We start from the raw sequence: 72,089 nt of genomic DNA, 5'->3' as shown, positions 1-72,089 counted from the left end.
GAGCCTAGCACCCCAAGTGTGATGCCTCAAATGCTTCACACAACACCAAATGCAAATGAGTAAACTTTGAGAGAATCTTACACTTGCAAAATCGGCTCTAGCCCTCTTGTTTCTTAGTGTCGCCTATTTTGGTGGAGAATGGGTTTCTTATATAGTGTTGACACATCTAGGGTTACACCATATAAACCCTAATGTGTCATGACTCTTCATTTCCATGACCCATGGGTTTGTAACTCCCATGGAGCATCCATGGAGCATCCTATGGGTGGAACCCAACTTGATAATCCATGGAGCCTCTTAGCCCACTATATAAGATATGGACGATTTACATAATCTACCCATATATTTAATTAGTTATCTTTTGATCACTTAATTAATTCTAAATTAATTCTTGATCAAACTAATTAAATAATATTATTAATATATTAGAACTTATAATATATTAATAAACCATAAGTGTTATTTCTCTCCTTTTAGTTTATCCAATTGCATGGTGCCATGCAACCCAAATGGACCATGCCGGGTCGGGTCAAGTACATACCAGAAATAGTTATGGACTTAGACACCTTATCCAACAGTCTCCCACTTGGATAAGTCTAATAAGTATAACTACAATATTTCAGGAACCGATCGGCAATCGTAGCTCTTTCAAGGTCTCTCGGAACTGAGAAGATGATGATACGCCATTTAAGATAAGTGATCATATAATCCTCTGTTCTAGATATCAGCCGGACAAATACATGGAACATTGTCTTACTTTGTGTCCAGCAGTTTGTTTCCCGATTTCCGATTTGTTTGACAAAGAACTTAATTGAACACATCAACTTAGTTCTGACCGGGCCCGGTACATAGGTCAAAACAAAATCATCGAGGGGCCCAGATATCAGCTTCTAATCCAAGAAGGAACATATAAACTTCGACTCATATGTTTGTTCTACCACTCATTGAATTATACACAAAAGCACGTTTTATAACATCGAGTTACCAATGTGTTAACGTACAATCAATGCATAACCAACTCATAAGTAACAAATCATATCTCTAGGTTTGAAGACTTATATGATATTACCGTCTCACGATCACTCGAGATAAATTCCATGAAGTGATTCCAGTGAGCGTGGGTTGAGTCCAATGCCCAGAACTTATGAGCACTCATGAGTGTTGTAGCCATGTCCAACAACTTAGACCTCTGCAACCAATCATGACAGTCTTGATTCATACCTACTTCCAACATATGACCGACTGTGGAGGTTCGAATAATATGATATACCAAACATAATTATTCTGGAAGTCAAAACATGCAAAAGAAATATAGTAAACGATCGACAAGAGATAGCAACACTTTACTCATAAATAAAACACCTTTTATTCATCATCTAATGTCAATTACACTTTACAAATTTCAAGGTTATCTAACTACTAAATCTAATATCATCCTTCAGCCCTATGCTCCGAGCATGTTGGAGATGCTTAACCCGAGTCAGTCCCTTCGTGAGGGGATCTGCTGGATTCTCATCTGATGATACCCTCTTTGCCACGAGGAGTCCTTCTTCTATTCGATGTCTGATGAAATGGTATTTTCTGTCGATGTGTCTGGATCTCCCGTGATCCCTTGGTTCCTTGGCTAAGGCAACTGCACTTTCACTATCACAGAAAATTTCCATTGGCTCTTTAATAGCTGGTACAACTCCAAGGTCTCCAATGAAGTTCTTCAGCCATATCGCCTCCTTTGCTGCCTCGCTAGCTGCTATATACTCTGATTCGCAAGTTGAATCAGCCACTGTCTCTTGCTTGGAACTCTTCCAAGAAATTGCTCCTCCATTTAAGGTAAAGACCCAGCCTGACTGAGAGCGGAAATTATCCCTATCAGTCTGAAAGCTAGCATCACTATACCCTACAACTCTCAAGTCTTCACTCCCACCGAGGGTAAGGACCCAGTCCTTAGTCCTCCGTAGGTACTTGAGGATATTCTTTACCACAGTCCAGTGTGCCTTGCCAGGGTTCCCCTGATACCTGCTAACCATGCTCAAAGCAAAGGCTACATCAGGTCGAGTACACGTCATAGCATACATGATCGATCCTACAGCCGAAGCATAAGGTATTCGACTCATTTCTGCTATCTCAGCCTCAGTACTAGGGCTTTGTGTCTTACTCAATCTGGCATTACTCTGGATGGGTAACTCTCCTTTCTTGGAGTCCTGCATGCCGAATCTCTTCAACACCTTATCCAAGTAAGTACTCTGACTAAGTCCAATTAGTCTTTTACTCCGGTCTCTCAAGATCCTTATCCCTAGAATATAGGCAGCTTCTCCTAGGTCCTTCATAGAGAAACACTTCCCAAGCCAGGACTTAACTTCCTGAAGAGTTGGGATGTCATTTCCTATGAGTAGTATGTCATCCACATACAATACCAAAAACCTAACTATACTCCCACTAGCCTTGACATATACACAAGATTCATCTTCACTCCTAGAAAATCCAAATTCTTTGACTTTCTCATCAAAGCAAAGATTCCATCTGCGAGGTGCTTGCTTTAACCCATAAATGGATTTCTCAAGCTTACACACTCTATTAGGGTACTCTGTGTTGACAAAACCCTCTGGCTGACTCATGTAAACATCCTCAGCCAACTTTCCATTAAGGAAAGCGGTTTTGACATCCATTTGCCATATTTCATAGTCATGAAATGCGGCTATGGCTAACAGAACCCTAATAGACTTAATCTTGGCCACTGGAGAAAAGGTCTCATCATAATCAACTCCCGGAGTTTGTGAGAAACCCTTTGCAACCAGTCGTGCCTTATAAGTGTGTACATTACCATCCATGTCGGTCTTCTTCTTGAAGATCCATTTGCACCCTACAGTCTTACGACCTGGTACATTCTCAACGAAGTTCCAAACTTGATTATCATACATGGACTGTATCTCGCTGTCCATTGCCTCTTTCCACTTGGCTGACTCAGGGCCTGCCATGGCTTCCGCGTAACTGTTAGGTTCATCCAGACCTATCAGTGTCTCATCACTGATAAGTATATCACCTTCCGCAGTAATATGGAATCCATAGTAATGCTCAGGTGCATTCCTAACCCTTGTGGAACGCCTCAGAGGTACAGACTTGTCAATTGGCTCAACAGAAGTTTCCTCCTCAAGTTGAGTGCTAGGGTTTGAAGTTCGTTCACCACTTGACTCTTGAATTTCTTCAAGGTCAACTTGCCTCCCATTGTCTCCTTGGCTTATGAACTCTCTCTCTCGAAAGAAAGCCCTCCTAGCTACAAAGACCACATGCTCACTAGGTCTGTAGAAGAGGTAACCAAAGGATTTCTGTGGGTAGCCGATGAAAATACACCTCTCACTTCGAGGTTCGAACTTATCATGAGTCTCGCGTCTCACGAAAGCCTCGCAACCCCAAATCTTAATGTGGTCTAGTTTGGGTACTTTACCAGTCCACATCTCATGAGGAGTATTGGCAACTTTCTTTGTGGGAACTAGATTAAGGATATGGGCGGCAGTCTCTAAGGCATACCCCCAAAATGAGATTGGTAGCGAAGCTCGACTCATCATGGAACGAACCATATCCAACAAGGTTTGATTACGCCTCTCAGCTACACCATTCAACTGCGGTGTCCTGGGAGGTGTCAATTATGAGACAATCCCACATTCCCTAAGATAGTCGAGGAACTCTGAACTAAGATACTCACCACCTCGATCGAATCGAAGCATCTTAATGTTCCTGCCCAATTGATTCTCGACTTCCTGTTTAAACTCTTTAAACCTCTCAAAAGTCTCTGACTTATGCTTGATTAAGTAGACATATCCATATCTACTGTAATCATCAGTAAAAGTCAAATAATAACGATTAGCATCCCTTGTGGCATGTTTGAAGGGCCCACACACATCCGTGTGTATAAGATCCAACAAACCTTCACCCCTCTCACAAGAACCTGTGAAGGGTGACTTTGTCATTTTTCCAAGTAAGCACGATTCGCAACTATCATCTGACTTTAGGTCAAATGACTCCAATACTCCATCCTTTTGGAGTTGGCCTATGCGTTTCTTGCTTATATGTCCAAGACGACAATGCCATAATGATGCTTTATCCAAGTTATTATCATTAACAGAATCAATACACAATACATTATTTCCTAAGTTATAAACCACATATACAGTTTCATACACACCATCACAAGGTAATGCTTTAAAATAAAGAACATTATTAAAGAAAGCATTAATCGAACCAACTTCATTATCAAATGAAAAGGTGAAACCTTGTTTATACAATGCATGAAAGGAAATAATATTTCTTGCCATTTCTGGCGAATAACAACATTTATTCAAATCTAAACTAAACCCACTACTTAGCGATAAAGTATAAACTCCAATCTTGGTGACAGGTAAAGCTTTCCTATTCCCCATGATTAAGTTTATTCTTCCATGCTCCACATTCTCACTTCTTCTTAGTCCCTGCAAATCAGAACAGATATGAATACCACAACCGGTATCAAGGACCCAAGAGTTAGAATGGGGTGAGTTATTAGATAAGATAGTGTAAATACCTGCATGGTTGGGTTTAACTTTCCCATCCTTCACATCTTGCTGGTACTTTGGGCAGTTCCTGCTTCCAATGTGACTTTTCATGGCAATAGAAGCATTCAGCCTCTTTAGGGTCAGAAGAAGGAGTGACAAAACCTTTCTTGGTTCCACTTGAAGAAGAGCCATCAAGGGTCCTAGCCTTGGTACCCTTCGAAGAGCTCTTCCTCTTCTTCCCTCTACCTTTTTCGATTGCCAAAACCGGGGCGGAGTTTGGAGTAGGAGTGTTAACAACCGACTTACCCTTAAGACCTGTTTCTGCGGTCTTGAGGAGTCCCTGAAGTTTGCTGAGTGTGACCTCTTCCTTATTCATGTGATATGTCATAAGGAATTGATCATAGCACGATGGTAAGGAGTGCAAAATGATATCTATTGCAAGCTCCTCAGGGAAGTTCACATTAAGCTTCAGCAACCGATCCACATACCTTTGCATTTTCTGCATGTGGCTCGTGACGGATTCCCCGTCCTTCATCATGGTTGTTATGATAGAGCATATGATTTCCTACCTCTCTTGTCGTGCACTTTGATGGTATCTTTCCATCAGATCTTGGTGCATTTCAAAAGGGTAGAAGTCCTCATAGGACTTTTGGAGTTCCGCTGTCATGGTGGCCAACATGATGCATGCCACTTTTGTAGCATCCCTTTCATGTGCCCGGAAGTCAGCGATCTCTTGGGGAGTTGCAGTAGTCTCATCAATCTCCTTAAGCTCCTTGTCAAGGACATATTCTTTGTCCTCGTAGCGGGTAATCATCCTGATGTTTCTGATCCATTCATTGAAGTTGGATCCATCAAAAGTAACTTTCCCACACAAGTTCATAAGGGTAAAGGAGCCATTAGGATTAGAGCCAGAAGCAGCATTGTTTGAAGACATCTGAAAGAAGAGAACAAGATTAGTTTAGATATTAAGAGAGTCCTTAATAAAACACCCAAATGTAATATTAAGGCTAGGATCCAATCACAATATATTATAACTTAGAAGAGGTATGCCGTAATCCAAGCTATAACATATTTGAAAGGTAGGTGAATGACGATTCACCAATTTCCACCATGAAAAACGAAATATAAATATTAGGTTTTTAATTGGTTCTTAGAAAATCCTAGATTCTTTTGAGATTCAATGAACTTTTCAAAGGCATGTTTCAATCTCGAGTGTGCCCTCCAAGTTTTGTGACTGGGATACCGAGGATCACAAAACGAGGTGTGAAGTAACCATGCAAATCACTTGGTACCCTCAAGGTTTATCACTCAATTGATGTGCTGGTAAACCACACACGCTCCACCGATGCTATGGTAAACCTTAAGTCGCCCTTTACCTACTTTGTTAAGTCCAAGTTAGTGTGCCGGTTAACCACACACGCTCCACCAACGACTTAAACAAAGTGTAAAGTGTAATTTCATGGATTAGCACCTTATTCACATTTTCCTAAAGTAACTAAGATTGGGAATTTAATAAAAGCATTTAGTTACTTTATAATATTCATCATACTTTTAATGAGAATTTATAAGTCCTTGTCTTACCCGTACGGCTAACGACCCTCCACCGATCAAGGAAGCGGTGGGTGAGAGTGGACACCCATTAAGTTGCCATTTTATAGGCAACAACCTTATAGACCGGCTTCGTGAATGAGGCGTACTAGCGGTAAGACGACTTGACGTTATACATATATATATATATATATATATATATATATATATATATATATATATATATATATATATATATATATATATATATATATATATATATATATATTAGTAACTTATAATATTATAAAGTATAAGGGTTGAATTTTAACTTTTAAAATTCTAAGGGTTGGAACTAAAGTTTTAATCAAGACTTTACATGTTCCAAAACTTGAGGGCAAGTTTTGTAAACTTCCAAAACTTTTCATTTCTTATAACTTATGAATTAATTGAGTAATAAAAATGAAGACTCTTCATTTTTATAACTCTTGTGTTCTTTTAATGGCTTTAATAAAAGTGAGACTTTTGGTTTTCCGTAACTTGAGGACAAGTTATGGACTCCATTAAAACACATTATGATCATGAATTAAACTACCATGAAGGTTACAAACAATTCCTATGATCATCTAATCTTCATAAGTTCAAGAACATGAATATGAACACTTTCAAGAATCAAAAATTACACTTAAAAAAAAACTTGTAATTTTAATAATTGCCATTGTAAATGGATTAGCATAAACATTACACCATCTAAAACAAGCTTTAAAACATCAAAACAGTTTAGGGTAATGTTTCTAGTCCATTTCCAGCAACAAATGTGCAAACTTTCATACGAGCAGAAAATAGAAAAATGATTTTTTTTCAAGCTGTTTGCACAAAAAAAAAAAAAAAAAAAAAAAACAACAACAAACAAACCTAGGCTCTGATACCACTGATGGGTTTTGAGCATTCTAACACTTCCTCAGTGTACATGCAACCCTAATAACCTTGTATCTATGTTTGTCTAATAATCATGCAAAGTTGAATTCTAAGGTTATATTCCTATCTAGCATACATGGGGAACATTTTTAACTTGAATGAAAGATAGAATAACTTACCTTCTTATTGATTATGATCCTTGAAACCTTGTGAGCCTAGCACCCCAAGTGTGATGCCTCAAATGCTTCACACAACACCAAATGCAAAGGAGTAAACTATGAGAGAATCTTACACTTGCAAAATCGGCTCTAGCCCTCTTGTTTCTTAGTGTCGCCTATTTTGGTGGAGAATGGGTTTCTTATATAGTGTTGACACATCTAGAGTTACACCATGTAAACCCTAATGTGTCATGACTCTTCATTTCCATAACCCATGGGTTTGTAACTCCCATGGAACATCCATGGAGCATCCTATGGGTGGAACCCAACTTGATAATCCATGGAGCCTCTTAGCCCACTATATAAGATATGGAAGATTTACATAATCTACCCATATATTTAATTAGTTATCTTTTGATCACTTAATTAATTCTAAATTAATTCTTGATCAAACTAATTAAATAATATTATTAATATATTAGAACTTATAATATATTAATAAACCATAAGTGTTATTTCTCTCCTTTTAGTTTATCCAATTGCATGGTGCCATGCAACCCAAATGGACCATGCCGGGTCGGGTCAAGTACATACCAGAAATAGTTATGGACTTAGACACCTTATCCAACACTTTTCAATGGCATTTTTAAATCTCGATTGTGCCCTCTCAAGTTTGTGACTGGGATGCCGAGGATCACAAACAAGGTGTGAATAACCATGCAAATTAACTTGGTACCCTTAATTTTATCACCTAATCGATGTGTCGGTTACCCACACGCGCTCCACCGATCTATGATAAACATTAAGTCACCCTTTTCCACTCTTACTAGTCCATGTTAGTGTGTCGGTTACCCACACACGCTCCACCAACGACTTGGTAAGGTACAAAGTGTAATTTCATGGGTTAGCACCAATTTCACATTTTTCTAAGTAACTAAGATTGGGAATTTATAAGTGTCTAGTTACTTAGTATTTATCATTATACTTTAAATGAAAATTATAGTCCTTGTCCTACCCGTTCGGTTAACGACCCTTCGCCAGTCAAAGAAGCGGTGGGTGAGAGTGGACACCTATTAAACTGCCATTTTATTGGCAGTAACCTTATACCCCCCTTATAGAACGGCTTCGTGAATGAGGCCTACTAACGGTAAGATTGACTTTTACTCTTATACATATATATATAAATATTAAACCTATAATATTATAATAGTATAAGGGTTGAACTCTAAACTATTTAAAATTCTAGGGTTTGGAACTAAAGTATTCAAAAGTGTAACTTTACAAATTCCAAAACTTGAGGGCAAGTTTTGAACAATTCAAAAAATCTTTTGGAATCCATAACATATGAGTTTAATATGGCTTTTAATGACAAGACTCTTGAAAATCCATAACTTGAGGACAAGTTATGGATGTCATAAAAAAATTTGTGGAAAAAGACTCTTCAAGTTTCTATAACCTATGGCTTTAAAAACTCTTTTAAAGAAAAACTTTTGGTTTTCCATAACTTGAGGACAAGTTACGGAATCCATTAAAGGCCATTTAGGTCATCTAATAAACAAACAAACATGTCAAGAAAAACTATGATCTAGATTAAACTCATATGAACAAGACAATTCAAATCAAACAATTTTCATGTAATTAGCCTAACCATTAAACTAATACAAAACATGAATCTATTGACAATTATCTTTTGAATTGGATTAGAATGATCATTACCACATCAAAAACAGTTTTATAAGATCAAAAACAGCTTAGGGTAATGATTCTAGTCCAATTCCAGCCTTAAAAGTCGAAAATCTGCACTCAGGGCCTCCTACTCGTCGAGTGTAGGAACCTACTCGATGAGTAGGATGAATTTCCTCTTGGACTCGGCCAGTCCCCCAGTGGACTCGGCGACTCCACTGTCCAGAAGGGCAGATTTTTGATTTTTTCAGCAGTTGCATCAAGTATGTTTTCTCTATTATACATGCAAACTTGAAGTTTCCAAGGTATTACCCTAACTGGCATATGATCATATGTATTTGCATAACAAAAACTAGATAAAATACATACCTTTTCTTGTAGTTGATTGCTTGGAACTTTAAGAGCCTAGCACCAATAATCTGAATACCTCAAGTGGAATCACAAATCACCACCAACAAATTGGAAGAATTGAGAGAAAGTATGGATGCTCACAAAATCGGCTCTATCTTATTCACTCACACACACTAGTGCCAATTTTATGAGCCAAGGACTCCTTTATATAGTATGCATGATTAGGGTAAACCCTAATACCCATGACTTTCCACATTACTTAGGATACATGGGTTAAAAGCTACATGGACTATCCATGGACTTCCATGTAGGCTTAGCCCATCCTAAATAACATTAGCCCATACTATATGAGTCCATATTTAACTAGTCTCTTTTGATCACTAAATTAATTCCAAATTAATTCTTGATCAATACTAATTAAATAATATGATTTCATATTAATATATTAGAACTTATAATATATAAATAAATCATAAATATCCTTTTCTCATAAGTCTATCCATACAAATTGTCCCGGTGAAGTGCAAGCCAAATGGACCATGCCGGGTCGGGTCAGGTACATACCAATTATAGTTTTCGACTTAGACACTAATCCAACACCCTCGAGGACATTTTGAGGGATTGTGTCATCGATTTCGGTGCGAGTTGGGATTCCCAACTACCTCTTGCGGAGTTCGCCTACAGCAACAGCTACCATTCCAACATTGGCGCCCCGCCTTTTGAGCTGTTGTACGAGCGAAGATGTCGCACCCCGGTTTGTTGGGGTGAGGTTGATCACAGAGTGATGGGACGGACAGAGGTAGTTTTGCAAACTACCGAGAAGATTCAGCAGATTAGACAGCGACTGCAGACCTCTCAGAGTCGGCATAAGAGTTACGCCGACAGGCACCGATCTGAGTTGGAGTTCCAGGTAGGTGACATGGTGTTACTGAAGGTTTCACCATGGAAGGGTGTGATTCGCTTTAGGAAGAGGGGAAAGTTGGGTCCCCGATACATTGGACCATTTCGGGTTATCGCCAGGGTTGGCAAGTTTATATACAAATTGGATCTTCTGGAGGAGCTCCGTCAGATACACAACACTTTTCATGTTTCGGAATTGCAAAAATGCATCATGGATCAGGACGTAGTAGTATCGTTGGATGATATTCAGGTCGATGAGCACCTGAATTATATAAAGAGGCCCGTGGCCATTCTGGAGAGGAAGATGAAGGTTCTGCAGAACAAGGAGATACCTTTGGTAAAGGTACCATGGGAGCATCGGAGAGGATCCGAGTGAACTTGGGAGCCCAAGTCCGAGATGCGGGAGTATTACCCGGATCTACTTGCCGCAGCAGACTTCGAGGACGAAGTCTAGGTCAAGTGGGGGAGAATTGTAACATCCCGATATTTTGCAGATATTCCAAACCCTCTTCTATCATTAATTTGTCATTTATAGTCCTTGGGGTTGGAAGTGAAGAGCCAAGATAAGTTTAAGGGCCAAGTTTGCAAACTTGGGCCAAGAAGGAGTACGTTACGCGTACGTAAGAGTACGCTAAGCGTACTAAGGTCCGCCTTAGTACGCTGGGCATACACTTGTGTACGCTGGGCGTACTAATGTCAGGGTGAAACCCTAATATTCAGGGTTTGGGGCCTATATAAGCAACATTATGAGCACCAAACCTTCCCTTACCTCAGCCTCCACTGATTATAGCCATTTTCCCCAAACCCTAGCCTTTACTTTGTGTGTTTGAGCTTATTGAGTGTTTTCTTGAGTGCTTTAAGAGGAAGGTATTGCATCAAAGAGTTGGAGAAGAAGATCAAGCTTGTAGATCTGAAGTTAGCTTGTGCCCTAAAAGCTCCAGAAGGTATAAAGCTCCAAACTTTATGCATATATGTATAGATCTTCCCATTTTTTTTAAAAGAACCATTTCTTGTCCCAAAAAGCCATAACGTGGTGCATGATGTGATTTGGACGAAAAGGACTGTCCTTCTAGACTCTTGAAGGGACCTTGAGTGATAAAAATGAGGTCCCGTTAGCTGAATGTGTCCCATGCATGGAAAAAGAAGGTCTTAATTGATTAAGACCAAGTATTAAGAGCTTTCTGGACGTCTAAAGTGATAAAGTTCATGACTTTATGGGCCCTAGGCATGGTAGGTCACTGGATCTGAAGTTTGGGCTAAAGTGCTTAAGCCATTAAGCACTTAATAAGGTTTTGGCAAAACGTCGAGTACGCCCAGCGTAAATCCAGTACGCCCAGCATACTGGGTCAACCACCCCGATGGTGGACAATATCCGGACAAGTACGCCCCGCGTACGTCCTCTGTTGGGCCTTTGATAAATGGGCTTCGGGTTTTAGGCCGTTTATGGACTAATAGGATTTGGGCTTTTACTGGACTTTATGAATAAGATATTTTGGGCCAAGTAGTGATAACGGATCATGGGATTAGGCCTAATTAAGAAGTTGGGCCCAATTTAGTAAATTGGGCCAATAATGGGCTTTATATATATGGACCTTCAAGTTAAGGACTTGGTATTGGGCCTTGGCCCAATAAAGAGAATGGAATTAATGACTTGTGTGGACACTTAGTCAAGAAGGTTATTTTGGGTATTAACTTAGTATTTATTATGTAATAGTTCGGGATTCCCGGTGAGACAGCAGTCAGAGATTTACAGTACTTCGGCACTACTTGCGAGGTGAGTTATCCTCACTATACTCAAGGGTCTAAGGCTGGCCCTTTGTATTGTTATCTGATTATGTTATGTTGGTATGAGCTGTTAGATCGGTATCCTTGTAGGTAGGATGGTATTGTGTGTTATGTGGCTATGATCTGTTAGATCGGTTTATTTGTCTATAGACTGTTATGTGATTATCTGTTATATGTGCACATGTTTGTTTGGCAGTTGAGGCTTATCTGCTCTGTCCGGAGGCCAATAGACCTGGGCATTTTAACCTGTTGGTTGTGGGTCGTGAGTATTCCATCTCGAGGATGATTGGACTCGTAGTATGTGGGCATTCCAACCTGTTGGTTATGGGCATGGGGTATTCCATCACGAGGATGATTGGACCCATAGTATGTTGGCATTCCAACCTGTTGGTTGTGGGCCTAGGGTATTCCAACCTGATGGTTGACTGGACCCATAATATGCTGTTTATGATTATATGGGTATTTTAGGGGAACTCACTAAGCTTTCGGGCTTACAGTTTCAGTTTATTGTTTCAGGTACATCAGGGGATCGCGGCAAGGCGAAGGCGTGATCGTACAGCTCCTCATGTTTTGTTTATGTTTCTGGGAAAACTATGATATTAAACATTTTGAAAACAAGTTGTAATGATTTAATGGTTTTGAAATGTTTTTAAAAGTTCAAATTTGGCATGATTTTTATGGGTGTTACAAGTTGGTATTAGAGCCTTGGTTTGAGTGAATTGGAGGAACATTCGTGTTAATCCAGTCTCAAATCAAGGAAATATTTTTAAAATGGTTTCTAAATGGTTTTCAAAATAAGTAAAGGAGGATGCAGGGTGTACGATCAGCCGGAGCCAGTAAGTAGACCCCAAAATACCATATAGTTATTTGATTATGTGATATGTTAGAAATGCACGCTAGTGTTAGGCTAGGGATCTTCAGGAGTTGCATCATAGAATTGCCTGATTATAGGATGCATGATAGCCTAGGGGTTCCTTTATATGAGATTGACATCATTACTGCAGTTGCTTAGTGTATGCATCACGGTTATACGTAATTAAGATCTTATAGCCTGAGAATGTTTGATTTGGCCTTATGTTCTGTTCTTGTTTGATTCGGGGCTTACGGTAGGATTGGATATTCTAAAGTCTATGGGGTCCAGCGTTATGTATGGCTAGCATACACTAGTGCTGAAGGTTTGGTGGAAGTTTCATGGATGGGTGAGTCGTATGAGGCCGGTAGATCAGTTGTGAGACAGTTGGCCTTCCTCTACGAGTGAGGTTGAGCAACCACCATGTGTATGTATATTGTTAGGGTGTTATGGTGATACTTGAGACAAATATGGGTAGGTGTGGAAGGTAGTATGGGCCCGTACTACTGAAAGCACAAGACCCGTACGCGTAGCAAGGAAGTCACAACCCCTAGGGTTTAGTCGGGAGTTGGTTCCCAGTTATTATGCGGATTGCCTGATATCTTCATGTTATATTTTTTAGTATGGTGATTACGAGGCGTTTTGTGACTGGATCCGGATCAGGATCAGGGCAGGGCGATCAGGATGCCCCAGTAGCGCCTGAGGTTATCGGTCAGGAGGGGCCAGTGTTGAAAGAGGATCGGGTTAGGAGATCATCCGTGAGGAGGTGGTCGAGATTGTCTCGGGTCAGATTTCGGAGTTGTTTGGGACTATCAAGTCCGCTATGATGGAGTACTTCGATGACAGATACACAGCCCTTGCTGAGACGGCTGCCGCTACAGCTACCGCAGCTGTAATAGCGGCAGGGAGAGGAGTTGGCCGAGTTTTTCAGTACCGGGACTTCGATAACACGAAGCCCCCGACTTTCGATGGTACTCAGGATCCTATCGTAGCCATGAGGTGGCTATTTGACATGGAGGGATACTTCTTTACGTGCTCATTTCCTACTGACCAAAAGGTCAAGTGTGCCCTGAACTTGTTGAGGACTGGGGCAAAGGATTGATGGAGATTGGTTACTCGGTCATATACGGATGACCAGAGAGTTGCTGTCACTTGGGAGCGGTTTAGGGATATGTTCCGCACTCGCTACATTCCGTGGGTCGAGCGCGAGCGGTTGTCATAGGAGTTCTTAGATCTGAGACAGGGTATTGAGTCGGTGACGGAGATCACCCGCATGTTTACTGAGAGGGCGATGTTTTGCCCGGAGTTTGCCTTGGAGCAGGCTCAGATGACACGTTATCTGAGCATGCTTAAGACTGACATCCGTCAGTTTGTTGCCACTCAGCGAAGTGATACACTGTTGGACTTACAGGAGGTCGCTAGGCGGCGCGAGTTAGGGATTGAGCTGCAGTTGAGGGAGCAGCGACAGGCCCCGACACAATCACAACCGGCGCCGAAGCGGTCTAAGACCGCTGATACCAGTACTGGTGGACAGCCAGGCCGTACTTGTGGGAAGTGCAGAAAGGCTTATTCAGGTACGTGCCGATCAGGGAGTGGGTGCCACCGATGTGGAAAGCAGGGCCATCTGGCTTGGGATTGCAGGCAGTAGACTCCGACTCCCGGAATCAGGCTTTGTAATCATTGTGAGCAGGTGGGCCATATGAAGGCCCAGTGTCCTCTACTAGCCGTCAAGCCGCCGCAGGCTCCAGCGCGACTACATTGAGGGTTACGGATGGGAGGCCAGGTACAGCGGAGCCTCCGAAGGCTCAGGGGCGTGCCTTCCAGCTTACAGCCGGGGAGGCCAGGGCAGCACCGGATGTAGTTGCTGGTATGTTTCTATCCTTTATCTCATTGTTTATATCTGCTTTATGCTTATCTGTTGTACCTGTGTTTAGGAACGTTTCTAGTGAACTCGTTGCCTACATTGGTTTTATTTGACCTGGGGGCGAGTCGGTCATTTGTATCACAGATATTTAGTAGGGAGTTCAGTGTACCAGTAGGTGAGCTAGAGTGTCCGTTGTGAGTCTCTATCGCCAACGAACACGGGGTTTCTGCTTCTTCGGTCTACCGAGGATGTGAATTGGAGATCTTCAGGGTATCCTTTCCGATAGACATGATTCTGATTCCCATTGGGGAGGTGTGTGTGATTGTGGATATGGACTGGCTTAGTCGATTCGGTGCCATGATTGATTGAGAGGGTCAGCGGGTGGTAGTTCGAACCCCAAGTGGGGGAGAACTGATTATATATGGAGAGGGCACCAGAGTGGGATTAGGATTTTGTTCAGCTGCCAGGGCTCGACATTATATTCAGCACGGGTGTGCGGGTTATCTAGTGTATGTGGTGGATACGCGGGTCAGGGATCAGACTCCAGTCACAGAGGTTCCAGTGGTTAGAGAGTTTGTGGACGTATTCCCGAAGGAGTTACCAGGGATACCTCCGGAGAGGCAGGTCGAGTTCCGGATCGACCTGGTGCCGGGTGCGGCCTCTATCGCCAAGGCGTCGTACCGACTGGCGCCACCCGAGATGCAGGAGTTGTCATCACAGCTGCAGGAACAGTTAGGCAAGCAGTTCATTCGACCGAGCAGTTCTCCATGGGGAGCACCGATCCTCTTCTTCAGGAAGAATGATGGCTTGCACCGGATGTGCATCGATTATAGGGAGTTGAACAAGTTGACGGTGAAGAACCGTTATCCACTCCCGAGGATAGATGATCTCTTTGATCAGTTGCAGGGCGCATCTTGGTTTTCCAAGATAGATTTGAGGTCTGGGTATCCTCAGGCACGGGTCAGAAAGGAGGACATGGAGAATACCGCATTTCAGACTCGTTATGGACATTACGAGTTCGTGGTGATGAATCGGGTCTGCAGACCAATGCTTGATCGCTCGGTCATCGTGTTTATAGATGATATCTTGGTGTATTCCAAGACCCGAGAGCAGCATCAGGAGCACCTCAGGGAGTTATTGTGAGTTCTGAAACAAGAACGGGTGTATGCCAAGTTCTCGAAGTGTGATTTTTGGTTACGAGAGGTCCAGTTCCTCAGACATCTCTCTAACCAGGAGGGGTTTTGGTCGACTCGGCCAAAATCGAGGCATTCATGCAGTGGGAGGTTCCGAGATCTCCTTCAGACATCAGGAGTTTTCTGGGATTAGGAGGGTACTACCAGAGATTCATACGAGATTTCTCCAAGATTGCAGTACCCCTCACTCGTCTGACGAGGAAGGGGTGGATTTTTGGTGGGGCCCTGCGCAGCAGAGGGCGTTTGAGACCCTCCGACAGCGTTTGTGCGAGGCTCCAGTATTGACTCTTCCAGAGGGAGTCAACAATTTTTTGGTGTTCTTTGATGCATCCATCACAGGATTAGGGGTGGTCCTCATGCAGAGAGGACGGGTGATAGCCTACGCATCGCGGCAGTTGAAGCTGCATGAGACGAGATACCCTACACATGATTTGGAGTTGGGAGCGGTGGTATTCGCTCTCAAGATTTGGAGATATTACCTCTATGGGGTCCGATGTACCATATACATTGATCACAAGAGCCTGAGACACATCATGGATCAGCCGAACCTGAACATGAGGCAGTGCAGATGGCTGGATGTAGTCAAGGACTACGATTGTGAGATCCTTTACCACCTCGGTAAAGCGAATGTGGTGGCGGACGCTATGAGCCGCAAGTCAGCTAGGTCTTCCACCCCAGCAGCATGTATGAGGATAGCGGTGGATTCTCCGCTTGTGAGTTTGATCAGAGATGCTCAGGTTGTGGGCATGCGACCAGAGAACTAGAAACCGGAGAGGATCAGGGGTGAGAACACCTGGTTTGTGCAGGATAGCCGGGGATTATTGACCCGATGCGGTCGGGTATGGGTTCCGATGTCTGGTGGGGTCAGACAGACAGTTATGGAGGAGGCTCACAAGTCTCACTTTTCTATTCACCTGGGGGCCACCAAGATGTACCGGGACTTAAGTTTGAGTTACTGGTGGTCGTGCATGAAGCGAGAAATCGTTTGGTATGTCGAGAGGTGCTTGACCTGTAGGATGGTCAAGGCCGAGCATCAGAGGCCGCATGACAAGCTTCAGCCCCTGGAGATTCCCATGTGGAAATGGGAACAGATCACGATGGACTTTATTACCAAGCTGTCGAGGACGACGAAGGGGTTTGATGCTATATGGGTCATCGTGGATCGATTGACCAAGAGTGCCCATTTCTTGGCCATACGGGAGAGTTCATCGGCCGAGAAGTTGGCCGACGTGTATGTCCGCGAGATCGTTGCTCGCCACGGAGTTCCAGTCTCCATTGTCTCCGATCGAGATGTTATATTTACCTCCCGTTTCTAGCAGAAGTTCCACGACGAACTGGGCACGCGGCGGCACTTTAGCACAACATATCATCCGCAGACCGACGGTCAGAGCGAGCAGACCATACAGACCCTCGAGGACATGTTGAGGGCTTGTGTCATCGATTTCGATGGGATCTGGAATTCCCACCTACCTCTTCAGAGTTCTCCTACAACAACAGCTACCATTCCAGCATTGGCGCCCCGCCTTTTGAGCTGTTGTACGGGCGGAGATGTCGCACCCCGGTTTGTTGGGGTGTGGTTGGTCACATAGTGATGGGACGAACAGAGGTAGTTTTGAAAACTACCGAGAAGATTCAGCAGATTAGACAGCGACTACAGACCGCTCAGAGTCGGCATAAGAGTTACGCCGATAGGCGCCGATCTGAGTTGGAGTTCCAGGCAGGTGACATGGTGTTACTGAAGGTTTCACCATGGAAGGGTGTGATTCACTTCAAGAAGAGGGGAAATTTGGGTCCCCGATACATTGGACCATTTCGGGTTATCACCAGGGTTGGCAAGGTTGCATAAAGATTGGATCTTCCGGAGGAGCTCCGTCAGATACACAACACTTTTCACGTATTGCAATTGCGAAAATGCATCATGGATCAGGAGGCAGTAGTATCGTTAGATGATATTTAGGTCGATGAGCGCCTGAATTATGTAGAGAGGCTCGTGGCTATTCTGAAGAGGAAGATGAAGGTTCTGCAGAACAAGGAGATACCTTTGGTAAATGTACAGTGGGAGCATTGGAGAGGATCCGAGTGGACTTGGGAGCCTGACTCTGAGATGCGAGAGCATTACCCAGATCTATTTGCCGCAGCAGACTTCGAGGACAAAGCTAGGTCAAGTGGGGGAGAATTGTAACATCCTGAGATTTTGCAGGTATTCCAAACCCTCTTCTATCATTACTTTGTCATTTATAGTCCTTGGGGTTGGAAGTGAAGAGCCAAGATAAGTTTAAAGGCCAAGTTTGCAAACTTGGGCCAAGAAGGAGTACGTTGTGTGTACATAAGATTACGCTAAGCGTACTAAGGTCCGCCTTAGTACTCTGGGTGTACACTTGTGTACGCTGGGCGTACTAATGTCAGGGTGAAACCCTAATATTTAGGGTTTAGTGCCTATATAAGCAACATTATGAGCACCAAACCTTCCCTTACCTCAGCCTCCACTGATTATAGCTATTTTCCCCAAACCCTAGCCTTTACTTTGTGTGTTTGAGCTTATTGACTATTTTCTTGAGTGCTTTAAGAGGAAGGTATTGCATCAAAGAGTTGGAGAAGAAGATCAAGCTTGTAGATCTGAAGTTAGCTTGTGCCCTAGAAGCTCCAGAAGGTATAAAGCTCCAAAATTTATGCATATATGTATAGATCTTCCCATTTTTCTTTAAAAGAACCATTTCTTGTCCCAAAAAGCCATAAGGTGGTGCATGATGTGATTTGGACGAAAAGGACTGTCCTTCTAGACTCTTGAAGGGACCTTGAGTGATAAAAATGAGGTCCCATTAGCTGAATGTGTCCCATGCATGGAAAAAGAAGGTCTTAATTGATTAATACCAAGTATTAAGAGCTTTCTGGACGTCTAAAGTGATAAAGTTCATGACTTTATGGGCCCTAGGCATGTTAGGTCACTAGATCTGAAGTTTGGGCTGAAGTGCTTAAGCCATTAAGCACTTACTAAGGTTTTGGCAAAACATCGAGTACGCCCAGTGTAAATCCAGTACGCCCAGCGTACTGGGTCAACCACCCCGATGGTGGTCAATATCCGGACAAGTACGCCCCGCGTACCAGAGGAGTACGTCCTCTATTGGGCCTTTGACAAATGGGCTTTGGGTTTTGGTCCGTTTATGGACTAATGGGATTTGGGCTTTTGCTGGACTTTATGAATAATATATTTTGGTCCAAGTAATGATAATGGATCATGGGATTAGGCCCAATTAGGAAGTTGGTCCCAATTTAGTAAATTGGGCCAATAATGGGCTTTATATATATGGACCTTCAAGTTAAGGACTTGGTATTGGGCCTTGGCCCAATAAAGAGAATGCAATTAATGACTTGTGTGGACACTTAGTCAAGAAGGTTATTTTGGGTATTAACTTAGTATTTATTATGTAATAGTTCGGGATTCCCGGTGAGACAGCAGTCAGAGATTTACAGTACTTCGGCACTACTTGCGAGGTGAGTTATCATCACTATACTCTAGGGTCTAAGGCACCAAGGTCGGCCCTTTGGATTGTTATCTGATTATGTTATGCTAGTATGATGTGTTAGATCAGTATCCTAGTAGGTAGGATGGTATTGTGTGTTATGTGGCTATGATCTGTTAGATCGATTTGTTTGTCTATAGACTGTTATGTGATTATCTGTTATATGTGCACATGTTTGTTTGGCGGTTGAGGCTTATCTGCTCTGTGCGGAGGCCAATAGACCTGGGCATTCCAACCTTTTGGTTGTGGGCCGTGAGTATTCCATCCCGAGGATGATTGAACTCGTAGTATGTGGGCATTCCAACCTGTTGGTTGTGGGCCTGGGGTATTCCATCCCGAGGATGATTGGACCCATAATATGTTATCATTCCAACCTGTTGGTTCTGGGCCTGGGGTATTCCAACCCGATGGTTGACTGGACCCATAGTATGTTGATTATGATTATATGGGTATTTTGGGGGAACTCACTAAGATTTCGGGCTTACAGTTTCAGTTTATTGTTTCAGGTACATCAGGGGATCGCGACAAGGCGAAGGCGTGATCGTACAGCTCCTCATGTTTTGTTTATGCTTCTGGGAAAACTCTGATATTAAACATTTTGAAAACAAGTTGTAATGATTTAATGCTTTTGAAATGTTTTTAAAAGTTCAAATTTGGCATGATTTTTATGGGTGTTACATTTTGGTTTTGTGGTTGTGGTTGTTGATAATTGGGTTGATTTGGTTGATGAGGGGGTGGATTCCAAGGTGGCATATCTATGAGAGGTTCTTGGTGTTGTTGTTGTCTTGGTTGTTGGGGTGGGGTATTGGCATCTTGATTGTTTGGGTTTGGGTTGGGATTGTGAGGTGGAGTGTGATTTATGGCTATGTAGTTTTCAAACGGAATGTCTTCAAAGGAATAACCAACAATTGGAGAACTCAGCTCGGTGTCGGTATCACTTGAAGTATGAACTTGGTCTTCTATGTTGATTAGTGGAGAAGAGGAAGAAGCTTGAACGAGTTGTTGTTGCTTTGCTTGTTTGGCTAACTTTTTCAACCTTTTTGCTTCTTTTTCAATCTCCGGATTGTAGAGTAGTTCAACGGTTCTTGTAGACCTAGGCATAAACAATCAAATAACAATAACCAATTTCCCCGGCAACGACGCCTAAACTTGGTGGGATGTCAAGTCCACCAAGCAAAGTACACCCTTTGTTTGCAAATAAAACGTAGTATAATGGTAAAAGGTGTATCGATCATCGGGGAAATGGTTGTATTCAATCACCAATGCAATCTAATAGAACTAGTGTAAATAAACTAACTAACTACAATTAAACTAAAAGGGGGGTGTTGTGATTGCTTAAAAACTAAAAGACTTGAATAACTAAAAAGATTGCAGTTAAGCAAGATGGTGAGATGCTCAAATATTAGAGAGAATTGGTTAACCAAGACAATTCAACACAATGAACATTTGTGTGTTTATCATTAGGATTCAATATGAAGCTTATCATTCATCCCAAATTGGTTATAGCAATCATGAAGCATGATTTGCCAAGATTCCTCATAGGTAGTATGGAGGTTGGGGAAGCCCACAACACACCTTCTTAATCAAAATCAAGGATTCAATTTAAGCAATTGCACCCAAGAAGTTGATTAGCCTTAAGAATGAAGGAATCCCCAATTCCTAGAGGATGTCACTGCTTACACATCCATAAAGGAGTCATGATTCATAAGCTAGAGATGATTTCTACCATCATAAAACCCTTGTTCTAAGTAAATTCAATGATTCAATGCTAAACCAAAGAAATAAACCAACAGTTGCTCGTTCAAGTACCAAGCTCATGATCAAAGTATTAAACAAGCATAAGAAATATGAACTAGAATCATAAACATAAGATAAATGACAATTAAGCATGAATCCTTCAAACCCACAAATATGCAAGGGTTTTAGCCAAAGTTAACCAAACTAGAGAAACTAGCCACTCATGGCAACAAAATAACAATCACAAAAGTGTTTTTGCATCAAGAATCTACCAATTACTTAGAAAGATGAGAAGAATGAGTATCAAGCTCCAAAAATCGCCTCCAATGGTCTCCAATGGTGAAAAATCGAAGTATATCTGAAAGATCCAACCCCCAAAGTAAATGGTGAATAAAATGACCAAAATGCCCAAAAGTGTGCAGTTGCGCGGGTACTCGCACAAGTGTTGCGCGACTGAGACTCCACCCTCGCAAATATTGTTGGAATGCTATTGACCCATTTTTCTCCACTACACACCCCACTACCCAAGATTCCCTTGGTCCCCTCCATGCCTCACATGACTCAAATTTGGCCAATCATCTTCAAGCTTTAAATATGGATAGTCCAAGCCCAAAATAAGAATCCATGACCCATCTTCACAAGCCCGCTTCATCCAAATCTTCAACTTTTTAAGCCCAAATCTCCTTTTATGGATCCGTAAAGCCCAATAATGCATCAAAAAGCCCGCCAAGCCCAATTGCAGTCAAACCGCAACCGCAACGAGCTCCAAAACCCTACAAAATATCTCATGCAAAATAGAAAGTACCTGACACGATCCATGATAAAGAAAATAAAGAATATACAATGCAATACCAATAAAAAGAGCGAAAAAAACTAAAATAAACTATAAAAAGAAGGAAATAAAATAAACTATCACTTTGACATATACACAGGACTTATCCTCACTCCTAGAGAAGTCAAACTCTTTGACCTTCTCATCAAAGCAAAGATTCCATCTGCGAGAAGCTTGCTTCGATCCATAGATTGATTTCTCAAACTTACACACTCTATTGGGGTATTTAGCATCCATAAAACCCGTTGGCTGACACATGTAAACATCTTCAGCCAACTTCCCATTATGGAAAACGGCTTTGACATCCATCTGCCAGATTTCATAATCATGAAATGCAGCTGTGGCTAACATAACCCTAATAGATTTGATCTTGGCCACTAGTGAGAAGGTCTCATCATAGTCAACCCCCCGGGTTTGAGTAAAGCCCTTCTCAACCGGTCGTGCCTTGAACGTGTGCACCTTTCCATCCATGTCTGTCTTCTTCTTGAAGATCCATTTGCACCCAACTGTCTTACGACCTGGTACATTGTCAACCAAGTTCCAAACTTGATTGCCATACATGGACTGGATCTCACTATCCATTGCCTCTTTCCATTTAGCAGACTCGGGGCCCACCATGGCTTCCTTGTAGCTAGAAGGCTCATCCAAATTTACCAGTGTACTATCACTGATAAACGTATCACCATCCGTAGTAATATGAAACCCATAAAACTTCGGTTCCATTCTAACTCGAGTGGAATGCCTAAGAGGTAACGACTCGTCAATTGGTTCAACAAGAATTTCTTCATCGGGTTAAGTGCTAGTGTTAGAGGTTCCTTCATCGTTTGACTCTTGAATTTCTTCAAGATCAATTATACTCCCACTGTCCTCTTTGTTTATGATTTCCCTCTCATGGAAAACTCCCCTTCGTGCTACGAAGACCACGTTCTCACTAGGTCTGTAGAACAAGTATCCAAAGGACTTATGTGGGTAGCCGATGAAAATACACCGTTCACTTCGAGGTTCAAGCTTGTCATGAGTCTCTCATCTAACAAAAGCTTCACAACCCAAACCTTGATATGTGCCAACGAGGGAACCTTCCCTGTCCACATCTCGTGAGGAGTTTTGGCAACCTTCTTTGTCGGGACTAGATTAAGGATATAGGCGGCAGTCTTTAAGGCATACCCCCACAACAATATCAGAAGTGAAGCTCGACTCATCATGGAACGAACCATGTCCAACAAGGTTTGATTACGCCTCTCAGCCACACCATTAAGTTGTGGTGTCCTAGGAGGTGTCAGTTGTGAAACAATTCCATATTCCTTGAGGTAGTCATGGAACTCGATACTAAGATACTCACCACCTCTATCAGATCTGAGCATCTTGATCTCCCTGCCCAATTGATTCTCAACTTCATGTTTGAACTCTTTGAACTTTTCAAAGGTTTCTGACTTATGCTTGATTAAGTAAATATATCCATATCTGCTATAATCATCGGTAAAAGTCACATAAAATCGATTTGCATCCCTTGTGGTGGATCTGAAGGGCCCACACACATCGGTGTGTATGAGATCCAACAATCCCTCACCTCTTTCACATGAACCTGTGAAAGGTGATTTAGTCATCTTTCCAAGCAAACAAGACTCGCATGTATCATTCGAACTTAGGTCAAATGATTCCAACACTCCATCCTTTTGGATTTGGGCAATGTGCTTCTTGTTGACATGTCCAAGACGACAATGCCACAAGCATGCTTTGTCTAAACCATTAGACGAATCAATGTGCAACACACTATTTCCTAAATTGTCTACAACCATCACAGTTTCATATACACCATCACAAGGCAATGCTTCAAAATAAAACACACAATTATAATAAGCATTTATAGATCCATTCTTATTATTAAAAGAATATCTAAAACCTTGTCTGTACAAACCATGAAAAGAAATAATATTCCTCATCATTTCTGACGAGTAGCAACAATTATTTAAGTTTAAACAAAATCCACTACTAAGCTTTAAGGGAGCTTTCTTCTTTAGCGAATGTGACCCTCACACAAATGTTCAAGAGCGAGAAAGAGTTTGAGTTGTTGTTGTTGGATGAGCCAGAAGCGTTGTTTGAGGTAGACATCTGAAAAAGAAGAAGAATAAGTTTTAGATTAGATAGAAAATCCTTAATATAACACCCAAAATGAAATATTAAGGTTAGGACCCTACACAATAATTTACAATTCAGAAAAGGGATGCCGTAATTCAACTGTAAATTATTTGAAGGTAGGTAAATGACGATTTACCAATTCCACCATGAAAACGAAATTCTAAATGAATTAGGTTTTGAATGAAATGAAATTCCTAGATCTTTCGAGATTCATTTAACTATTCAATGGCATGTTTAATCTCGATTATGCCCTTCAAATTTGTGACTGGGATACCGAGGATCACAAACAAGGTGTGAATAACCATGCAAATTAGCTTGGTACTATCGATGTCATTTCCCACCTAATCAATGTGTCGGTTAACCACACACGCTTCATTAATCAATGATAATTTACGAGCTACCCATTGCCACCCTTTGTTAGTCAAAGTTAGTGTGTCGGTTAACCACACACGCTCCACTAACAACTTGACAAAGTGAAATGTGCAATTTATGGATTAGCATCAAATTCATATTTTCCTAAAGTAACTAAGATTGGGGACTTATAAAAACATTTAGTTACTTTATATTTATCATTTTACTTATTAATGAGAGATTATTTTCCTATCCTACTCGTTCGGCTAACGACCATCCACTAGTCAAGAGTGCGGTGGGTGAGAATGGATACCCAATGCCGGTCATTTTATAGGCCGCTTCCTTGAACGCCCCTTATAGACCAGCTTCGTGAACGATGCCTACTAACGGTAAGACTGACATTTTCCTATACATATATATAAATTAAAATTTTAATTTTATAATAGTATAAGGGTGTATTTTAAAATTTTAAAATACTAGGGTTCTAGAATTTAAGATTTCAAAATTAAACTTTTAATTAAATTTTAAATTCCGAAACCAAAGGGGTATTTTTAAAATTTTTCAAAAATACTAGATCAAATTTTAAATAATTAAATTAATCAAATAATTTTTCTTTATCTTAAAATTTGACAAAATCTCTTAATTTGATAAGGATATAAATTTACTTTTCCAGAAAATTCTATTTTAGACATTTAAAACGAATTTGGAAATTATCCTAATCAAATAAAGATATCAAAAAACGAAAAATCAGGGATCTGACAGCCCGACTCGTCGAGTTATTTAAATGAACTCGTCGAGTAGGCTCAACTCGTCGAGTCCCATGTGGAACTCGTCGATTCTGATGATCAGATTGACGAATCGGTTCCCTCCTCCTTTGGACAATTCACATATGCATCAAATTCAACTAAAAAACATCCTAGGCTCTAATACCACTGATGAGTTATGAGCATAACTACATCCTATGTGATCATTCAACCCTAATTACTTTGGATCTAATTTTTTCACTAGTTGAACATGCAATTGAATACCAAAGCAATAAACCCTAGATCTAGCATACAATTTTTGAAAATCATATAACAAAAGGGTTTTGATGATTACCTTGCTTGTTATGTAGTAATAACAAGAACTCCTTGTAGATCCTTGACTCTTGAAAGCTTAGTGCCTCAAATGTTGCACCTCTAATGGCTCACAAACACCACTAGCAAAAGGATGAGAGGAGAGATGATGGAAGCACTTAGAATTTCGGCTAGGGTTCTCTGGATGTAAGCATTGGCCAAAAATCCTAAGCCTATGGGGTCTTTATATAGTTGAGGGCTGCTAGGGTTTCTGTAAGAAACGTTAATTTCCTGCTTAAGGCTTAAGCATCCCATGGACCTCCTACTAAGAAGCCTTGGACGAAATCTATAGGGCCTCCCTATAGATTTTCGTCCACTCCATTCTAAGTAGTCCACCAACCCAGTTTTACAACTATCAATGATTTGCAAAACATCCACTGCTCTTTTAATCAGTTCCTTTAATCCCAAAATTAATTCCAAATTAATTCCAAATTAAATACTAATTAAATAACATGATTTATAATTAACATATGATTTTCATAATACATTAACAAATCAATTTATTATTTCAAATAATAAATTCAACCTGTTTCTCCAAAAGTCATCCTGTCAGGTTGCTAAGGTGAAGGCAACCCAAAATGACCATGCTACTATCAAATAAAGTACATATCAATTATAGTTATGGGCTTAGACACCTAATCCAACAGAAAATATATGACGTTACAAGTATTGAAAAAGTTTTGAAAATTTTGACTTTGAAAAAGCACTCTGAATATTTTTTTTCAAAATTTCATTTTTTTTTTGTTTGAACAAACTATTAAAAAATCTATTATGGATGCTCTTATAGTAATCAACTATGAGATTTTATTAAAGTTTTTTCATTTGAAAAACAATGAAAAAACCTTTTTCTTAGTTGAGACATTTTTTAATAAATAATTTCACCAAGCTTGTAAATTAAATTTTTGTAAAAATAAAAGCTTTTTCAAATATGATGGTGGGTCTAGAATAAATTATCAACTAATTGTTAAAAGGAAAGTTATTCGTACACAATAAATTTTTCTATATACATAATAGATTGTGTTTTATAGAATTATACAATACAACATTTTAAAGCACAAATTGTTGTTTATGGAGAAAAATTGTTGTGAACAAATCAACCCTATTGTTAAATAGATAAATTATATAAAAAATTATTAGTTTAATAATTAAGTTGTTGAAACCAAGGTTGTCAAGATCGGTGGATCCCATATATGAACGTTTTCCACTTTGCGAGATTGTGATCTTTAGATCGAATCGGGATCGTAAGATCCTACCAAAAAGAATTTAAAATAAAAAAATATATTTTCATCTGTCAGTAAACCATTATGTTAAAAATAAATAGCTTAAAACATCATTTCCAATACATCACTTAAAATTGAAAATACAAATAGTGGTTTTCTAATGTCCATTTCGATTGTAACACCCGTTCCAGGTATCATCTAATTTTTCCAAGTTTTAGGGTTTTGTGCTAGGACTCGACGAGTTGGGGAGCTCCAACTCATCGAGTAGAGGTCATTTATGAAGACGCGGGACTTGGATCCTACTCGACGATTCGGAAGGCCCCGACTCGACGAGTAGGCGCTGTAAAGGAAAACCCTAATTTTTAGGATTTGCACCCTATTTAAAGGACTTAATCTGCCTCTTGTGGCCTCCCTTACCACTTCATTACCCAGAGGAGAAACCCTAGTTGTTCTTTGTTGCTTCCTTGTGCTTGAGAGGCTAAGAGAGTGCTTTTGGTGCATCTTGTTGAAGAAGTTTGAAGGTTGAGAAGCTTGGATCGGGAAGAAGCTTGTAGATCCAACATCTACATCGTTTGGGCTTCAATTTAAAGGTAACAAGTTGTTACCTTGGTCATTCTAGCATTATATCCCCTTTTTCTTAGGTTTAAGGTCATTTTTAGTATATTTGTGGATCATTTTGGGTATTGGGCATGATCTGAAGTTGTAACTTCAGATCTGGACTCCTCTAAGTCCTTAGAGTTATAAAGTCACTGAATTTATCAAGCATTGGTCTGAACATAAAAAGGACTGAAGGGACTCATCGAGTTCCTTAGCCAACTCGACGAGTCGGGTAGGGTTTACCCGTTTTCGAGATTCTGAGTGAGTTCAGTGAAGGATTAGAGTTTTTGGTCTGCATGAGTTTTCGGTCTTCTAGACATTGAAGGAACTCGACGAGTCACTCAGGTGACTCGGTGAGTTGGCTCGGGATTTCGGTTGTATGGACTTTGAAGGAACTCGACGAGTTGTTGGATGCACTCGACGAGTTGAGGTCAACATGGACTGTTGACCTTAACTGTTGACCCTGACTTTGACCAGGGTTGACTTTGAGGGCATTTATGGTATTTCGGGATTTTGACAAGTTAACCACATGATGATTATAAGCAGTTGAGTTGGAGCAGTGCGTGGGACTTATCTGATCTTATCTTATCAGTTCAGCATTCACGAGAGGTGAGTTTTCTCACCATACCAATGGGTCTAAGGCACCAAGGCGGACCCATTATATGATATGTGGATTGTCGATTTATTATAAGTTATGTTAGTATGACATTTGCATGGAAGACCCCGGGGGGTTCCCGTGGCAGTAGATTGATACCATGTGGGGGTTCCCATGACATTTAGTGTAAGACCTTAGAGGGTTTCCATGGCATCCTAGTATATTTGCATGTTTAGTTTGTATGATATTCGCTTGGTAGGGAAGCCATGTGGGGGTTCCCATGGCAGTTAGTGAAGACCACGTGGGGGTTCCAGTGGCACTAGGTGTAAGACCTTGGAGGGTTTTCATGGCTTCCTTATATGTTTGTATGCATGGCTTATGTGGTTATGTAGCTTTCATAGATAATATGATTATGTGATTATGTGGATTGTGTGTGGTATGCTCTGGGGAACTCACTAAGCATTAGCTTACAGTTTGTGGATTTGTTTCAGGTACATCTGAGCCTAAGGGCAAGGGCAAGGTCTGATGGCGCGGCATGCACTCTCACCAGCGTTTTTCTTTTGGGACACTCTGATGATTGAAATAAGTTTGTTGATGTATGAATTTGAAAACAATTGTTCTGGAGATTTTATGGAAAATTGGAAATGTTTTGATAGATATAAAAGTAAAAAATTTCTTTTGAAAATTTGGGTCGTTACATCGATTTACTTAGTTATTTCAAGACAAAGTTTTTTTAAAAAAAAAATAAAAAATAAATGGTTACGCTATTACAATCGACCCTACCATCTTATGGTCAATATCATGATTTTAACAATATTGGATGTAATGACTGAGTTATTATAAAGAGTTTTTAAGCTTTTAACTTGATAAATAGGTGTTTATATATTATGAAAAAATCTTAACAAATAAGTTTTATGTTATGTTTGACGTACTACTTGATAGCTAAAAAAATTAGTTGATAAAAAAATTAAATTTGGTAAAAACTAACTGATAAGCTAGCTGAAAGATATAAAATAACATAAAAATGACATTTAGGATAATGGGTTTTTTATAACCAATTTGTAACAACTGATTCGCGGTATGTAATTTTCACTTATTAAAAATAAGACTTATGGTTGCCATAACATAGTGAAAAGGTTACCACGACGTGGCAACCTTGCATGAATGCGCGTCCATTTAAGATCCCACGACGTGACAAGATACTTGTCACGACATGGGGGCAGCTGATGAGCAAAACCTTAATTTTCGGGCTTAGGTCCTATTTAAAGAAAGTGATGGCTAGAGTTTCCTCCATCCTCAGCCTCCATCACCTCCTAAATATACCCTTGAGCAAACCCTATCCTCCTTTAAGCTTTTGCAACTCATTTTGCAAGTTTTGGTGTTCTTGAAGGAAGAAGAAAGGAGTTTGGTGCATAGATGCAACAAGTAATCCATCCTCATCCCTAGATTGCATCTTCTGGACTTCTTGTAAGTCCTCGATCTTTCATCTTTTTAATGCTCTATTCTTAGATCTAGGTTTTATATCATGTTTTGCTTCATAAGTGAAGTTGGAATGGTTATAAGAGATAAAGTTTGCAATTTTGTGGCTCTTCATTGTCCTTAGAGCAATATACCTTATGGATCTAGAATTTGAGGGAGTGTTGAGAGTTTTGCATGAAAATGGATCATCTTCTTTACCTTTTGACCTAGAAAACAGGAAGACATTCATGAATCATGCATGTCTATAAAGATTGGATTTTTATGGACCATTAGGGTCCCTAAAAGCACTTTGGAGAGTATGGGTTAAAGGCTTAATGGATTAAGGACAAAATCCATTAAGCTGTCCATGCATATAATCCACGACGTGACGGGTTGGCTGTCACGACGTGAGGAATGAAGGGAGTCGCGACTGTTTTGGACGGACTCTCCCACGACTTGGTGGAATGTTTACCACGACATGGCGATGGATTTGTACACAACCGAGTTGGACCGTGACTGAATTCTGATCGGTACTGAATCCATAGGCCACGACCTGACCTTGGAAAGGCCACGACGTGAAGATCAACACACCGTTGACTTTGACCTGGTTGACTTTTGGTCAAATTTCTAATTTTAGAGCGTGATCTAAGGTTTGACCTTGGGTGTTTCGATAAGTGGGTTGTAGCACCTGTTTCATGACTCCCCGAGCTATGTTTGCTTGACTGCGAGTGTGAGGCGAGTCTTCTCATTATACTATGTAGGATGCTAGTTGTCTTTTTGATACTTTAAAGAAAGACCATGGGGGTAGCATATGACAATTGCATGGAATACCATGGGGGTAGCATATGGCAGTTGCATGGAAGACCATAGGGGTAGCCCATGACAATTCTATGAAAGACCATGGGGGTAGCCCATGACACTTGTATGCAAGAACGAGATTTGGTCATCGACATTGCAAGGAAAGACCATGGGGGTAGCCCATGTCATTTCAGGGAAAGACCTTGGGGGTAGCCCATGGAAAATATATGTATGATATGTAGTATTTTGGTGAACTCACTAAACTTTGTGCTTACGGTTTATGTTTCAAATATTTCAGGTACTTCTAGTTTCAAAGAGAAGGGCCCGACATGATTACATCGTATCCATTGGAGATTCTGCACTTATGATTTTTTTTATCACTCTGATATTATTTTGATAGTCTTTTGATACTTCGACTATCTTTTGAAAGTAATGAATGAATGATTTGAGTGTTTTAAAAACAAAATTTTACTTAGTATTTTTAGGATGTTACACAATTAAGGGTATATTTAACATATTTTAAAAAAACATAAAAGTATAGCTTATTAGTAATATAACTTATTAAGTTATTTGAAGCTAGCTTATAAGTTACTTTATAATGTATGATAAACTATTTTTTATGGTTTTACCAAATACTAAATTACAATACTTTAATTTATTTTTGTCAAACATAGCTGACATGGTTTTTTAAAAGGTAGCTTATAAGTTATTTTTTAACTTGAGGAAATTAACTATCTTTTAAGTTGTGCATTTTTATGTAATTGAGATTTTCTAATATGTGCCCTAAGGATACATAAAAGAAACATTAATTGATGTATTAATTATAAGAAATATTATAATAATTAAATGTGATAAATATTAATTATAAATAATATTCTTTATAATTAATATATTTTACATTTAGTTATGGTAATATTACATATAATTAATGTTTATCACATTTAATTATGGTAATATTTCTTATAACTAACACTTCAACTAATGTTTCATATATGTGTCATTAGGACGCATAGTAAAAAATTCTTATGTAATTTTATATATTTCAAAAGTTTTCAACTATTTGTGTCGAATATAAATAAAATTTCTAACTTTCTTCGAATAGCTTCCAACTTCCGAGTATCAATACACCCTTTGTCTAATCAATTGGATTGGATTCATGAAATTTACCATATCTAATATCATTATTATATTAAATTATCGTCCATTTTGTTATCATCAAATATTAAATACTAAACCTAAAAATACACAATCTTTTAGATTTATATCCAAATAAATACAAATATATATACGTACACACGCCCGATAAATTTACATCACTGTCCTATAGGTCTGCCACTCTCTTCCCCATGCCAACATCTATTATATAGACACCCTCCCCAGCTCCCTCCCATTCCTTCTCTGATTCTCTCATATACATACACAATTACACACATTCACACATCATTCGTCATCCATCAAACCCTAAATATATCTATTTCCTCTCTTCATCTTTCAATAATTTAACAAATCAAATATATTTCAGTTTCTCTCGGGAGGCATATTACTTAGACAGAGATTACAGAAAAATGGTGGTGGCAACTCAAATGAGCCCAATACGGGTCGAAAAGATCCGAGAGATAAAGATACCAACAATTGATCTTTCGGGAAAAGAATCACAAGTATCAAAGCTCATTGTAGAAGCTTGTGAAGAATATGGTTTCTTTAAGGTCATCAACCATGGTGTCCCTCATCACATTATACAAACTATGGAAGATGAAAGCTTTGACTTCTTCCGTAAACCCTTATCCGAAAAACAACGGGTCGGGTTGACCAAACCTTTTGGATACGGAAACAAGAACATTGGACTTAGTGGCGACACGGGCGAGCTTGAGTATCTTCTTCTGCAAACCAATCAAAACGCTATTGATCACACTTCAAGGCTCGTCTCCAATTCCCCATCAAAATTTAGGTATTAATTCTTTCAAATTCCTATTCGTTTATATCATCAATTTCCCTACTGCATGAAGGGAATTCTACGATCGTATGTCATAAACAGGACCCACAAGGTAAAATATGATTTCTGGTTTGACGAAATTTCGTAATTATTTTTCCTTTATAACATTTGATTTGATGAGTATTACAAGTTTATAAGTTATAACAGCAATCTTTTATTTGTATATCTGTTGAATATTTATCTAAATTAGGGTTATTTTGCTGCTATAAATGTGACATCTACATGTTAGTTTAAAGAAAATGCATGTACTGTTTTTACTTTTTCATTTTTATCGTACGATAGTGTGTAAATAATTATGAGGGTTATTATTTATATATTTATGTAATATATATACTTGCTTTTATGATTTATTTTAAATATGTAATGCGTGGATTTGTTATCATTTTATATAGTTATGTTTTTATTTTTATTTAAAAATACCAATTTGTGCATGCATAAATCGTTAAAAACGATTATGCTACATTATATTGTTAAAACTTAGATAATAAACTATACTATGTCTATGAATATTGATTAAAATAATTATTATTTATAAAAAAAGATATAAACTGATTGCACAAGTTAGTTATTAATCAAATTTAGTAATATGCTTTATTATGGGGAAATGGCCACTTGAACAAAAAATATTCATTCTTTTTTGAATTTTAAAACCACTACTTTCTAAATAAAGTGATAATAAGCATTATCTATGTTGTAAATTATTGGTAGTTTAATATTGTACATATATACACACAACTTTTATATCAAATCTAAAACAATAATTATCAAAAATAATTTCCATACGAAAGAAGTAATTACGCACTTTGCATGGAGGATACACTTAAAAATTTCATTTTATCATTTTCTAATATAATTATTATTATTTGCATATTTAAAAATATTTGTCAAAAACAATAAAGAAAGTCTTATATAAAAACAAAGTATATTATTAATAATTCTTGACATTCAAAATCCAGTGTATATAATTTGAATTGATTAGATACCAACTATTTCAATAAATAAGCTATTCAACTAAAGAGAAAACGTTTTCAAATAAAAAAGTTCTTAATAATTCAAAAAGCTATTAGAAGAGTTTTGGTGAGTCTTATAGATTTTTAATCAATTAAATAAGCAACGTATACAAATAATAACACAATAATAAATAAAAATAGGTGGTATGTAAATAAATTGAAAAAAACTCTCTTCTTATAGAGATAAAATTAACCTTTTTATTTCATTTTTTTTAAAGTTCGATCAGAAAACTTTTTTCTTATGAATGTTCTATGTTTAGCATACCTAAATTCTCTCTCTCTCTCTCTAAGTATATATATATATATATATATATATATATATATATATATATATATATATATAATTTTCTTTTGAAAATTAATGTATTGATTTCTAGAATTGGAATGAATATGATATATTTTGAGATGGAATAAAAGGGCTTGTAAGATTGATGTCAATATCAAGAAAGCTAAGCATATGAAGAAAAATACAAGTGATTGCCAAATTTAAGATGCTTCCCACCTCATATTCATATTAATCATAAACTTAATTGTCATCCCTTTTCGGGGGGTCAATGTCACAAGTGGTATAACAATCTTCTATCCCACTATTTAAAATATGAATAAATGTGTATATTAAACTATTAGAAAAAAGTTATGCAAACAATTTAAACTATAATAAAAATATGAACCATCGTTAAAGTATCATAAAATTTTTATCATATCGTTTAAAAAATCTTTAAAAAAAACATTAGGGATAATGACTTAAAAGGGTAATATATTTTTCGATTTGTATATATATTTGGTCATTGAGTTTTTTTTTCGTCCAATATCTACCCCTTTAATTTGTTAAACTGTACACATTCAGTTCTTATGACTGGATACTCCAGGTAACCGAGAAAAATGATTATAAAAGGTAATATATTTCTCACTTTGTACACATTTAGTAATTAACATATTTCTTTTTCACATTTAGTCATTAATATTTTTGTGTTGCAAAATAAGTTTTTGTTGTTTTTTTACATATTCAGTACTTATGGTTGATTTCTTTAAGTTTTTATTATGTCATCCTACGTGAAATAATCATTAATGAGGTGTTTGTGATTATTGATGCTTATGTCCATTGCGGCCTCAGATGCTTGATTTCTTAGGTAATTTTTTCATAGATCTCGGATTTTAACGATTTATATATCCACACATTCTTATTTGAGTCTACTACAATTTTTTATTATAATTTCATCCCGTTAAAAGTAATATATTTTTACTTGGGATTTTATAAAAAAAACGTTCATACATACATTCATAAAGAACGCATGGATATAAAGATCGTTAGTAAAAATATATTAGTTTTTATAAAAAAAAAAACCGTTTATATCCATGCGTTTTTTGTGAATGTATGAATGTTTTTTTATAAAATCGTAAGTAAAACTATATTAATTTTTGAAGGGAGTAATTTTAACGAAAGTTGTAGTAGACTTAAATACGAACGTATGGATATAAACATTGTTAAAATCCGAAAGCGTATGAAGAAGTTACGATATTCAGAACACAAGACCTAAGCAACCAAACAACTGAGGCCGCGATGAACATAAACATTAACAGCCTCAAACACCTCATTAATGATTGTCTCATTTAGAATGACGTGAGAAAAACCTAAAGAAATCAGTAATAAATACTGAATGTGCAAAAAAAAAACTTATTTTGCAATAAAAAAAAATATTAAGGATTTAATATGTACAAAGTGATAAATATATTACCATTTTAAGTCATTTTACCTGGCTTATCTGGAATAGTCGGTTACAAAGACTGAATGTGTACAGTTTAATAAGTTGGAAGGAAGAGTAATGTGAACGAAAAAAATTAATGACCAATTATTTAATAACCGAATATTTAAAAATAAAAAAATATATTACTTAAATCATTATTTCAAAACATTATCCTAAAAGTCATCTTTTGAAATTTTAGGATAGCGGGGATAGGGGATGTATAGGTTCTTGTAAATGTGATAGATGGAAACAGCTACATGCACAAGCAACAATAAAAGATTCAATATTTGACTTGACAAGTCAACAATCAAATCAAATCAAATAGTTAAAAAGAAAAAAAAAACATTTACTATTCACCGATATTTGTTACTTATTCATTTCGAACTAAAATAATTTACAAGTATATAATTTGTGTTGGTAAAAAAATGTTGATTAACAAAAAGATTATATTAATCACAATGCTGTCAAACATATGAAAATTGTTGCGAGGTAAATCATGAAAACTATTGTGGAGTTAATTTGAGATAATGTTAAAGACAGAAATGTTGTAGTTTCTTCATCTTATAATAATAATGAAATATTTTTATGATTTCTTAAAAATATAGTATTTTATTTTTAGTTATGTATTTTATTTATTTTCATTTTTCTTAAAAAACATTTCGTTATTTTCCTTTATTAAATTTTCTTTAACAAACATGTTTTCTTTATTATATTATCACCAACAAGCGTTTTAAATATTTTGATAACAATTAACATTCTTAATAATCTTATATGTAAAATATGTGTTTGTTGACTTTGACATGTGAATATGTGATTGCATTCGGATATAGAAAAGAAACCCATGCATATAGCCGGAAATTATCTTTTGATATAGTTTTTGTGACTCGTGAGATGTTTGATTTAGCCCATAAATCAGAGACAATTTATGTCAACAATTGAAAAAAAAAAAAAACAACTTATAGTTCTTGATTAAAAATAATTATTTCACTTAATTGATAAAATAAAATAGTTATTTAATTTACCAGTCGAACCATTTTTGTTATATTTATTTATGTTGATAGAAGGGTGAAGGTTGTAGGAGGTATCTTGTTTTGGTAAAAGAGAATAGTAGATTTGGTTTCTATTTTTTTACTAAATAAAGCAAAGCCTCCCAAGTAACCGGAAACCCATCTCTTTGCTTTTAAACTTTGTGTCAGAGGTTCCCTACTGTGTGTAAATGGTGTTTCTGTGTTTTCTTTTCTTTTATTTTCTTTTCTTTTTCTCTCCCACATGTCTCAGAGTAGAAGTAGTTGTACTTCACCTCTTCAAATCATTCTCCTTCCATGATCATTATTGAAATTGGAAAATGCATTAATTATTATCATTCTGTTATATAAAGTAATTTTTCTTAATATATTAATATTAGACATTTTTGTTGTTTTTTGTTTGCTCTTATTATTAGTTTTTAACATCTAAACGTATGTTTTTTCACAGTTCTACAGTAAGTCGGTATGTAGAAGTGGTGAGGGGATTGGCATGTGAAATATTGGGTGTGATGGCGAAGGGGATTCGGGTCCCACCTTCACTCTTTACGACTTTGCTTACAGATCACGACAGTGACTCACTCTTTAGACTCAATCACTATCCACTTGTCACTGACACGTCATCATCTTCCTCTTTCCACCATGGCAATACCCCTATTGGGTTCGGAGAGCACTCTGACCCTCAGATCCTGACACTCCTCGCATCCAACGGTGTTCCTGGCTTGCAGATATCATTGGGAAACGGCGCTTGGGTGCCTGTCAACTCGGATCCAAAAGCTTTTTGTGTCATTGTTGGTGATCTTCTACAGGTTACTTTTTACTAAAGCAAAAAGTACAACTTAAAGGGTGCATGCATAGAATTGTTTATAAAAGAAAATCAATATTTCTTGCATGAAATTTGGTTAAAATGGCTAAAATATTAATTAGTTACAGTTGTTGATGCATGTAGGTGATGACAAATGGAAGGTTTAAGAGTGTTCGGCATAGAGCGATGGCTAACACATCATCAACAGAATGCAGGTTGTCGATGGTGTTTTTTGGTGGACCTCCACCACAAACCACAATCACTTGCCCACCACAATTACTCAAACTAAACAAACCTCCACTTTACAAACCATTCACTTGGGCCGAGTACAAGTCCCACACGTATGCCCATAGGCTTGGTGAAACTAGGCTTGATCACTTCAAGCTTCCCTAGCTAAAATCATCATCATCCTCGTAATATCTTATCTTCTAACTTATTATGTGATAATACCTCTTAATTCTCTAAGAATTGTTTGTATTTGTTAAGAAGCCCCTTGAGTGGGAAATTTTGGTTTCAAGTTCGGTTCGGTTTTTTGCTAAAAGTTTAAATTAATACTACTACTTATGTTATCTAAGAAATATTAGTTGGAAAAAAGAAATCTGAATTTTGCATTATATATTTGTACATGTTTGTGTAACTTTATCTTAACAAATCTCTTATTTTTGTCCATGATTTGATAAACATGATGCCTAATGTAACATCCAAATATGGTCATATATTGGATTTTCACTAAATGACCATATTTGTCTCCGTCATATCACCCAATAACCTATGTTTTAGAAAAATATCACAAAATGATCACTTAATTCATGAAAAAATGCTTGCGAGTTTGTGAAAGTGATGTCATCTTGCGAAAAAAATAATGTTCTGATAGAAGAGGTATCAACACAACTTTCAAATATGGATACTTGTGGGTTGCTACCGGCACATGATTCAACATCGTTTGCACCTGATTAACATCGTCTAGTAATGACAACTAAGTATTCATTATAAGGCTCTATAAACGAATAAATTTTCTCTGTCATAATGGGTTTTAAATTCGTAAAGATAACAGTTCCCAAAAAAAATCTATAGTTAAGAAGGTCCGAGCGAGAGCAAGTTCTTGATCGGTGACCCCTAAGATGTTTTCATGCCAGGACGCCCAAAACAGACAAGATTATGGTATGGACTTTATCACAAACACAATTAAAAATCGTGATGTCAACATATTTCATAAGAACTCTGTGGTTAAAGAGGCTTAATCGAGACAATTTCGGTATGGTTGACCCTATAGGAAGTTTTCATGCCAGGATGCATAAAGCAAGTAATATTATGGTACATTGTTACAATATCCCTTACACATATTGATCATGATTGAATCACGTTTAGATAAATGAAGTATTACTATATACGACAATCGTACTAGGTTGAAATACTTCAAGACATTAAAACCAAGATTCAACTTATTTGAATATGTTTTCATCTAGATATAGGATCATATACATTATTGGACTAACATCGACATTGAGGGTTGGGTTGTACAGTTGTAGTGGATTGAGGCTTAAGAGTTGCCTTAATAGGCGAATACATTAGGGAATTATGAGGTATTTGTGTGTATGATATGGAATATTTAGTTTATGGTTGTCCACCAGAAATAGAGCGCACACCGGAGGGAGTAGGTATCTCTTTTCATGAGCATATGACTCTTATTTATTGGGGACCTACGATCCCCCTAAGGTACAAAGACATATGTGTTTTGGGTTTTCAAAACCATAGTTGTTAAGATCTCGATCTTGATCTTAATTAAGAACTTATAACCGAAACACGATCTTATTCATATTATGATCTAGTTGAAGCAAGATCTATAATGGGATCTTGGGATCCCAACTAGGGTCTTAAGATCTTAACCAGATTCGATTATACCTTTTTAGTCTTTATTATAAAGTAAGGCTTTAAAATACGTCCATTTAAGTTGAAATTAATCATTATAGGTAACAGAATTATAGTTTATACTTAAAAGTGAAATTAAATTCTACCATTAATGTCTAATCCACTTCAACCATTCATCTCAAATTAGGGACCACATCGTGATACTTATGTTACTCTTATTGTGATCTTATGCCTATATGTAACGTCCATTAGGGCTGTCAAATCGGGCATTCGTGTCGTGTTTTTGTCTGACACGACACGACACGACAAGTTTTTGTATAACACGAACACGACACGACACGATGTCGTGTTTTTTTTCATTAACACAAAAACGAACAATTAAAACACGACAACACGACACGGCACGAAAAATATAATATTACATAACTATTAGTGTATTTCGTTCATACTTAAAGATATATAACATGACAAAAACGACAAACACGAAAAACACGACAACCACATGCTTAATCGTGTCAATTTCGTGTTGATTTATGAACACGACACGGCACGACATCGTGTTTTTTAATCTTGACACGAAAACGAAACGAACACGAATTCGAATTTTGATTTCATCCCGATTTCGTTTCATTTCGTGTATTTTTGTCATGTCGTGTCATAAATTGACACCCCTAACGTCCATAAAAAAATCATGCAAAATTTAAACTTTTTAAAACATTTAAAACCATTAAGTTATTACAATTTGTTTTCAAAATAGTTTAAACATCAGAGTATCCCCATAATCAAATCATGAAAATATAAGGAGGTGCACGATCACGCCTTCGCCTTCCTGCGATCATCAGAAGTATCTGAAACAATAATCGATAAATGTAAGCTCGAAGGCTTAGTGAGTTACCCCCAAATACCAACGTCATACGATCATAATCATAACATATAAACAAACACAGCATGCATAATGAGCCATCAGTCTGACTGGACCGCCCGCACCGGGCCGTCAGTCTATCTAGACCACTCTCCGAGCCTTCGGCACGTCTGGACCGCCTCTGAGGGCCTCCAGCCTATCCGGACCACTCGTCGGGCCTTCTGTCACACCCCGGCCGTCGGCGGAAACACCGGGTGGTGTAACGTCATTCTTCGTATCACAGTTATATAACATACACTGAACAGTACTAAAGAAAATACATACCTTTATTGATGATTGAAAGTTACATTATTGTTTTCCTAGTATTTTTTATATAATATCCGACTATGGCATACTTCTTAAAGAACAGGAAGATAATAGTAAAACCTCTCCTGTTTGAATACATACCAGCTTTTCAAGTTCCTAAAAACACATGCATTTTAAAATACGTCAACATAAAGTTGCTGAGTTCACATGTTTTGACTCCATATGAAAATAATACTTTTTCTAAGTTCAAAAGTTTAGTTTTTGAAAGTATCATTTTGACGCTCCAACATTTAGTATATATATTAGGTATAATAGTCTACATATCAAATAAGTGTTATACCTAAACGTTCCTTGAACCTAGGGTATAAGTAGGGGGAAACTTATACTTAACATTAATACTTGTATACGACAAAGTATAATGTTTCTAACAATTTGCTACCATGAGCCTGTAACCGCTGCTATGACATAATACCTCTGATAAAACACACTCATGATTTCCATGAGAAACAACACACTCATGATTCCCATGAGAAACAACACTGCACGCTTCATCGACGCCGGAACAATAACAAGTAAAAGGATAGTTCATCACTCGCTTATGGCTAACTGTAGCTAACAATCACAAGTGGGGTTGTCAACCCGTATACTAATTATACATGACTTCCTCGCTCACACGGGATTAACGGTTATAGTTCAGAGGATTTTCGCTAAGATCCCCAATCTTAGTTGATGAATACAATTACTCATGTAGACTCCGACGGCTTCCTATAGTTCTAACAACAAAAGCATTTTCATGTCTAAAACCCTAAGTCATTAGACTATGCCTTTAAACATTACTCCTAAGTTCGTATTACTGTAGGCAGTACAACAGTTATATCTTGAGGAAAAACCAGGTTTTATCTTCACATAAAACCAACAATAACAATAAATAACATACCAAGTTTTATCTTTACATAAAACCAATAATAGCAACATACTTTTTAACATATAGAACTTCCGAATATAACTTCGAAACTATATCGCACACAACATATATATAGAATCCTAAGTATAACTCAAGATCTACATTAATACCAGAACATGCTAACAAGTTGATAATAGTTGTATATATTCAAAATATTATATTTAGAACAACTATATCCCGGTTAATATAACTATCTATGTTGATACTAATATACTATCATATAGACATAATAGTGACGTATATACAATATTTAGCATGCGTTTTCCCCCGAAATATTAGAAAGTGGGGCCGTGAAACTCACCCTAGTAGCGTGATTTTATGTAATCTAAGCAGAAACGGTCAGCGGTACGAGGTCGTCGGGCTCGAGATGCAAGAGGGCTTCAGCAAATGAGAGAAAGGGAAGAAGTTCAGGTGTAGGAATAGCTGAAGTCGGACCTGCTATTTATAGGAAGATTTTTGGCCTCTCACGTCGTGAATTTATAAAATTCACGTCGTGAGCCAAGCCTGCTCACCTCGTAGACTTGTCATTTGCGTCCCTAGCTTCGGAAGGTGGCCATATGACTCCTTACGTCGTGAAATATCATTGTTCACGTCGTGAGCTTAGAGCTTATCCCTTCGTAGCCTCATCACGCACCTTCTAGGTCCGAAATGTGGCAATTTGACTCCTCACGTCGTGAGTTTCTATGCTCACGTCGTGAGTTCAGTCGGATTAGGTTTTCTGGCAGCTATATCTTTGGAAGGTCGTAACTTTCGCATACGAACTCCGTTTTTGACGTTCTTTATATCCACGCATAGGTATTTACGAGTAATACAACTCTCTTTTAGACTCCAATAGCTAATTCTAAATCTATTTTAAATTCCCCGTATTATAGAGATTTATAGTGTTCGGTTTATCATAACTTCTTCATGCGAAGTCAGATTCAGACGTTCTTTATATTTTTGGAATCGTATGGACGTATACTTTGAGTTGTATCATAAAGAAAGTTCATATTTGTATTAGAATTTATCATGAACTACATAGTAAGTTTATCACCTTACTAGTTTACAAAATCACATTACATGATTGGTATAATCACATGTGATTGTCTATTGACCTATTTTGACTGGTGTTACATTCTCCCCCCGTTAGAATAATTTTTTCCTGAAATTTATCTTATGGATGGGGTTTTTTCAAACAGTTGGGGGTATTTTTCTTTCATCTGATCTTCACGTTCCCAAGTAAATTCAGGTCCTCGTAAAGAGTTCCATCGAACTTTCACTATGGGAATACGACTTTGCTTTAATCATTTGACTTCTCGGTCCATGATCTCGACAGGTTCTTCTACAAAGTTGAGTTTCGTATTGACTTGTATCTCGTCGAGAGGTATAACATGAGTGTCATCGAATAGACATCTTTTGAGATTTGATACGTGAAAAACATCGTGCACATTACTTAGTTCTTGAGGCAACTTGAGTTGGTATGCGAAAAAACTAATTCTTGCTAGAATTTCAAAAGGTCCTATATACCTTAGGTTTAGTTTGCCTCGTTTCCCGAATCAGATTACGCCTTTACAAGGAGAGACCTTCAACATTAGTTTATCTCCAACTTGGAATTCTAAAGGCTTACGTCTTACGTCAGCGTAACTCTTTTGACGATCACGTACATCCTTTAATCGATCCTTAATTTGCATTATATTTTTAGTTGTCTCGTGGATTATTTCTGGTCCAGTATGTAAAGTATCACCTGTACGTTCTCTGGCCATCTGCGTATCTCCAACTTCTGCCCAACATATTGGGGAACGACATTTTCGTCCATAAAGAGCCTCAAACGGTGCAGCCTTGATGCTGGTGTGATGACTATTGTTGTAGGAAAACTCAATTAACGGTAAATGAGTATCCCACGCATATCCAAAGTCTATTACACAGGCTCAGAGCATATCTTCTAAAGTCTGAATGGTTCTCTCACTCTGACCATCAGTCTGTGGATGGTAAGCTGTACTCATATCTAGACGTGTTCCTAAGGATTTTTGTAGAGATTGCCAAAATCGTGAAGTGAATCTACTATCTCGGTCAGAAATAATTGAATTTGGAACTCCATGCAATCTGACAATTTCCTTAAGATAAACTCTAGTCAGCTTCTCCATCTTTTCGTTCTCCTTAATTGGTAAGAAATGGGCGGACTTAGTCAATCTATCGACTATTACCCAGATAGTATCGAACCCACTAGGAATTTTAGGTAACTTAGTGATGAAGTCCATTGATATCTGCTCCCATTTCCATTCAGATATTTCCGGTTGTTGAAGTAAACCTGAAGGCTTTTGATGTTCTGCCTTTACTCTAGAACAAGTCAAGCATTTGCTCATATAAGTAGCAATTTCTGCTTTCATGTTTGGCCACCAATAATGTACTTTTAAATCTAAGTACATTTTGTCAGAGCCTGGATGCACGGAATATCTGGACTTGTGGGCTTCTTCTAAGACCAAGTCCCTGACTCCACCGAACTTAGGCATCCAAATTCGGTTCATAAAGTGTCGCGTTCCGTCATCTTTTTGTATAAGTTGCTTTTCCATTCCTCACAAAGCTTCGTTCTTGATGTTTTCTTCTTTTAGAGCCTCAAGTTGAGCTTCTCTAATTTGTGTGGTAAAGTTAGAATGGATAGTTATAGTTAATGCTCGTACCCGACGGGGTTTAATATATTATTTCCGGCTCAAGGCATTTGCTACCACGTTTGCCTTTCCGGGATGATAACGAATATCACATTCGTAATCATTCAACAATTCAACCCATCTTCGTTGTCTCATATTAAGATCTTTTTGGTTGAAGATGTGTTGGAGACTCTTGTGGTCGGTAAAAATAGTACACTTAGTACCGTATAAGTAATGTCTCCATATTTTTAGTGCAAAAACTACAACTCCCAATTCAAGATCATGGGTAGTATAATTATTCTCATGCACCTTAAGTTGTCGTGATGCGTAGGCGATAACTTTTCCTCTTTGCATCAACACACATCCCAATCCTTGATTTGATACGTCGCAGTATACGACGAAATCTTCTTTCCCATCTGGAAGGGATAGGATTGGTGCACTACACAACATTTGCTTCAGTTTCTGAAAAGCAGCTTCTTTTTTGTCTTCCCAGTTGAACTTCGTATCCTTTTGGGTTAGTATTGTAAGCGGCTTGGCTATTTTGGAGAAATTCTCTATGAATCTGCAGTAATAGCCAGCAAGTCCTAGGAATTGACGCACTTCTGTTGGCGTCTTTGGTGCTTCCCAATTCCTAATTGCTTCAACTTTGGATGGGTCAACATGAATTCCTTCGTTGCTAACTACATGACCTAAAAATTGTACTTCTCTAATCCAAAACTCACATTTGGAGAATTTGGCATACAACTTTTCTTTTCTCAGTAGCTCCAAGATTATTTGCAAGTGTTGACCATGTTCTTCCTTGGTTCATGAATATATCAATATATCATCGATAAATACGATCACGAATTTATCCAAGTATGGTTTGCAAACACGATTCATGAGATCCATAAACACTGCTGGGGCATTGGTCAATCCAAAAGACATAACTAAGAACTCATAATGACCATAACGAGTTCTAAACATTGTTTTTGGAATATCATCCTCTTGTACTCTGAGTTGATGGTATCCTGATCTGAGATCTATCTTTGAGTAGTAGCTGGATCCTTTCATTTGATCGAATAGATCATCAATTCTTGGAAGCGGGTAACGATTCTTGATCGTTAGCTTATTCAGCTCTCAATAATCAATACACATTCGAAAGGATCCGTCATTCTTCTTGACAAACAAGATTGGTGCTCCCCAAGGTGAGAAACTTGGTCGAATAAAGCCTTTGTCAAGAAGTTCTTGTAGTTGGCTAGACAATTCTTGCATTTCGGATGGAGCAAACCGATAAGGAGATTTCGCTACTGGTGCTGCTCCTGGAATTAAGTCGATTCGAAACTCGACTTGTCGGACGAGAGGTATTCCAGGTAGATCTTCAGGAAACACGTCAGGGAAATCACATACTTGAGGTATGTCCTTGATTTCTTTTGTCTTTCTCTTCTTATCTACAATGTGGGCTAAGAATGCGCTACATTTCTTATGTAGATATTTCTGGGTCTTGGTACAACAGATGACTTTGAGGTTCTTTCCAGATTTATCACCATAGATAATCAGGGCTTCGCTGTTTTGTAAGGGTAGTCGTATAGCTTTCTCATAACATAAATTTTCGGCGTGGTGTGAAGATAACTAATCCATGCCAATTATGACATCAAAACTACCGATAGGCATTGGCATGAGGTTGACGTGAAAAAGGTAGTTATTAAGAGTTAACAGACAGTTTTCTAGGATTTCATGTGTTTTCTCGGTTTGACCGTTAGCGATTTCTACTTCATAGATTTCTTTTAATTTGCTAGACTCATGAATTAACAATTTTCTAAACGTCGGAGTTATAAAACTTCTATCTGCTCCAGAGTCGAAGAGTATGGTAGCATATAAATTATCTATGAGAAACGTACCAGATACGACTGAAGGGTCCTGGATAGCTTCTCTGCTTCCGATCACGAATGCCCTGTCATTCCCTATGCCTCCTTGATTCCTTAAATTTGGACATTCTCTCTTGATGTGTCCCACCTCTCCACACTCATAACACTTTCTTCCTTCACCATGGCCTGTTCCATTATTTGTTTGCTGATTGACTGTTGCAGGTGTTGTGCTCCTGCAGTAAATAGCAGTATGCCCCTTCTTCTTGCAATTCGTGCAAACAAAACAGTCACCTGGGTGATGACGGTTGCACTGATTGTACCATGCAGACTTTGGTTGAGTGGTTACTGTCGTCGTGGCTGCATAATTGGTTGCCACGTCTTGTCTTTTCTCAGATGATTGTCTGGGATTCTTCCCATTAAACTTGCGCTTGTTTGTTCCAGATTTGGGAGACTCAACCTTTGAGACCACTACTGTTCCTTGGATCTCTGTGAGGGTTAGCTGATGAGCTATTCTCTTAGTGTTGTCATAGGGTGTAGGCTTTGATGCGGTCATCATGCCTTTGATTTGCGATGCTAAACCCCAGATATATCGCTAAATTTTTTTATATTCAGGGGTTACAAGTGATGGACACATTACTGCAAGATCATTAAATCTAGCGGTATAAGCTTTTATCTCTGAACCCTTCATGGTTAGGGTCCACAATTCTTGTTCCAGCTTATATATTTCCTCCCTAGGACAATACTCCTCTACTAGCATCATCTTTAGCTCTTCCCATTTCATGGAATTTGCAGTATCAATTCCCATAGTATTCACATGGTTGTTCCACCATGTAAGTGTTGCATCAACGAAAGTACATGCTGCAAATTGTACTTTACAATCGTCTGGACAGAAGCTTATTTGAAAGACGAACTCTGTATTTTCAATCCATCTGGTCAAATTAACAACCCCTTCATTTTCATGAAAGTTCTTTGGCTTGCAATTCATAAAGTCTTTGTAGGTACACATTCTAGCGGTCCCTACATTGCCTTCATTTCTAACTCCACCTCTTGTTACATTAGATAGAGCCGCACCGATTCTTTGAGCTATGATTTCTTCAAGTTCGGCTGTACTCATTGGGGGGTTTGGTTCTGGTGGTTGTTGTTGTGGTGCTGATCGTTGGTTAGGGTTTAGCCGAGCACTACTCCTTCTAGGCATTTTGTTTTAGTTCCTATTATAAATAATAAGAATTTTATGAGTTTTGTTAGTCATTTAATACACGAGTACTAAATACTTCAATTATTCTTCAAAGTGTAAAACATAATGGATAACACAATGATTACTGTAATATATGCTTCATATTATTACCAGCGGTTACATCAATTTATTTAGGCTTATAAGAGAAAAGTTTCAATAAACATTGCAAAATTTGCAAGGTTTTCTACATCCTTGCTATAAACTTTACTCTTCTTGCCTTAACTAGTCTGATTTTTCTATTTACACAACCACTAGTTTTAGCTTATCTACCAGAAACCTAAGTGATGACCTAGCACGTCAGTGACATTAACCACTTGCTCCTCAAGTGCTTGAGTTCTCTGCTCAAGACTTCCTGTGCGTTCTTCATTTCTTGAGGTTTGATTGTAGAGCTCTAACTTTGTAATCCTTGCATCGTGAGTGATCATATCATTATTAGCGAAATTTATACGATGATGGACATCCATCACTGATTCTTGATCTCGCGTCCTCTATCCTTATAGCCTTCGCACTCTTCCGGAGAGATGAGTAGCCCTTCCTTCGACAATTTCCATCTTATCTTCAATTTTCACACTTTTCTCAAACAATTGAGATAAAGTGTTAACTTCAGAAGAATGTGAGGGATGTGGTCGAGATGATTGACCAGTCTCATACATCTTAGCAACTTTTTCTTCTGCCACCCACTTATCAACGGTTTGTGCTATCCGTACAGGTTCATCTTGAACTCTATGACTTCCTGAAGATGACGCCTTCTGATTCTTCTTAATCTTTTGCCATATCGGTATGGATTTACGAGCTGTGCGTTTCATATTTGCTCCTCCTGGAACTTGACGGTAAAGAGTGTTCATTGGTGGTAAAGATGATGCCACCGATCCTGTCTCCTCCATTGGCTCGCTTTCTTCCATTGGTTCACTCTCTTCCCATTCGTTGGAAGGTAAAGGTGCTCCATCGTCAGAAGGTATTGGATGAAAGGTGGTTAGATTTATAGGGTAGTAAAGATCGCCTACCATCATGGGGAATGAAACTTCCTCTTCTTCATCCATATCCTTGATGATTATCCATTCTCGTAAATGTGCCATGTTGAATTCCTATACATTTTGGATCACCAAGTGTTTAGTCTATCAAATATTTCTCCCAAATTAAATAGTTCATATGATCTGATCATAATAAAATGTAGTTGCGCACCTACACCTAGTTGTGATAGGATCTACGCACATATAAACTTTAGTTGGGATATTTGATCCAAATCCTTGAGATCAAAAACATTCCGGGTATTAAGGTGTATTCTCATCGCGAGTCTGAGTCTTTATATATGACTCTATATTCTTATTTATTGTACTCACGCTTTAACTATTGTTTGTTACTTCAGGTCTATCTGATAAGGCACCGGCCAGTCAGGACAGTCGAAAGGGCAAGATCATTTTAGCATATAGCCGTTCTGGAATCCAACAACCCAAATCGACATGTCTATCCTGTCACCGCTCCCGTAAGTAGTCCTTCAGTAGAATAATTAATAATACTTTTTATTGTAGGCTAAGGGATATACCTAAACCTAATAGAGTAAGCCCTAAACTATAGACGTGCTTTCCTAAGAAAGTACTAGTTCATTATAGTTAATATCTCTGATACCAATTCTGTCACACCCCGGCCGTCGGCGGAATCACCGGGCGGTGTAACTTCATTCTTCGTATCACAGTTATATAACATACATTGAACAGTACTAAATAAAATACATACCTTTATTGATGATTGAAAGTTACATTATTGTTTTCCTAGTATTTATTACATAATATCCGACTATGGCATACTTCTTAAAGAACAAGAAGATAATAGTAAAACCTCTCCTGTTTGAATACATACAAGCTTTTCAAGTTCCTGAAAACACATGCATTTTAAAATACGTCAACATAAAGTTGCTGAGTTCACGGGTTTTGACTCCATATGAAAATAATACTTTTTCTAAGTTCAAAAGTTTAGTTTTTGAAAGTATCATTTTGACGCTCCAACATTTAGTATATATATTAGGTATAATAGTCTACATATAAAATAAGTGTTACACCTAAACGTTCCTTGAACCTAGGGTATAAGTAGGGGGAAACTTATACTTAACATTAATACTTGTATACGACAAAGTATAATGTTTCTAACAATTTGCTACCATAAGCCTCTAATCGCTGATATGACATAATACCTCTGATAAAACACCCTCATGATTTCCATGAGAAACAACACACTCATGATTTCCATGAGAAACAACACCGCACGCTTCATCGGCGCCGGAACAATAACAATTAAAAGGATAGTTCGTCACTCGCTTATGGTTGACTGTAGCTAACAGTCACAAGTGGGGTTGTCCACCCGTATACTAATTATACACGACTTCCTTGCTCACACGTGTGACATCCCCATTTTCACGGCCAGAAAAGACCGATTTTGTTTATGCTTGTTTGAAAATCAGAGTAACATTTTAAATAAAATATTGCGGAATTTGTCCCAAAACAAAATATGATAAAGATTTATCAAAAACATTTCCAAAGAAATGTATTTTATTAAAAGACTCGGGATGTCATGTTCGATACAGATCAAAAGCATAAACAGTACAACATAAGCCTTACTACATTATTTCGTATTTACAGGCCTATAATCCCTTATCTCTCATCCAAACATCTATGCTCATGTGCCACTACCTGTAATACAAGAAACTGAGTGGGTCAGGCTTGGAAGCCTGGTGAGCACATAGGGTTTTCAACCCACAATAAATAAGTTTATTAACTTTATCAAACCAAACAAACCCGATTACCCGTTCCCGTTATCCTCACTTTACGTCCCTAAAGCATCTAACACAAGGGACCTAGTCTAAGGACTTTCATCGGGGTGACAACACGTGCTTCGGGGGTTCCTCAGCAATTCATGTCAAATAAGACAACCATGTGGGGGATGGAGTACTGCTGGTAAACACACAGTTCAAATAAACAGCTACAGGTTGCGAGCCTGCTAGCGTTCTACTGGACTGTCTAGAATAGTCCGTGGATGTCATCTATACTCCGCTAGATCACTGGATCATCAATAACATCTATAACGAGGCCTCTCATTATTTTATTTTGTCACACAGCAACTATTACATCTACCAATGTTTTACCCAACACATTTTGTAGATATAAAATACATATACAGTTTAAATCATTTAAAACATGTATAAAATCGTTCATCCAGCATAGATAGCACGTATACAGATAATATGCACACACAGCATGTAATTTATATAAAATACTTCATATCTATGTGTAAGCTGAAAGTAACTATGCACTCACCTGATTAGGTGGTGACTCGGTACTCGAACAACACTTCGTTATCTCAAAACAATTTTTTTCCTTGAGCAAAATCTAGTATCAATACCACTAGAGTTTAGTTTTAACGTTAACCGCGACTAATTAATAGTCTAGCTATTATTACTATTATATAAACGTTAAATAACACTCAATATAACTCATAATAATAGCCCAAATAATTATTTTAAGGACCTAATAACATTACTATAATTATTTAAAAGTTATATTAAAAATTGCGTAGGCGTAGCTCACTTACAACGGGTTTTCTTAAAAACCGGGCTTTGCTCGGAGCAGCGTTTCCGAACCGAAAGACCCTTTTTCTCGGGACTCCGGGAGCCTCGGGGTTTCCTTTGGGTGCTAGGGGGTTTACCTAGGCTTAGGAGGGGTTAGGGGGGTAGTGAGAGAAAGTAGAAGTGAATTGGTGAGAAAAATGGTTGGCCCTCGTAGCCCTTTTATAGGCCGGAGGCTGCCGGCTACGCGCTGCGCTCCTTGGTTCTACGCGAGGCGTTCCTCGGACGCAGGGCGTTCCTTGGTTACGCTCAGCGTTCGTACGAAGACGTGTCCGAGGCCTGTAGGTGCGACGTGGTCCATCCGAGTCCAAGCGATTCCGAACGCGAGGCGTTCCCTGTACGCGCTGCGTAGCGAGGCCAGGTGTCTCCATCCGAAGCGAGGCCTGTGAACAGCAAGGGACGGTTGGGATCGCGCCACGTCATCAATCTAGCAACAACTTCGCAATTTTCCTTTCCGACTTCTAAAAATCATAACTTTTTAATACGAGCTCCGTTTTCGACGTTCTTTATATCCACGCGTAGGCGGGAACGTACTCTACAACTTTCGTTTAGACTCCGTCGGCTAATTTTGACTTTATTTTAAAAGTTATATTTTTAACAGGCCGAGACAGGATTGGTCCGTTAAAAATTCATAACTTCTTCATCTGACTTCCGTTTTCGTCTGTCTTTTTATCGTTACGCTACTACTAACGAGATGTTCGATTCTCGTTTAGGTTGTGTCGGCTAAAAACCGCTCGATCTACTATTCGAACTTCAGGCTGTACACTGCTAAGCCGAAACTTCGAAAAATCATAACTTCCTCATACGAAGTCAGATTTGGGCGTTCTTTTTATGGACGCTCTCGGTTTAACGTATTCTACGACTTTCGTTTAGATTGCTAAGGCTAAAACTCGCTCTATCGTAAATTCACTATTTACGCTTCCCGGTATCGTGCCGGTTCCATTGCGAAACTTCGACGGGTCATAACTTCTTCGTTATAACTCGGATTTCGGCGTTCTTTATATCCCCGGAATCCTTGTTTCGACCACTAAAACTTTATGTAAAGATATCGGGCTTATCTCACACTTTAATTTTTTTGACGCTTATTTTTATTCTTTATTAATTATACATTTATAAATAAATAATAAGCATATAAATTCACATAATACTCAAATATTTCATCTTTATTACATCAAAAAGAGTTACAATAGTTGACCTAGACTATTACATCATCTAAAATGCTTAGCCCTGAAACACGGGCATTACAATTCTCTTCCCCTTAGGATGATTCCGTCCCGGAATCATGCATCAGCAAACAGATGCGAATAGCGACTCATCATGTCACTCTCTGTTTCCCAAGTGAGATTCGGCCCATTCGAATGTTTCCAACGGACTAGCACTAAGTCGACCATCTTGCGTCGTAACTTCTTAGTCTTACGGTCAACAATTGCCTCGGGCTCTTCAATCAGCCTCTTGTTCTCATCCATTCTTAATTCTGAGATTGGAATTATGTCGGGAACTTCTCCCATGAATTTCCTCAGATAACACACATGGAAGGTGTTATGAATACCATCGAGTTCTTCGGGTAATTCCAGCTTGTAAGCTTAGTTCCCAATCTTCTGAAGAACTTTGAACGGTCCAATAAACCTTGGACTTAGCTTTCCTCGTTTCCCGAATCTTATAAGTCCCTTCCACGGTGAGACTTTAAGCAAAACCGAATCCCCAACTTCGAAGGTCATCGGTCGTCTTTTCTTGTCAGCGTAGCTCTTCTGACGATCTTGAGCTGCTAACATCCTTTCCCTGATCACCTTCAACTTCTCAGCAGTCTCATGGACTATCTCGGGGCCCATATACTGCTTTTCTCGGCCTCAAGCCAACAAGATAGCGTACGACACTTCTGTCCGTACAAAGCTTGATAAGGTGCCATCTTGATGCTCGAGTGGAAACTGTTGTTGTAGGAAAATTCTACTAGAGGTAAGTGCTCGTCCCAGTTCCCTTGGAACTCGAGGGTACATGCCCTCAGCATATCTTCCAGTGTCTTAATCGTTCTTTCGCTCTGACCGTCAGTCTGTGGATGGTAAGGTGTACTCAGACACAACTTCGTGCCCAATTCCTCTTATAGACTTCTCCAAAACCTTGACGTGAAACGACTATCACGATCTGATACAATTGTTAGAGGAACACCGTGAAGTCTCACAATTTCCTTCACGTAAGCATTTGCAAGCTTATCCATAGACCACCTTTCGTTGGCAGCTATGAAGTGTGCACTCTTTGTGAAACGATCCACGACCACCCAAATCATGTCGTGACTGTTATTCGTCCTGGGCAGTTTAGTCACAAAATCCATGGTGATGTCTTCCCATTTACCCATGGGTACAGGTAAAGGTTCTAAACTCTCGTATGGTTTCTGATGTTGTGCCTTAACTCTTGCACATGTTACACACTCGGCCACATACTTCGCAACATAGAACTTCGTCATCGGCCACCAGTAGTAGGGTTTTAGGTCCCTATACATTTTAGTGCTACCGGGATGAATCGAGTACATGGTCTTGTGAGCTTCTTCCATCAGAAGATCTCTTATTCCTCCCGTCTTAGGTACCCAAATCTGATCTTGGAATACCTTCAGTCCTTGACGCTTTGTACCGAATACCAACGTCTTTCCCAAACGTTCTTCCTTTCGGTCATTCTTTTCTGAAGCTTCTTCTTGAGCTTTCTTGATACTTTCCACAATTGTCGAGACAACTTCAATTCTCAATGCTCTTGGCTTTTTCCTTTCAAGATTGACTTTCTGACTGAGATCATCAGCAACAACATTTGCTTTACCGGGGTGGTAAAGTATCTCACAGTCATAGTCCTTGAGTAACTCTAGCCAGCTTCGTTGTCTCATGTTCAATTCTTTCTGATTAAAGAGATACTGGAGACTCTTATGATCAGTGAAAAGTTTGCACTTCGTGCCATAGAGGTAATGCCTCCATATCTTTAAGGCAAATACTACTGCTGCCAACTCCAGATCATGAGTGGGTAGTTCTTTTCGTGCTCTTTCAATTGTCGAGAGGCATATGCTATCACCTTTTATCTTTGGGTCAGAACACAACCCAACCCGACTCCCGACGCATCGCTATACACCGCAAAATCTTTAGCTCCATCGGGTAGAGAAAGAATCGGTGCTTCGCATAACTTCTTCTTTAGCTTCTCGAATGCCTCTTCGTGTTTCTCATTCCACGTATATGTAGCTCCTTTGTGGGTTAATGCTGTCAATAGAGCAGCTATTGAAGAAAAGCCTTGGATAAATCGTCGGTAATATCCGGCTAATCCTAGAAAGCTTCGAATCTCCGTGGGACTCTTCGGACGTTCCCACTTTATCACAACTTCGATTTTTGCTGGGTCAACCATTATTCCCTCCTGGTTAACCACATGACCCAAGAACTGGACTTCTCGGATCCAAAAATCACACTTGGAGAACTTTGCATACAGCTTCTCCTTCTTCAAGACTTCCAACACTTCTCGTAGATGCTTGCCATGCTCCTCCTGGCTTTTCGAGTATATCAGAATGTCGTCGATGAACACTATCACGGATTTATCGAGGAATGGATTACAAACCCTATTCATTAAATCCATGAATGCTGCTGGAGCATTGGTTAGTCCAAACGACATAACCAAGAACTCATAGTGTCCATATCTCGTTCTGAACGTAGTCTTCTCGATATCCTACTTTCTCACTTTTAGCTGATGATATCCTGACCTAAGATCGATCTTTGAGAAATAGCTCGAACCTTGTAGCTGATCGAATAGGTCATCAATCCTTGGCAAAGGGTACTTATTCTTTATCGTTGCCTTGTTCAGCTCTCTGTAGTCTATGCACATTCGCATGCTTCCGTCTTTCTTCTTTACGAATAACACCGGAGCTCCCCAGGGTGATGAACTAGGTCGAATGAAACCGTTGTCCAACAACTCCTGAAGTTGCGTCATAAGCTCCTTCATCTCCGTCGGTGCTAATCGGTATGGTGCCTTTACTATCGGTGTCGTTCCTGGTAACAAGTCTATACGAAACTCCACTTGTCTATCAGGTGGTAATCCAGGAAGATCTTCGGGAAAGACTTCTGGATAATCACATACGACCGGTATATTCTGCACCTCCTTCTTTTCCTTATTAGCATCAATCAAAAATGCCAAATATGATGCACATCCTTTGGATAAACATTTTATGGCTTTCATCAGGGAGATGATTCCAGAATTCACTCTGCGTTTGTCCCCATACACCATAAATGACTCTTTTCCGGGTGGGTTTACCCTTATTATCTTCTTTCGGCATAGTATCTCGGCATCATTGGCACTGAGCCAATCCATTCCCAGAATGATGTCGAAACCGTTCAACTCTATGGGCAACAACTCTTCATGGAATTCGTTACAGTTTAGGTCGATGACGATGTTCCTAATACGGTTACTAACAGGTACGAACTTGCCACTGGCAACTTCTACAATCAGGGCATTATCATGTTTTTCTATAGGCAATGCTAATTTCCCACCAAATTTATGCGATAAAAAGGAGTAGTTGGCTCCGGAATCAAACAGTATATTGGTAGGCAAACCATTTACAAGAAAGGTACCTGAAGCGACGTCTGATGCCTCCTTCGCAGCCTCGAGCGTCATCTGGAAGGGTCTCGCCTTCGGCTTTGGTGGAATGTTGGGTCTTGCCGCATCTTTCTTCTTTGGGCAATCCTTAGCAATGTGCCCTTCTTCACGACACTCGTAGAACACCCTTTTGTTGATGGTGCACTCATTTGCATAGTGCCCCATTTTCCCACACTTGTAGCAGGTCACTTCCTCGCTACATTTTCCCGAGTGCTTCTTCTTGCACTTCTCGCACCATTTTGCTTCGTTCCCTCCTCCTCCAAACTTCTTCGAACTGAACTTACTCTTCTTATTGTTGGGTTTAGCAGGCCTTTCAAATTTTCTCTTCTCGCCAACCTCAACCTTGCTGGCAGCCCTTCCTTTAATCATATCCTCCATAGATTTGGCAGCCCGGATAGCTGCCTCCAGAGTATGTGTCTGACGCACTGGCACCGCGTACTCCCATGGGAGTCCCTTAGCGTACTTGTCGATCTTTGTCAGCTCATCCAGGACAAGACGCAAGGCAAACTCCATCTTCTCCGTGAAGTTGTTTGTGTATTCATCGATTGACATGCTTCCCTTCTTCAGGGTCAGAAACTGGTTCTCTAGCTCGAGCAAGTTTTGGGCTGAGCAGTACTTGCGCTTGAATTGTACTAAAAACTCCGCCCATGTCAGCTGCAGGGGCTCATTGGGGCTCACGGTCTTCCCCAGGGTATTCCACCAACGCACAGCGCCTCCTCGGAACTGACGCACTGCAAACGTGGTCTGTAGTTTGCCTCTGCAACCACACGTCATAAAAGCTAACTCCATTTCTGAGATTCCAATCCATGACTCCGATCGGATCTTCCTTTCCAGTGAAAGTCGATGGCTTGCAAGGCAGAAAATCTTTGTACTTGCATCCGTTTCTCTCGACTCCATCATCTTGGCCGTTTCTTCTATTTACTGGCAGATCAGCTTGGCCCACTGACCTACTGTAGTTTCCTTCCTCCGATTGTTCAGGAATCGGCTCTTGTTGCACATTGGGCATAGTGGCTTCGTCCCTAATCTCTTGCATCATTTGCCTTATTTCTTCCCTTTGTTCAGCTAACATAGCCCACATCATGGCTTGTACTCCAGCCATGGTGATTGGCTCAGGTGCAACTTCTACTACGACTGGTATTTGTTGTATCACTGGGGGTTGATCTCGGTTCCCATTTACATTCACATTTCCGCTACGGGTCCTTGCCATCTTGATCTATACACCAAATACAGTGAATTTAGATCTTTATTTAGGATAGTCGTTTAAACCGTCCTTATCACTCCGAAACGTTTACATGTTAGTTCTAATATCGTAGTCATACGTTTAGAATCCTAAACACATAAGGTTTCCAGATCCGGTCGGCAATAGACCATAGATCCGAACAAATAACAGCATATCAGGCACAAAGCATTTAGCACATAAAAGCATTTTAGGCACAATTCCTAAAATAAGCTAGTGCTCACACCTCACAATCATCGCTTAGCATTCTAAGTTTAAGTCTAGAAATCCTAAAAATTCCTAGTTCGCTTAAACTAATGCTCTGATACCAACTGTTACATCCCCATTTTCATGGCCAGAAAAGACCGATTTTGTTTATGCTTGTTTGAAAATCAGAGTAACATTTTAAATAAAATATTGCGGAATTTGTCCCAAAACAAAATATGATAAAGATTTATCAAAAGCATTTCCAAAGAAATGTATTTCATTAAAAGACTCGGGATGTCATGTTCGATACAGATCAAAAGCATAAACAGTACAACATAAGCCTTACTACATTATTTCGTATTTACAGGCCTATAATCCCTTATCTCTCATCCAAACATCTATGCTCATGCGCCACTACCTGTAATACAAGAAACTGAGTGGGTCAGGCTTGGAAGCCTGGTGAGCACATAGGGTTTTCAACCCACAATAAATAAGTTTATTAACTTTATCAAACCAAACAAACCCGATTACCCGTTCCCGTTATCCTCACTTTACGTCCCTAAAGCATCTAACACAAGGGACCTAGTCTAAGGACTTTCATCGGGGTGACAACACGTGCTTCGGGGGTTCCTCAACAATTCATGTCAAATAAGACAACCATGTGGGGGATGGAGTACTGCTGGTAAACACACAGTTCAAATAAACAGCTACAGGTTGCGAGCCTGCTAGCGTTCTACTGGACTGTCTAGAATAGTCCGTGGATGTCATCTATACTCCGCTAGATCACTGGATCATCAATAACATCTATAACGAGGCCTCTCATTATTTTATTTTGTCACACAGCAACTATTACATCTACCAATGTTTTACCCAACACATTTTGTAGATATAAAATACATATACAGTTTAAATCATTTAAAACATGTATAAAATCGTTCATCCAGCATAGATAGCACGTATACAGATAATATGCACACACAGCATGTAATTTATATAAAATACTTCATATCTATGTGTAAGCTGAAAGTAACTATGCACTCACCTGATTAGGTGGTGACTCGGTACTCGAACAACACTTCGTTATCTCACAACACTTTTTTTCCTTGAGCAAAATCTAGTATCAATACCATTAGAGTTTAGTTTTAACGTTAACCGCGACTAATTAATAGTCTAGCTATTATTACTATTATATAAGCGTTAAATAACACTCAATATAACTCATAATAATAGCCCAAATAATTATTTTAAGGACCTAATAACATTACTATAATTATTTAAAAGTTATATTAAAAATTGCGTAGGCGTAGCTCACTTACAACGGGTTTTCTTAAAAAACCGGGCTTTGCTCGGAGCAGCGTTTCCGAACCGAAAAACCCTTTTTCTCGGGACTCCGGGAGCCTCGGGGCTTCCTTTGGGTGCTAGGGGGTTTACCTAGGCTTAGGAGGGGTTAGGGGGGTAGTGAGAGAAAGTAGAGAGAGAAAGTAGAAGTGAATTGGTGAGAAAAATGGTTGGCCCTCGTAGCCCTTTTATAGGCCGGAGGCTGCTGGCTACGCGCTGCGCTCCTTGGTTCTACGCGAGGCGTTCCTCGGACGCAGGGCGTTCCTTGGTTACGCTCAGCGTTCGTACGAAGACGTGTCCGAGGCCTGTAGGTGCGACGTGGTCCATCCGAGTCCAAGCGATTCCGAACGCGAGGCGTTCCCTGTACGCGCTGCGTAGCGAGGCCAGGTGTCTCTATCCGAAGCGAGGCCTGTGAACAGCAAGGGACGGTTGGGATCGCGCCACGTCATCAATCTAGCAACAGCTTCGCAATTTTCCTTTCCGACTTCTAAAAATCATAACTTTTGCATACGAGCTCCGTTTTCGACGTTCTTTATATCCACGCGTAGGCGGGAACGTACTCTACAACTTTCGTTTAGACTCCGTCGGCTAATTTTGACTTTATTTTAAAAAGTTATATTTTTAACAAGCCGAGACAGGATTGGTCCGTTAAAAATTCATAACTTCTTCATCTGACTTCCGTTTTCGTCTGTCTTTTTATCGTTACGCTACTATTAACGAGATCTTCGATTCTCGTTTAGGTTGTGTCGGCTAAAAACCGCTCGATCTACTATTCGAATTTCAGGCTGTACACTGCTAAGCCGAAACTTCGAAAAATCATAACTTCCTCATACGAAGTCAGATTTGGGCATTCTTTTTATGAACGCTCTCGGTTTAACGTATTCTACGACTTTCGTTTAGATTGCTAAGGCTAAAACTCGCTCTATCGTAAATTCACTATTTACGCTTCCCGGTATCGTGCCGGTTCCATTGCGAAACTTCGACGGGTCATAACTTCTTCGTTATAACTCGGATTTCGGCGTTCTTTATATCCCCGGAATCCTTGTTTCGACCACTAAAACTTTATGTAAAGATATCGGGCTTATCTCACACTTTAATTTTTTTGACGCTTATTTTTATTCTTTATTAATTATACATTTATAAATAAATAATAAGCATATAAATTCACATAATACTCAAATATTTCATCTTTATTACATCAAAAAGAGTTACAATAGTTGACCTAGACTATTACATCATCTAAAATGCTTAGCCCTGAAACACGGGCATTACAATTCTCTCCCCCTTAGGGTGATTCCGTCCCGAAATCATGCATCAGCAAACAGATGCGGATAGCGACTCATCATGTCACTCTCTGTTTCCCAAGTGAGATTCAGCCCATTCGAATGTTTCCAACGGACTAGCACTAAGTCGACCATCTTGCGTCGTAACTTCTTAGTCTTACGGTCAACAATTGCCTCGGGCTCTTCAATCAGCCTCTTGTTCTCATCCATTCTTAATTCTGAGATTGGAATTATGTCGGGAACTTCTCCCATGAATTTCCTCAGATAACACACATGGAAGGTGTTATGAATACCATCGAGTTCTTCGGGCAATTCCAGCTTGTAAGCTTGGTTCCCAATCTTCTGAAGAACTTTGAACGGTCCAATAAACCTTGGACTTAGCTTTCCTCGTTTCCCGAATCTTATAAGTCCCTTCCACGGTGAGACTTTAAGCAAAACCGAATCCCCAACTTCGAAGGTCATCGGTCGTCTTTTCTTGTCAGCGTAGCTCTTCTGACGATCTTGAGCTGCTAACATCCTTTCCCTGATCACCTTCAACTTCTCAGCAGTCTCATGGACTATCTCGGGGCCCATATACTGCTTTTCTCCGGCCTCAAGCCAACAAGATAGCGTACGACAATTCTGTCCGTACAAAGCTTGATAAGGTGCCATATTGATGCTCGATTGGAAACTGTTGTTGTAGGAAATACGTCATCAATTATTCCTTAGAGAACAAACTCAAATGATTTCAGATAACAGTAAGTTGCATCAGCATCTCCGCATTGAGAATAAGTTGCAAATACGTCATCAATTATTCCTTGGAGAACAACACGAGTACAAGCAAACATGTCAATCAAACTGCAAACGGAACGAAAATGAGAACCCCAACGTGTATCACCAGCTCTTCTTAATGTTCCAACTTAATTCAATCCTTTACCTGATTCAATTTCACCTAGTTCCAATAATTGTTCAATCTCAGTTGCCTTTGCCTTTTGTAAGTCATCATGACGCTTACTGGAAGCACAAACTACGTTAATTGTAAAAATTAAGTTTGTGAAAAATTGGTGTACCGGAATAATTTCCCTTGAAGCAGCCACCAAGGCTAGTTGCAATCTGTGAGCAAAGCAGTGAACATAATATGCATAAGGGCAATCCTTAAGAACAAGTCCTTGTAATCCATTCCATTCCCCTCTCATATTACTAGCACCATCATAACCTTGGCCACGGATTTTGCTAACATCAAATTGATAGTGTAAAAGTTGTCTCCACATATTTGTTTTCAAGGTTAATGATAAGGTATCCCTAACGTGAACCAAATCCGAGAACCTTTCCCGTATGATTCCTTCTGCATCAAAAAATCTCAAAACTATCGCCATTTGCTCTTTTTTAGACTCATCCCGTGACTCATCAACCATGACACAAAAGTATGAGTCTCCCACTTCGCTACGAATATGCTTTCGAACTTTATTTGCAATAATACTAAGAATTTCTTTTTGAATTTCCCCAGACGTATACTTTGAATTATAAGGAGCTTTCTCTAATATAACGTTTGCAACTTCATCATTATAAGATGCTAGAAGTTTTAGTAGTTGGAGAAAATTACCATGATTTTTGGAATTAGGAGTTTCATCATGTCCTCGTAAAGCACAATCTTGGAAGGTCAACCAACGAACCGTATCAATTGAAACTTTTAATCGTAAACGGTTTTTCAATATTTGCGCTTCATTTTGCTTCACTATGATATTTTCAATGTGTGTTGCTTGGTTCATCAAGTTTTCAGCAAATGCAACAGCATTTCTATGTTGTGAGCAACCAATGTGTTTCAAGAATGCACAATTTTTCCCGTCATTAACTTTTTTCCAATTATCAAATCCTTTAACAGTAAATGCATCGTAACCATGACACACACTTGGTTTATCATTAAATATATAACAAATAAAACAATAAGAAGCGTATGTTGTTTACTCTCTTCACTTTGGAAAGGTCCTAAATTCATATAAGCTCATCTCACTTGTTCCCTTAAATTGACCGGAAAATCCCACATTTGCTTGCGTTTAGTGGGATCTCTTTCTAGATTCTTCAAATCAACTTCATTAGGATTTTCCTTTTCTTGTGGTTGTGGCTCATTCTCTTGTAGATTTTCCTTTCCTTGCGGTTGTGGCTCATTCTCTTGTTGATTTTCCTTTTCTTGCGGTTGTGGCTCACTTGTTGAAGCTTTGTGATGTTTACTCTCTTCACTTTCATCATTAGTTTCTTTATCATCTACCTTTCTTTTGAAAAAATAATCTAAGGTTTTCATCTTTCCCATGATTATATCTAGAGAAATCAAAATGAAGGAACAATTGATTCAATCCAAAATTCAAAATCAAAATTAGAACAATAACCAATAACTCATTTAACAATAACCAAATCAATCTTTGTTTTCACTTTTCAGTTTTGTTTGAAGCTGACAAGCTGTTAAGCATAACCAAATCAATAAACAAATCTAAAAATAAAAAATCAAACTGAAAACAGCAGCAGCAGTGCAACATGCCAACACCAACAATAACCAAATCTATAAGTTCATAACTTATAAATCAAATTGGCAAATCGCAAATGACAGCCAAGTTAAAAAAGAAACTCAGTAAAACAGTAACGCAGAAATAGGCAACAGATTGACAGAAAACAGCAGCAACAATGCAACACGCCAACACCAACAAGGCAACAATCAACAATCTTACAATCAGAAAAGAAAGAACAGCTGAACAAGATTCGGGTCTCGGGATGACGCCATGACGGGATTAGTGGACTACGTACCTGATTTCTGTGAATGGCGACTTGGGCACTTGGCGATGGCGATTGGCGAGAGTGAGACCAGGCGACTTGGCGAGACAGCGACACAAGGCACAAGCGACTAGCGAGACAGCAACACAGCGAACAGCAGGCGAGATAGGCAGCGAATTGGGCAAATGGGGATGAACCGATTTTGATTTCTTGATACCGCTTGGAGAATTTGGACTATTGGACTAGTCTGATTAGGAATCGGGAGGGGCCAAAGCCCAAGTTTGAAAATAGCAGGCCTATAACTAATTTTTTTTGAACTACAATTCCTACTTCTAGCCCAAAAATCAGGGGGGGGCCACTGCCCCTCCTGGCCCCAATAATACTACGCCCCTATATATACCCTCCCGGGTCTGTAGTCTATCCGGTCCGCCCTGGGTATCTTGGCCTACAACACAAAGCAGGAGCTGCCTCAACCCAATCCCCCAAACTAACAAACATGTGCACATAATATCATATGCTAGCATGCAAGTACACATAGTCATATAGATCTAACGGATCACTAACATGGCAACCATCCTATAACCAGGATACCGATCTAACCGATCAATAACATAGCAACCATCCTATAACCAGGATAGTGATCTAACAGATCTCTAACATAGCAACCATCATATAACCAGGATACCGACCTACCAGGTCACTAAGCATATCACCATCCTAACTACCAGGATGTAAACCAATAAACATATCATGCAATAAACCCAGATACAAATCTGATAAGGGCCGATATTGGTGCCTTAGACCCTATTGATATAGTGAGGAGAACTCACCTCACAAGTAGCTCGAAGTGATAAAGTCAAACTCCACCAAATGCAGCTCCAAGTCCAACACCAACATCCACCGATGATCCTCTTCCATACATTCCCAAATTACAAAAATATCCACCATAAGTCAAACTGGTCAACCCTTGGTTAAAGTCAAAGTCAGTAGCCCATGTTGACCCAACTCGTCAAGTTCCTTAATAACTCAGAAAGTCATAAAACCCTCACTGACTCGCCGAGTTTCCAACCAACTCGTCGAGTTCATGCGTGTCCAGAAGTCGGGGAAAACCCTTACTGACTCGTCGAGTCCCCTTACCGACTAGCCGGGTCCATCCAGAACCCAACCACGGTTAGGGATGCAAACGGATCAGGGATTCCCTGCTACCCGCGGGTACCCGACCCGAACGGATCTGGGATTCCCCGCCCTAGCGGGTAACGGATCGGGGATGGGGTTGAACTATCTTACCCGTAACGGGGACGGGGCGGGGATGGGCATAGCACTATCCGCCCCGTTTAAAACCCGATATATATATATATATATATATATATATATATATATATATATATATATATATATATATATATATATATATATATATATATATATATATATATATATATATCAATTTTTATTAATTAGTATTCAATGGAACTTTTGATTTACAAGAATTTAGTGTACTGAACTGTTGTTGTATTTCACCTTGTTTAAGGAACTTAAATCAAGTTATTTATGACTTTTAAAATAAAGAGGAACAATTTTAGTTTTCCAATGATTGAACTGATGATTTTTTATGCGATAATTTTATTTCGTGACTATCAGACACTACAAGAAAGTTCATATGCTGCAGCTACAAGAAAGTTTATATGCTGCTACTACAATGTTTTGGAAGCGATATATTGATATTTATACTTGTAGTTTTTATTTTAGTTCGTCAACAAAGTTAAGAATGATTTTTTTAAATTGTTGTTATTTTAGTTTATCAACAAACTTAAGAATGTCATGATAATTTTTTAATTTAATGTTTTTGAGAATGAAGTGTAATTGATGTTATAATCGTTTATGATTTTTTATAAAACATGGGTATCCGTTCGGTTCCCCGTACCTGTCGGGAATATTTTCACCCGAACCCATCGGACATTTGGCGGGGCGGGGGCGGGGATGGGTCTGAGATCGAAGGTCGGGTACGGGGACGAATATTGCAGTCTCCGCCAATATCCGTCCCCGTTTGCATCTCTAACCACGATAAATCTTCATCGGACTCGCCGAGTCGTCTAGGCGACTCATCGAGTTCATGCAGTCATTTTCTTATACAAATGTTTTTAAGCCACCCCAAAGCTCCATATTGCAGATCCAACCTCCTAGGGCATGTTTTCCACGTAAAGTTGCAAATTTTACGTGCATGCATGGTCCTAAATGCCAAAACTAGACTAAGCGAAAGGTTAACTCAAAGGGAAGGACCCATGCTTGCCAAATCTCATAACTTTATGGCTAAAGGGACCAAGGGGAGTCCAGATCTGAAGTTGCAACTCTAGATCTTGCCCCAATACCCGAAATGACTCCCAAATGTGCCAAAGATGGCCCTAAACCCAAACATGAAGAGATCTAGCTAAATATAAGCCAAGGTAACGACTTGTTACCTTCAAAATGATGTCAAGATGTAGTAAATTCAGATCCATGAGCTCCTCTCTACTCCAAGCTCCTTATACTTCACACCTTCTTCACAAAATGCACCACGAATCACTCTTTAAGCCTCACAACACTCAAGAACAAGGTTAATGGCGATTAGGGTTTCTTCTAGCCGTCAAGGGGGTGATAAGGGACTGGAGTAAAGGACTTAAGGTCCTTTAAATAGGGTGCAAACCCTAAAAATTAGGGCTTCATTTCCCAACTCCTACTCGTCGAGTCCAGGTCCTCCGACTCGTCGAGTAGATCCAGTAATCCACGCAGGTTATCCCACCTCTACACGACGAGTTGGGGGCAACCAACTCGTCGAGTAGGCCCATAAATATGTATATAATGCTTTAAAACTTGTACCTGGGAGTCGGGTGTTACACTATAGTTGTACATTATCATAGTGATCATGTTTATTTTTTTGGTTAAGATGTTTTCTTTCTTATTTTGGTGGTTTGTGGCAATAAGAATTATTGTTTATACTTAAAAGTGAAAGTAAATTCCACCATTAATGTCTAATCCAACATCAAGTTATAAAGGGCACCGCACAGACAATACCTTGCGAGCAAATTTGAAGACTAGTTAATTTTGGTAGGATCTTTTGGTACTAACCCAATAATACAATCACGATCTAGCAAAACACATCATACCCCAAACTTATTATTAAATAATAAGTTTGGGGTATGGTGTGTTGTATGTTTCTCTTAACAACCTTCCTCAAAACGACATTCTTTTGAATATATATTTTATTTAATAATAAGTTTGGGGTATGATGTGTTGTATGTTTCTCGATGTATAAAACTAAAAATACATACTTATATATAATAAGGTAAACATTACATAATAAATAAGCAACAAAGAAATACTTAAACCCGTTTTATCTTGCTCGTCATAAGGGAACTTAAATTTTATCTCATAGATCCATCCATGTTTTTTACTTCATATTTTTTTTAGAAACGGCTATATTATAAAAAAGATCTAGCAAAGAACTAGAACAACAAACAACAATTTATATAATGTTAATTGGGTTTGCTAACCAACACACCCAATTCCTAGAGCATTTACTATTTCTGTTACAAAACCATAAGAAAGAAAACTCATTTATCGAATCAACAATCTCTAGTTTTCTAATCTTCTTGCTCGCCAAGAATTTATCATGTATGAAATGTCAAAGGTACCACAACGTAGTGCACACCACCGCATCAATAATTTGCCTCTTTTTAGTCGAGATAGAGAAGCAATCAATAAAATCAAATAGAGCTCTAGGAGAATCAATACCAATAGGCCAAATGTAACACCCATAAAATCATGATAACTTTAAACTTTTTAAATACAACCCAAAACCATAAAGTGTTTACAAAAATAGTTTTCAAACATTTCCGACATCAGAGTATTCCCAAAATCATAAATCATAACAAGAGGATGTGTACGGTCACGCCTACGCCTTCCCGCGGTCATCCGAAATACCTGAAACATAACCCAAAAATGTAAGCCATCGCTTAGTGAGTTTTCCCCAAATTACCAACACATAACCAAATAACATATACAATAACAACATGCAATGGGTCCACAACTAGAAGACTAGATTACCCCTGAGCCCTCAGCATAAGTCTGGCTTTCCCTCGAGGCCCACAACTTATGTATGGCTTGCTCACTGACCAGATCAGTCATCAGACTGAAATACCATCAAACCCTCAGTATGAGTCTGGCATTAGGGTTGTTCAAAAACATCCGAATCCGAAAATCCGATCCAAAAAATCTGAATATCCGAAACGAAATTATCCGAAAAACCGGATATCCGAAATTCGGATATCCGTTTTTTCAGATTCGGATACGGATATCAATTATATAGATTTTTAGTCGTGAAAATTGGGATGTTACAAGTTGGTATTAGAGCCTTGGTTTGAGGGATTCGGACACACCTTCGGGGGTGTCTGGACTCAAATCGATGGTATGAAGATTTTTACAAGAAAATAGTTTTCTAAGAATTTAAAATAAAGAATTTTGAGAAAGAACAAGGTGTGTGATGCGTGCGACCGGCCGATCTCAAGTAAGTTTTCCCCAAGATACCCATAAATGTTATGCTATGATGTGATATGATTATGAGAACTGCATGTTAGATTAGGGCTAAGGATCTAGGAATGATGCCTTATATGCCTGTTGTCCATGTATGAGAACTGCATGCTAGATTAGGGCTAAGGATCTACGAAGATGCCTTATGTGCCTGGTATATGTGCTTATTGAGTTATATGCTAGAATTGATTAATCAGTAATCTGATGGCCTGAATAGGATATGCTTGGTATGGTTACTCAATGCTCGAATGTTGCTTGCTTTGTGCTTTTAGGAGTTCTAGTTATCTTTAGCTAACTAGTAAATGAATACGTTAATTTACATATTGCGAGGACTAAATAATTTCAGAAGGTTAGGTCTAGCCCTATTACGCATTTTTTGTTTGAGTCCAACCGTTGTAGGGTAGGACCTCTCATTCGAAGAATTATTTGGTCTTAGTGATATGTAATGGTATTCGCAAGCTGGTTACGTAAGGGTGGTAGGAATTCCTTATGCAGCTGATAGCGGAGAGTAGGTTGGAGGGTTACCCTAGGGTAAGCCTAGGATGAGATTAGTGCAGCGAGCAGTAGTAGTAGAAGGGACTTGGTGAAGTCAAGGCAATCCTTGAGGAAAGTACGGATAGATGTGGAAGGTAGTATGGGCCCGTACTACTGGAAGCAGAGGATTCGTACTCTAGTCAAGGAAGGTCGAGATAGAACCATGGAACTTGTAGTATGTGAGACCTCTCGAGGTTATGTATGACCCTGACGATTATGTGTTTTGTTTCAGAATGGTGATGATTACGCGACACGGAGGAGGAGGTTTGGGGTCAGGATCAGGTTCGGGATCAGGTGTCGATCCAGTTGATGAGGGACTACGTGAGTTCATTGCTTCTGAGATCACTAGAGGCATCCTTGAGTCAACCCCAGTGATGGATGACCGCCTTAGGGCGTTTAGGAGTGACTGGGCATCTAGCCAGTCAGGGGCGCGCACACTGTCCTTTAAGGACTTCAGGGGATGTGGTGCGCCAGACTTTCACGGGGTGAAGGACCCCATCGTTGCCAATAGATGGATTGTAGACATGGAGTCTGCTCACTTGACTAGCTTCTGTCCTGAGGGGTCGAAGGTTCGGTATGCTGCTTGATGTTTGAGGGACAGGGCTAGAGATTGGTGGGAGTCAGTTGGTGATTCTTTGGGAGCCTCAGCCATTGAGGCTATGACCTGGTCGGAATTTGTGACCAGGTTTAGGGCTGAGTTTGCGCCAGCTGTGGAGCTTCAGCAGCTGGCCAGGGAGTTTCTTGACATGAGACAGACTGTTGAGATGGTGGCGGAGATTATCGCCAAGTTTCGGGAGAGAGCCTTCTTGGTGTCTCAGTATGCAGGAGATGAGGAGATGCGGAAGACCCGTTATCACGATATGTTGAGAGGTAATATCCGGGAGCATGTCAGCTACTCAGCATGCCCCGACCCTGGATTCCATGATTTCCAAGGCGAAGGAGAGGGAGATTAATTTGGAGCACCTCAGGAAGAGGAAGGCAGAGATGGAGTAGGTTACTGGGGTTTCGGGGAAGAAACCCAAGGGATCCGACACTAGGTCGAAGGGCCAGCCGGGCCAAAGCCGCTGCATGAAATGCGGCAGGCCGCATGAGGGAGCTTGTAGATTGGGATCATCGGGCTGCTACAAGTGCGGCAAGACGGGGCACTTCAGCAGGGATTGTACTACCCCTACCCCCACATTCCAGACATCAGGCCTGATTTGCTTCCATTGCAATCAGAAGGGCCATAAAAGGCCGATTTCCCGAGATTGACAGCAGCAGCAGCGCCAGCTCCAGCGACCCTGCGACTCACTGATGGCCGACAGAGCAAGTCAGAGGCTCCAGTGGCGAGGAGCCGAGCCTTCCAGTTGACTACCGAGGAGGCACGCGCCACACCCGATGTGGTGACGGGTATGATTTATTCTCCCTATCTTTTATTATATGTTGTTTATGATATTTATGTGCCATGTTATGTGTTTTGTGTAACATCCGGATTTCCAGGGATCATAAATTGAGTATTTATTTTTGATTCAAGGAGAGGGACTTGACGAGTTGACGCCTAGACTCGTCGAGTAGGATCGCGACTGCTGACTAGGATTAATGAATTGACTCGACGAGTTGGTGAGTCGACTAGACGAGTCCGCGCTGTGGATAGAAACCCTAAATCTTTGGGCATGTGCCCTATTTAAGGGTCCTTATGGCCTTCATTTGCAGCCACTCAAACCCTGGAGAAACCCTAGCGAGCCAGAGAGCTTAGAGAGAGAGAGGGCTAATTTCACCACCATAGTGCATTCTTGAAAGGAAGGAAGGAAGATTCAAGCTAGGCTGCTTAGAGGGGGCTCAGAACTTCTTCTACTTCATCAAGGGCTTCTGTTTGAGGTATGAATCCATGCCTATTTTTGTGTATATAGTAGATTTATGGAATCTAGGGTTTCTTTACCCTTCTTTAGTTGGATTATGGAGCATGTGAAGTCCCATTGAGGAATAGACTTTAGATCTGGACCTTGAGAGGTCCAGAGTATCCCAACAACCAAGCTTTATGATGTTACATGAGGGTATTGAGACTAGGACTCCATTTTTTAGAGCTATTTCATCAAATAGAGCTATATGTGCAATGCATGAACGTAAAGTTCAGACCTTTACGTGACTTTGGGGTGTTAGAAGGTCAGATCTATAGGTTAGAGAAACAGATCTGACCTCAGAAGGTCGTTTGAGCATTCTCATGGAAGAAACTCACCGAGTCCATGAGCGGACTCGACGAGTCGGATCGTGTTGCACCATGATTCGTGATTAGTGGTAACCCATCAAGAGAAAGGTTAACTCGACGAGTCGAGTGAGGCCCTAGGAGGATTCAGAGGACACGCATGGACTCGCCGAGTCACCCGAGTGCACTCGACGAGTCTGGTCAAAGTTGGGCCGTTGACTGGGGTTGACTTTTAGGGTTTGGTCAACATTTGGACATTGGACCATTGGAGGGGTAAAATGGTCTTTTCCCCTTCTGAGAGAATATTGGGAGGGACTAGTCTAGCCTTTGAGAGCCGTATTAATTAGAGATAATTACTTTATGTGATTAGGCGGTGGCTAGATCAGATATTCGAGTTCGAGACTTTCCGAGAGTTTACTAGACATCATACGAGGTGAGTCTTCTCACTATACCTTACCTGGAGTGGTAATTATGTGTGACCGGAAGGTCTTATGTGCTATGACGAATATGCGATATATGTTCTATGTGATATGTATGTTATGAGTAGTATGGTATGGACCGGAAGGTCAACAGGGTATGGACCGGAAGGTCAGCAGTGGATGGACCGGAAGGTCAATATGGTATAAACCGGAAGGTCGACAGAGTAGGACCGGAAGGTCTACTCAGATTGTGGGACCGGAAGGCCCCTGAGACACATTGACCGGAAGGTCTCGTAGAGCTACAGCCTCGAGTGGCTTATGTGTTGTATGTAGTATTTTGGGGAACTCACTAAGCATTTATGCTTACCGTGTTATGTGATATGTGTTTCAGGTACTAGGGAGGATCGCGGTAAGGCGCCGGCATGATTTGTACACACTGACAGAGGATTTTGTATTTGAGATTCTGGGATGTGTTTTACCGTGATAACATTTGATACACTTATGTTTGAGATGATTTAAATGAGAAATGTCATGTTTGAAAAATGAAAAATTGTTTTAAAAATTTACGTCGTTACAAGTTGGTATCAGAGCCTTGGTTTGAGGGATTCGAATGCACCTTCGGGCGTATCTGAACTCAAACTGAGGATTTGAGAAAATTTTTCATAAAAGAAACAATTTTTCTAAAAAGAGAAAAATATTTTCGAGAAACGCAGAACGGAGCAGTGTGTACGATCAGCCAGCGCCCGAACGGTGATTTCCCAAAATACCCTTACATTATGTGTTATGAGATATTATGTGATATGCTATGCATGCTAGAGTAGGCTAGGTATTCATAGTTAGGACTAGAGTGGGCCTGATTTGTGATGCCTTAGCCTAGGAGTTACTGCTACTATGAGATACTTCGAGAGTGAGTAGGTAGCAGCGAGGAGCTTATGAGTGGTCTACTAGAGGGTAGCCTGAGTTTAGTGAGATATAGAGTACTTGTGATATGGGATCCTAGAAGGAGGACTTGGAGTGAATACCGATGCGTTGTGGAAGGTAGTATAGGGCCCGTACTACTGGAAACACCGGATCGGTGGAAACACCGGATCGGAAGGTAGTATAGGGCCCGTACTACTGGGAACGCCTCAGAGGTACAGACTCGTCAGTCGGATCAACAAGAGTTTCCTCCTCAGGTTGATTGCTAAGGTTTGAGGTTCCTTCACAACTTGACTCTTGAATTTCTTCAAGGTCAATTAGCCTCCCACTGTTTCCTTGGCTTATGAACTCTCTCTCGCAAAAGACTCCTCTCCTTGCTACAAAGACCACAACACTTGGAATAACCTTGAGAGAAGTTGAAGGGTTTTGAGCATTCTAACACTCCTAAGGTGTACATGCAACCCTAGAAACCTTGGATCTATGTTTTACTAAGATACATGCAAATTTGATTTCCAAGGTTCTTAACCTATCTAGCATGGCATGGGGAACTTGAATCATAAAAGCAAGTAAGAAAACATACCTTTCTTGTTTCTTGGATTCCTTGAGAACCTTGTGAGCCTAGCACCTCAAGTGTGATGCCGCAAATGTCTCACACAACACCACAACACTTGGAATAACCTTGAGAGAAGTTCACTAACACTCAAAATCGGCTAGCCCTCTAGTTCTTCACTTAGTGGCCGATTTTGCTTACCATAGGGCTTCTTATATAGTGTACCACATGTAGGGCCACTCCATGTAAACCCTAATGGGCATGGCTTTTCATATTCCACGATCCATGGGTTTATAACCTCCATGGACTATCCATGGAGCACCTTATGGGTTTTAGCCCAATTCATATAAACCATGGATCATTAGCGCACAATACAAGAATGGATGATTTACACAATCAACCCCATATATTTAATTAGTCTCCTTTTGAACACCAAATTAATTCTAAATTAATTCTTGATCAATACTAATTAAATAATATTATTAATATATTAGAACTTATAATATATTAATAAACCATAAGTGTCCTTTCTCTCATTTAGTCTATCCAAGTGTTGCAATGCCATGCAACCCAAATAGACCATGCCAACCGGGTCAAGTACATTCCAGAAATAGTTATGAACTTAGACACTTAATCCAACAGTCTCCCACTTGGATAAGTCTAATAACTATTACTGCAAGAATGACTTCAGGAACCAATCAGCAATCGTAGCTCTTTCAAAGTCTCGCGGAACTGAGATGATGATGATACGCCATTTAAGATAAGTGATCATATAATCATCTGTTCTGGATATCAGTCGGACAAATACATGGAACATTGTCTTACTTATTGTCCAGCACTTTGTTTCCCAATTTCTAATTTGTTTGACATAGAACTTAATCGAACACGTCAATTTAGTTCTGACTGGGCCCGGTACATAGGTCACAACAAAATCATCGAGGGGCCCAGATATCGCGTCTAATCCAAGAAGGAACAGATAAACTTCGACTCATATGCTTGTTCTACTACTTGTTGAATTATACACAAAGGCACGTTTTATAACATCGAGTTACCAATGCGTTTTCGTACAATCAATGGATAACCAACTCATAGTCAACAACTCATATCTCTAGGTTTGAAGACTTATATGATATTACCGTCTCACGATCACTCGAGATAAATTCCATGAAGTGATACAAGTGAGCGTGGGTTGAATCCAATACTCAGAACTTATGAGCACTCATGAGTGTTGTAGCAACTCTTGCTATGTCCAACATCTTAGACATCTACAAGCCAACTCATGACAGTCTTGATTCATATCTACTTCCAACATACGACTGACTGTGGAGAATTTGAATAATATGATATACCATAACATAATTATTCTGGAAGTCAAAACATGCAAAATGAAATGATAGTAAACGATTGACAGAAGATAGCAACACTTTACTTATAAATAAACAACAACTTTTATTTATCATCAAATGTCAATTACACTTTACAAATTTCAAAGCTATTTAATTACTAAAACTAATATC

At 39.3% G+C, this 72,089-nt stretch overlaps 2 protein-coding genes across 2 annotated transcripts; one reads left to right on the top strand and one right to left on the bottom strand.

Annotated features, from left to right (window-relative positions):
• The first annotated feature begins 31,495 nt into the window (after positions 1-31,495).
• Positions 31,496-37,234, top strand: LOC145105223 (gibberellin 2-beta-dioxygenase 2-like). Its single transcript, XM_079042358.1, has 3 exons — positions 31,496-32,060; positions 36,334-36,691; positions 36,832-37,234. The coding sequence occupies exons 1-3, from the start codon at positions 31,678-31,680 to the stop codon at positions 37,078-37,080; spliced, it is 990 nt and encodes a 329-aa protein (XP_078898484.1). The 5' UTR covers positions 31,496-31,677; the 3' UTR covers positions 37,081-37,234.
• A 22,326-nt stretch (positions 37,235-59,560) lies between these two features.
• On the bottom strand, positions 59,561-62,325 carry LOC145115246 (uncharacterized). Its single transcript, XM_079051500.1, has 3 exons — positions 62,266-62,325; positions 60,683-60,906; positions 59,561-60,548 (listed from the first exon to the last, which is right to left on the bottom strand). Exons 1-3 carry the CDS (start codon positions 62,323-62,325, stop codon positions 59,561-59,563), a joined length of 1,272 nt encoding a protein of 423 aa, XP_078907626.1.
• Positions 62,326-72,089: the final 9,764 nt, after the last annotated feature.

Source organism: Lactuca virosa, chromosome 1 (genome assembly GCF_052849685.1).
Source record: "Lactuca virosa cultivar CGN04683 chromosome 1, Lactuca_virosa_CGN04683_v6, whole genome shotgun sequence".
NCBI classification, from domain to species: Eukaryota; Viridiplantae; Streptophyta; class Magnoliopsida; order Asterales; family Asteraceae; genus Lactuca; species Lactuca virosa.
Note: the sequence above shows the minus strand (reverse complement) of the source record. Positions and strands in the feature narration are given on the sequence as shown.

Excerpts from the sequence above, each read along its gene's own strand:
- LOC145105223 (XM_079042358.1), top strand. The coding sequence starts at position 31,678 with ATGGTGGTGGCAACTCAAATGAGCCCAATACGGGTCGAAAAGATCCGA. Across the intron at positions 32,061-36,333 it reads AATTCCCCATCAAAATTTAG|TTCTACAGTAAGTCGGTATG; the intron begins GTATTAATTCTT and ends GTTTTTTCACAG. Across the intron at positions 36,692-36,831 it reads TTGTTGGTGATCTTCTACAG|GTGATGACAAATGGAAGGTT; the intron begins GTTACTTTTTAC and ends TGATGCATGTAG.
- LOC145115246 (XM_079051500.1), bottom strand. The coding sequence starts at position 62,325 with ATGTATGGAAGAGGATCATCGGTGGATGTTGGTGTTGGACTTGGAGCT. Across the intron at positions 60,907-62,265 it reads TTGGAGCTGCATTTGGTGGA|GTAGATGATAAAGAAACTAA; the intron begins GTTTGACTTTAT and ends TTCAAAAGAAAG. Across the intron at positions 60,549-60,682 it reads CCCACTAAACGCAAGCAAAT|TGTGTGTCATGGTTACGATG; the intron begins GTGGGATTTTCC and ends TGATAAACCAAG.